Raw genomic sequence first — 69,268 nt, 5'->3', positions numbered from 1 at the left:
ATGCTAAAAAGGAACGCTGATGTATTCAATGTCTTTAAACAATTTAAAGTAATGGTAGAGAAAAGAACAGGCAAATCTATTAAATGTCTAAGAACTGACAATGGTGGTGAGTTCACTTCTGTTGAGTTTGAACAATACTGTAAGGATGAGGGCATTGTTAGACACAAAACTGCTGTTTATACTCCTCAGCAAAATGGTGTTGCTGAGCGTATGAATCAGACTCTTATGGAAAGAGCCAGAAGCATGATCAACAATGCTAACTTGCAAAAGGAGTTGTGGGCAGAAGCAGTATCTACTGCTTGTTATTTAGTTCACAGATCACCTTCAGTAGCGATTGATTGTAAAATTCCTGAAGAAGTTTGGACAGGTCAGTCTTGTGACTATTCTCATTTGAGGATATTTGGCTGTGATGCTTATTCTCTTATTCCTAAAAATCAACATTCAAAATTAGATCCAAAGTCAAAATGTTATGTCTTTGTTGGGTATGACTATGCAGTGAAAGGATATAGGTTGTGGGATCCTACATTGCGGAAGATAGTCATTAGTAGAGATGTAACATTTGATGAATCCTCTTTGTTAAAATCAAATGTTGAAAGAGTTGAACAGGAACAGGTATCGCCGTGTCAACGAGTTCAGTTGGAGGCTAGATATTTCGGTGACAGTCGAAAGGAAGGAGAGACTTCTGGAGACAAAGGTGTTGAAGACACAAAGGAAGTCGTTGAAGCTTCTGAACCAGTGCAAGTTTCTGAACCAGTTCAGCAACCAGTCACTCTGAGAAGGTCTACAAGGGAAAGGAAAACTCCCAAAAGGTATGAAGATTCTGCTTCATCTTTTGCTTTGGTTACTGAAGATGGGGAACCGTCTTGTTATCAGGAAGCGATAGATGATACAGATAGCGAGAAATGGAAAAAGGCTATGGAAGAAGAAATGGACTCCTTAGCCAAGAACAATACTTGGGATCTTGTAGAGCTTCCTGAAGGGAGAAGTGTTGTTGGATGTAAATGGGTCTTCAAGCTGAAATAGAAAGTTGATGGTAGTATCGAAAGATATAAGGCGAGACTGGTAGCAAAAGGGTATTCTCAGGTTGAAGGTATAGACTTTCATGAGATTTTTTCTCCAGTTGTAAAACTTGTTTCTATACGTACTGTGTTGTCACTAACTGCGTTGCTTAATCTTGAGTTAGAACAGTTAGATGTTAAAACAACTTTTCTACATGGTGATTTGAACGAAGAGATATATATGGAACAACCAGAAGGTTTTGTACGAGGTCACAGCAGAAGATTAGTTTGCAAGCTCAGGAAATCATTGTATGGTCTGAGGCAGTCTCCCAGACAATGGTACAAGAAGTTTGATTCCTTCATGGTGAGCCAGAACTTTATAAGAAGTGAGTATGATCATTGTGTGTACTTCAAAAGTTTCAATGGCATATTCATTATCTTAGCTTTGTATGTTGACGATATGCTTATTGCAAGCAAAAGCATGGAAGAGATCAACAGGTTAAAGGCTCAACTCTCTAGGGCGTTTGATATGAAGGATCTTGGAGCAGCAAAACATATCTTGGGCATGGAGATACACAAAGACAGGAAAAATGGTAAGCTTTGGTTATCACAGCAGAAGTATGTGGAGAAGGTACTTGAAAAGTTCTCTATGAATAATGTGAAACCTGTTAATGTTCCCCTAGCTTCCCATTTTAAGCTTTCTTCGGTTTTGAGTCCTAGAGCTGATGAAGAAAAGCAGTATATGTCTCATGTACCATATGCAAATGCGGTAGGCAACTTAATGTATGCGATGGTATCTACAAGACCTGACATTTCACATGCAGTTGGAGTTGTCAGCAGGTTCATGGCAAATCCAGGTAAAGAACATTGGCTAGCAGTGAAATGGGTGCTTCGATATCTAAGAGGCACAAGAGATCATTGCATCGTATTTAATGGTAGTGAAGGATCAGTCTGCGGATATGTAGATGCTGACTATGTAGGTGATTTGGACAAAAGAAGATCTACTACAAGTTACGTCTTTACTCTTGCAGGTGGAGCAATTAGTTGGATGTCAAAGCTTCAAGACACGGTTGCATTGTCCACTACCAAAGCTAAATATATAGCTGCTTCAGATGCCAGTAAAGAAGCAATCTGGTTAAAGGGTTTGCTCGATGAAAATGGAAGAACGCAGGAGAAAGTGAGTGTACTTTGTGAGAGTCAAAGTGCTATTCACTTGGCCACAAACCCTGCCTATCACAGCAGAACCAAGCACATTGATGTGAGATATCATTTTCTGAGACATGTGGTCGATGGTGGAAAAGTAGCTCTTGAAAAGGTCCATACACGAGAAAATTGTGCAGACATATTCACAAAGCCAGTTACAGTAGAGAAGTTGCGGTGGTGTTTAGCTTCTCTTGGCTTGCAGGAGAGATGATGAATGGGAAAATTGTTGTCAAGGTGGAGTTTGCTAGTTTGACAACGAATTTGGGTAAATGTAGTTAAACGGTTTTGTAACGAGTAATTTAGTTATGTATGTAACGGTAGTTATTCACATGAATATATCGAATGCTCATGTAGAGGAAATTCATTCTTGAATAAAGCAGATACAAATTCAGTTTTATATTTCTTGGTCTTCTCCCATTTTCTTGCTATTCTTTCTACAATCTCTGCTATTATTTCAGCAATTTGGTCGGTAGCTGCTTCAGTTTCTGGAACCAACATTATGGTTTACATAAATGTTGTTTAGAAGATTCTCTAATCAGATTTTTAACAGAAATTTGAGCTCCAAAGTCTATTATGATACTCCAGAATGTTTAGGGGGTTTTTGTCCATATATATATATATGGGAGTTGTTTGAGTGTGACTTGTTTTTTTTTTGGAAGTTCACACTAATTATTACAATAATTTTTTGTGAAATTTTAGGGTAATTAAATATATAGAAACACTAAAACAACTCACTAAAACAACCTGATTTAAAAGTTGTTTTAAATATATATAAACACTTATTTTTAAATTCTTATTGCCCTTCCAAAGAGAGTTGTAAAACAGAGATTTCTGTAATGTGTCAGCTTCATACGGCTGACACTGGCCAAGATCTTTTTTCTGTCATGTAAATCTCTGTATTCTACAGCCACAACAGGTTCAAGTCCATGACATATTTGAATGATAGCCAACACATATACTTTAGCTTTAAATCTGCATAATTTGGATGCACAATTCACGCTTCTCCTTCACGCAGTGAACAAAGCAAGCAACACTCAGATCTCCTTGACCACACACACAGGCTCCTTAACCAACATAGCACACAGTAGCACACACTCAATATATTCTATATCATTTTAATGAGGAAATTTACACACATATTTATACAAGCAATAGTCTCAAGATAGGAATTCTATCTTAGACGTACAGTAGTGTGGTTGAGAGATTCTCTCAACCACACACTAAACTAGGAGAAACTAAATTCCTATTATGTAGGAACAAACTCCTCAAATGGAGAATTACAACCATAGACAAGTAGGAATTAATTATTTCTAACTCCCCCCCTTAATGACTACTTGTCATGATAGTCAAATCCACCACCATCAGGCGAATTGCATGTACAGAACCTCCAAAACACAATCTGCCTCCCTCGGACAGATCCACAACTTCTCCGATCTGCCTCCTCTCGCAAATCGTCAAACGAAGATGAGGATTCCCGCGGATCCCCTTGAAGGTGAATTTGTGCGATCTTTCCGTAAAATTCTGCACCAACCTGGTATTTTGGCGCGATGGCGCTATTAATGGCCTAACAGATGCACCAGTTGCACATCCTGGCGCGACTATCAGTGCGAAAAGCGCGCCAATCCCCTTCTACTCAGAAAATTAAAAAATCATCTGAGTCCGAGATTTCTTCTGCTTCGCCTTCCACTAATATCCTTCCACACCGGATTGAAGATCAAGAACCCTACACAATAACATCATGGTGGCCTTTGGTGGCCATATTATTGTTATTCATCCTTTCTTTCTGAATGGTGGCAGAATATTGGGACGATATACCACCATGCAGATGTAAAGAAGACTGCACTTAGCCGGCCGTAGAGAAACTCCATAGACCTCTCCCAACTCAGCGCACCAGAACACCGCCCAGCTCACCGGAACCCTATTCGATGCTCGATGGACAAACTAAAAATTAAAAAAATACTCTTTTATTTCCTCAGCCCAGGAGGGGCCAGGCCCTCACAGGCTCTGATACCAAGATAAAATAGCACACACTCAATATATTCTATATTATTTTAATGAGGAAATTTACACACATATTTATACAAGCAATAGTCTCAAGATAGGAATTCTATCTTAGACGTACAGTAGTGTGGTTGAGAGATTCTCTTAACCACACACTAAACTAGGAGAAACTAAATTCCTATTATGTAGGAACAAACTCCTCAAATAGAGAATTACAACCATAGACAAGTAGGAATTAATTATTTCTAACTTTTTTGAGTATCTTCAAAGCATCACATTTCCTTTTTAATGAAAAAAGATAACGTAAATGTAAATAAAAAATAATATCACACCTGAAATTTTCAAATTTTTTATTTTTATTTTTTTTTAAATAATTTAATTAAATTTTAAAATTTATACATATTATTTTAAAATTTATAATTATAACTTATTTATTTATATACTTTGATATTCTATTCATATATTTTTGGCCACTTTATTTTATTTTATTTATATACTTGATATTCTATTCATATATCTTTTGTAACTTGTTTTTGCGAAAACAAATTGTAATTATGTACTAAATTGTAATGAAATTGTAGTCTATGTATTAAAAAGTGTCATCAAATATTATATTCATGTACTTTTTCCCAATTGCAAAAAATGTTATCTAAACAAAATGATTGGATACTTTACTTTTTTTTTTCTTTTTTTTTTTGTATACAGTGGAATAGGCAACAGGGCAGCCTCACGACTCACGTTGCACGCGCTCGATTCTGGCCGCTACCTCTATAACCCCTCGGAGCTGCGCTCGCCCCTCTCCACAGCACCAGGTTAGTCTGGGGGAATTGAACTCGTGACCTTCAGTATGGAGCCCGCCTTTCTAACTAACTTCACTGCAATGTGATTACCAACTCGCCTACCCCCGTGGGGCTAAACGATTGGATACTTTATTAATATACTCTTTCCTAATTATGTTGGCCAAATAGGGAGAATCTTACAAATAGGAGGGAAATGGGAGATGAATTGGCATTGCTAAGTGGCTTGATTTTTTAAGGATTGACCTCCAATGAGTGGGATAAAGTAATGGAGATCATGGATGAGAAGCATCTCTATTCCATCCTTCTTTGTTGGGAATTTCATGGATTTTTTACAATAGGGATTGCCAATAGAATATATGCTTATAAAGGTCAACTACTTGTTTCTCCATTGAAAAGTGGTGTTTTGTTATCATCATTGTTACTAAGTGCTTACAACATTACTTAAAACGCCCTCTACCTCCCTAATTAAGCTACTCATTAGGAAAAGATAAGAAGGTTTTTCTCATCCTTACACTAAATTTAATTTTAAGGTAGGCATCGTGCTTTTATATTCTATTTATGTATTTTCTTTCGAGTTCCTTTAGTCATTTTGGAATTAGGTGGATTTTAATTCATCAATATTTGCTTAAAAGTTAAAGGATAAATTTGATCTAGTTTTATCTTTGTAAATAAAGTTATATATTTAAAAAAAAATAAAGGAATTTTAACAACATCATGTTAGAATATTTAAATATTTGGAATTTAGTTAAATTTAATTTGGTCTAATACTTCTATTAAACAAAATCTTATTTTTTTTGTACGAATTAGTTGTATTGTAATTTGAGGGTCACAATATGTTCTAGACATAGAGTTATTTGATGGCTCATATTGTGCTCGAAACTAATACTTATTGATATGGGTTTAACATCGAATTCTTGTATGATATCTATTTAAATAACATGGAGGGTCATAACTAATCATCCATTATGAGAACTCTTTTACTTACTTTTTTTATCTGTTTCATTAATTTTTTACTACGGTCATGGACTGTGTCAAGTGACCATGTTGGCTAGGGTCATGGACTATTTCCCTCCATGGAAAGATATTGGCATTATGATCATTCCACCAAAAAATATTGGCATATGGTGGCTAGGGTCATGGACTATTTCCCTCCATGAAAAAATATTGGCATTATGATCCCTCCACGAAAAAAATATTGGAATTATGATCTTTGATCTGGTTGTGTGACTGATTAATAATTTTTTTCACCCTATAAGAGCTCATTTGAACAGCTACTCCTATTATTAAAATCTTGAGCTTATGTTGTTGTCAAGTCTACTATTTCTATTTATTTTTGGCATAAGAAAAATATTACATTGTGTAAGTGGCACTATTTTCAATTAAAAGCAACTTTCATTTCATGGAAAAAGGTGGTTGTTTTCCCTAGATATAGCATTATTTATTTTTGGCATGAGAAAACTATTACATTATATATGGAGCACTATATTATTCATTGGATCCAAAGGTATGCTATCTGGTTTTCCATTTTCTATATATATAGGGAGAGAGAGTTCATTTTTTATTTTGTTGCTTATACTTATATTCTTAGCTTGTTATTTATATTTCTATTTTGATACTATTTTTTATCTACGTGTGCTATTTTCCCTAACCTGTGTGTGACTTTGGCGAATCAAAAATTGAGTAGAAAATGTTGGCATGCCTACTTATGCTTTTTTCCATGTGCTCTATGTGATCTTGACAAATCATAAACATTGAGAAAACTTGCATTTTATAGGTGATCTAACCTAGTTCTAACCCTATTATTGTTGAGTTTTGAAAACTACTGAGAACTTTCCTTTTTTGGTAAGCATGCGCTTTGAGGTGGAATTCCAACAATAAGAATATCAACAACAATTTAAAGAAAATTAGGTATACAAATGTCTACTTTCTTTGCTAAGTGTTTTGTTGTATTTAAAATATTATCTCAAAAAAACCAACTATGAGCATCATATTAAGCGATTGTACATTTTAATTTACTATCATTCTGTTTGAAAAGTTTCTATGGAATATCCATTTGGAAAATTCTTCATTAGCATAAGAAAGTTAGTAAAAGTATATTAGGTTGTAAGATTGAAATTCCATTTTGAGCTCATCACCCTCTTTATTTACATGTTGTTACCAAAATTTTGGGCACAAAATTTTATTCTCAACAATTTGTGATCAATTTTGACTGGTGTCCTTGCCATTTCACATCTCCCCTTAACAAATTCTTATTTATCTTTTTTTGATCAAGTAAGAGTGGAACCTTCCATTAGGCAAGAAAAATACATATTGTACAACCGCAACACCAGCTCTGTGAACCATTCATAATACATCTGGGTTGACTCACCAAAATTACATCAGGACTTTTGTGTAAACAATCCGTCCACTAGAGGGTGGCGCTCATGATAACCAGCGCACACGAACCCTTAAGCTTTTGAGGTCAAAAGTCTCGCTTAACAATGAACCCATAAGCTCTTGATGTCAAAAACTCGCTCATCACCGAGCCCTTAGGCTCTTGATGTCGAGGGCCCACATAACTGAGGGCCTACAATGCATTCTCCTTAACCTTTGATCATCTTTACACCCATCAACCTTGTGATCCCGATTTCGGAGATCCGACGGTCCAAAAGGAATTTCGGTCCATCACCTTGCCTACTTTTTAATTTGTCATTCGGACTCGATGAGAAAATAAAACAACGCTTTATATATAATTCGGGTCTGCTTTGGGGATTATCCATCGAATAGATTAACACCCCAAACACCGTGCAATCCTTCCCTTTGAGATCCGACGGTCAATAGCTCATTTCGGGCCATTAACTTGCCCACTCGATATTATAATTGACGGACCCGATGAGAAACAAAATCGCATCTCTATAATTTTTTTCAGGTCCGCTTGAGGAATAACCATCGGTCATCTTTTCACCCCGAACATCGTGCGATCCCATCCATGGAGATCCATCTATTATTGTGATTCCTTTCATACCAAGACTCCTCCTAATGGTTAAAGTCCGTAAAGAGTAGGGAGCCTTAATTATTTTATTTTGGCCACTTTATTTTATTTTATTTTATTTATATACTTGATATTCTATTCATATATCTTTTGTCACTTGTTTTTGCGAAAAAAAATTGTAATTATGTACTAAATTGTAATGACATTGTAGTCTATTTATTAAAAAGTGTCATCAAATATTATATTCATGTACCTTTTCCCAATTGCAAAAAATGTTATCTAAACAAAACGATTAGATACTTTTTTTTTTTTTTTTTTTTTTTTTTTTTGTATACAGTGGAATCGACAACAGGGGCAGCCTCGCGACTCGCATTACACAGGGTTGATTATGACCGCTACCTCTAGAACCACTAGGAGCTGCGCCCGCCCCTCTCCACAGCGCCGGGTTAGTCCGGGGAAATTGAACTCGTGACCTTCAGTACGGAGCCCGCCTTTCTAACGAAATTCACCGCAGTGTGATTACCAACTCGCCTACCCCTGTGGGGCTAAACGATTGGATACTTTATTAATATACTCTTTCCTAATTATTTTGGCCAAATAGGAAAAATCTTACAAATAGGAGGGAAATGGGAGGTGAATTGGCATTGCTAAGTGGCTTGATTTTTTAAGGATTGACCTTTAATGAGTGGGATTAAGTAATGGAGATCATGGATGAGAAGCATCTCTATTCCATCCTTCTTTGTTGGGAATTTCATGGATTTTTTACAATAGGGATTGTCAATAGAATATATGCTTATAAAGGTAAACTACTTGTTTCTCCATTGAAAAGTGGTTTTTTGTTATCATCATTGTTACTAAGTGCTTACAACATTACCTAAAACGCCCTCTACCTCCCTAATTAAGCTACTCATTAGGAGAAGATAAGAAGGTTTTTCTCATCCTTACACTGAATCTAATTTTAAGGTAGGCATCATGATTTTATATTCTATTTATGTATTTTCTTTCCAGTTCCTTTAGTCATTTTGGATTTAGGTGGATTTTAATTTATCAATATTTGCTTAAAAGTTAAACGATAAATTCGATCTACTTTTATCTTTGTAAATAAAGTTATATATTTAAAAAAAATAAAGGAATTTTAACAACATCATGTTAGAATATTTAAATATTTGGAATTTAGTTAAATTTAATTTGGTCTAATATTTCTATTAAACAAAATCTTATTTTTTTTGTACGAATTAGTTGTATTGTAATTTGAGGGTCACAATATGTTCTAGACATAGAGTTATTTGATGGCTCATATTCTGCTCGAAACTAATACTTATTGATATGGGTTTAACATTGAATTCATCTATGATATCTATTTAAAGAACATGGAGGGTCATAACTAATCATCCATTATGAGAACTCTTTTACTTACCTTTTTTTTTTTTATCTTTTTTCATTAATTTTTTACTACTATCATGGACTGTTTCAAGTGACCATGTTGGCTAGGGTCATGGACTATTTCCCTCCATGGAAATATATTTGCATTGTGATCCCTCCACGAAAAGATATTAGCATATGTTGGCTAGGGTCATGGACTATTTCCCTCCATGAAAAATATTGGCATTATGATCCCTCCACGAAAAAATATTGGCATTATGATCTTTGATCTGGTTGTGTGACTGATTAATAATTTTTTTCACCCTATAAGAGCTCATTTGAAGAGCTACTCCTATTGTTGATCAAAATATTGAGCTTATGTTGTTGTCAAGTCTACTATTTCTATTTATTTTTGGCATAAGAAAAATATTACATTGTGTAAGTGGCACTATTTTCAATTTAAAACAACTTTCATTTCATGGAAAAAGGTGGTTGTTTTCCCTAGATATAGCATTATTTATTTTTGGCATAGGAAAACTATTACATTGTATATGGAGCACTATATTATTCATTGGATCCAAAGGTATGCTATCTAGTTTTCCATTTTCTATATATATAGGGAGAGAGAGTTCATTTTTTATTTTGTTGCTTATATTTATATTCTTAGCTTGTTCTTTATATTTCTATTTTGATACTATTTTTTATCTACGTGTGCTATTTTCCCTAACCTGTGTGTGACTTTGGCAAATCAAAAATTGAGTAGAAAATGTTTGCATGCCTACTTATGCTTTTTTCCATGCGCTCTATGTGATCTTGACAAATCATAAACATTGAGAAAACTTGCATTTTATAGGTGATCTAACCTAGTTCTAATCCTATTATTGTTGATTTTTGAAAATTACTGAGAACTTTCCTTTTTTGGTAAGCATGCGCTTTGAGGTGGAATTCCAACAATAAGAATAACAAAAACAATTTAAATAAAATTAGGTATACAAATGTCTACTTTCTTTGCTAAGTGTTTTGTTGTATTTAAAATATTATCTCAAAAAAACCAACTATGAGCATCATATTAAGCGATTGTACATTTTAATTTACTATCATTCTGTTTGAAAAGTTTCTATGGAATATCCATTTGGAAAATTCTTCATTAGCATAAGAAAGTTAGTAAAAGTATACTAGGTTGTAAGATTGAAATTCCATTTTGAGCTCATCACCCTCTTTATTTACATGGTGTTACCAAAATTTTGGGCACAAAATTTTATTCTCAACAATTTGTGATCAAGTTTGACTGGTGTCCTTGCCATTTCACGTCTCACCTTAACAAATTCTTATTTATCTTTTCTTGATCAAGTAAGAGTGGAACCTTCCATTAGGCAAGAAAAATACATATTATACGACCGCAATACAAGCTCTGTGAACCATTCAGAATACAGCTGGGTTGACTCACCAAAATTACATCAGGATTGTTGTGAAAACAATCCATCCACTAGAGGGTGGCGTTCATGATAACCAGCGCACACGAACCCTTAAGCTTTTGAAGTCAAAAGTCTCGCTTAACAATGAACCCGTAAGCTCTTGATGTCAAAAACTCGCTCATCGTCGAACCCTTAGTGTAAGGACCTGCGGTCCGAGGCATAACCGAGAGGTGATATGCGAAGGTTTGGCTAAAGCAAAAGAGCGCACGAGCTAACAAAACATAACCGAGTGACACTTGAAATATGCGTGAAGTGTTAGGGCGGTTACATACATTTATAGTGAACGAGCGAGGGCGTTCACCAAACGAGCCGACGGTGGAGGGATTGTGATTTATGGCGTTGGTTGATGGGCCAACCAACCAAAGGAGCAAAGGAAAGCGTCGGTTGAAGATAAACGCAGGTTGGCCGAGGGGTGACACGACCACACACAAAGGCATATATATTATATGTGAAGTGGAGGCATTTGGCATCAATGAATTCGAGAAAGTCTTTCATGAAGCAAGTGAAGTGCGAAGGGAGTGTTAGCCGTAGCAAGGAAAGGCGCAGTTCTAATGCGCCCATCCTTGGGCAACACCACAAGGAGGTAGCACGCGAGATTGGAAGAAAGGAAAGGGCACGGCTGAAGGCACCCGACTTGCGGTTGAAGGCACGGGTGATGACTCGGGTGGGTCACTCGCTCGGCGTGTAAAGAAAAACGTGGTGGAGGTGAACGGTGACTCGGGTAGGTCGCCTGCCCGCCGTGTGAAAGTGTGAAGGGTGACTCAGGTAGGTCGCCCGTCCGTTGAAACAAATTTTGGTTGAGGAGCGGTTGGCAGCTCGTGTGAGGGCGCGCCCGCCCAGCGCGGGCAAGGAGCTTTGGTTGACACACGAAGGTGTGGCATGTTGTAAAATTGGCTAAGTATGAAACTTAGTGTTTCCCAAGTATACTTGTAAAGCTTGTAACATTAAAAAATTTGAATAATATATTGAATTCGCGCAGACTCATTATTTAGGGAGTTGCCCCTCCCTTTATACTGTGCAATTGTGTTCTTCATGTATAATTGCTGATAATAATGAATGTGTCTGGGTGTTCATTGGTATAAAGGAAACATAATAATACCTGGTTGCGAAAAACAAACTAAGTATACTAATGGTTAGGCGTAGTCCATGAACATAAGTATTGGTGAAAAGAAAGTGTTTGGTGGTGCCGCACCTCGCCAAGTGTCTAGTCAATTTAATGTCTTAAATTGCTCTACATAAATTATCAATCCGGGTATCGTAAACTGATGAAGTGTGGTGAACCATATGTGCTTAGTTAACCTTTCTCTTACTTCGTTGTTTTATAGTTTATGTTGTTTTTGGGGTTTTGTTCTTGTTGGTTTTCTAAAGTGTTTAATGCAAATGGAAATCCTATTCTAAGGTCTTAAGAATACTTTTAAAGGACAAGTATGGATAAAGATTTCAAGACAAGGCCTATGTCCCTAATGGTAACTTCCAAAACTTAGCACTTCAAAAGAACTTAAAACATGTTATTGATGGAGTTAGTATTTAAACAAAAGTGTAAATATACAACTAGTTCAATCAAAATAAAATTCAATAACCAAACAATGAGCTAATCACTATGAGACCCAGTATCCTTGCTGCTTCAGCAAAAGGACAAGATGATTCTATCATGTCACTAGTTCAATCAAAATAAAATGCAATAACCAAACAATGAGCTAGTGACTATGAGACCTAGTATCCTTGCTGCTTCAGCAAAAGGACAAGATGATTCTATCATGTCATTAGTCATTAAAAGGCTATGTGCATCACTAATCTACAATCAACTTGAAAACAATTTATGTACAGCTAATATACATAAGCACAACAAAATTAAATGCAAAATTAAATGACAACTATACAAGGCAGGGGCCCTCTGCCACCTATGAAATCAAAGCAAAATTGAACACACTTGCATGAATTAAAATTGCATGAATGAAAAATTTAATCTATCAAACTTGAAAGCAATCAAATCAAATCAAAGCAATATTTACAAAATGAAATCTACTCTACCTTACATTCTAATATGCTCCATGACATCTACTTCACATCTCCTTCCATGTTGAGAACATCAAAGCTTTATTCAATTTCTTCAAAAGTACAAAGTACAACAAAGTTCTCCAAAGCTTTCAAAAGCCATCAAGGAAGAACTACAAACTTAAGAACTAGGGACTAAAAAGACTAACAAATGAATGAGAGAGATCTCCTATTTATACAAAAAGATGAGAGCCATCTCATTAATGATAGTCCATGAATCTCTCCCTCTACCTCTAGAGTCCTAATCAAAATAGGAACTGATAAGACACATGTCTTTTTAGAGTTACAATACAATTAGGAGATGTGACACATATCCTCATGATCCCATGATTCTTTCCAACCAAATTCGAATTTGGCCTTAGAGTGCCACATAAGGGTGTTCTAGAAGTCTCCTTTCAATCTACACATGTCAACAACCTCAACCCATTTGTTAGGTATAAGCATATGCACATTATTTTCTAATTTTTAACCACAAATTCACTTAAAAGACTTAGAATTAATAAATATTGGAAAAACATAAAGGTGGCCCAATGATAATGAAAGTGGGATGAATGTGGTGACATAGTAGTGAAATGGAGGTGAAATGGAGGTGATATAATGGACATAATAGTGAAAGTGTAATGGAAATGAATGACATTTTCAAGACTCAACACCAAGTACGGTTGAAAGACTACTGTAGGCTTGGGGGCGTGACAGGTGGTATCAGATCAGGTTCACAGTCGGTGAAGTCGGTGTATTGAAGCTAATTCAGGGTTGAAGAAGCTCGACAATTGGTGACAGTGGAAACAGGTACTTGTAGGCGAAGAAAGCTGGTTTCACATACAAGTGGAATCAAGAGCTGGTTCATGTTTTGCAAGGAACTTGGAGAAGGCTGAAAGGCAAAGATGGTGGATGAACCTATGACAGGTGAATCTAGCCATATTGCAGGTGAAGTCTTCCGGTACAATGTGTTGGACCAGATGGGTCGATGGAGTTCTAATTGGGTTTCGATGATGGTTGAGAACATGAATATTCGGGAAGGCTGTTCGGAACTAAGGAAGGAACTTGAAGAACTCAAAAGCCAATGCGAAAGTATGATAGATGGTGAACTCAAGGAAATTGATGAGGAGATCTGACAAAGTGGTCTTGGTCTTCAAGAGCTCTTGGATGAAAGAGCCCAGTTAAGGAAGAAATGTTCCATGGGGGAAGCCGAAATCAAGCAAATTGAGGAAGAGATAAAAAAGAAGCGTCTTGGTAAGAAGATTGTTGTAATTGAGCAGGAAGAGCTCGAATACATTGACAGGCTGGGAACTCACTACCGTGACAATCCAGATGATGTTCGGAAGCTTAGTTCTATGGAAGTAGTCAATGGACACTTGGTTGGTGCACTTGAGTAGAATGCGATGGAGGACAAGCTTGAAGGGAATCAAGCTAGACCAGGATCGAGTTGCTTATAAGAGCCAAGCAAGGAAGTGAAGTAACTTAGGAGGAATGTCAAGTTGGAGCATAAGCCAATTGACACTTCTGAGGCCGAATTCTTGAAGAAGGTTGCTGATGTGAGGCACAAGATAAAGCCAACAGAAGGAGGTGATGCCTTGAAGCTACTTTTTGTGCAAGTAACCGTGAAAGGCAAGAGATTTGCAGCTTTGGTGGATACGGGGGCTACTCATAGCTTCTTAAGCAGGAAAGCAGCAAATTCTTTTGGGAAGAAAGAAAAGATGGAGAGGGAATGGAGTGCTTTCAAAGCAGTCAACTCTACCATGAAAGCTGTTACTGGTGTGATGAAAAACACTCAAGTGAGAGTGGGATCGTGGTTTGGAAAGTTAGACTTAAGGATCATGGACATGGATGATCATTCTGTGGTGCTGGGGCAAGATTTCATGAGGCTTTCACAAGCCATACCAATGGTGGACGGGGACATTCTCTTGATCACAACTGAAGGAAGAACCATGTTGGTTCCGATGAATAGAAGGAGTTGCTTGGGGTATAGACCGAGGATGAATTCTATGACTTTGTATCCCAAAGATCCGAATGTGAAGCATGAGGATGTGGAGTAGCGAGGACATGGGAGTATGACTCAAACAACGAAGGAAGGGAAGTTGATTGACTTCGTTGCAAGAGCGAGAAAGAATGAAGTAAGTGGAAGATCAATCTCACCAACCTTGAAGCACTTGACAGAGACATCTTCCACTGATGATCTTCACAATGGAGTTGCGAAAGAAGGGAGTCCGAGTACTACTTCAAAAGCAGTGGTTGGAGAGGATTATGAAGGTAGAGATCCGGCTGGTATAGTGGATTTTTGCAGGTATGCTATGGGCATATATGACTTTCAATTGACGAAAGACAAGCTTGAAGAGCTTGGATGTACATGTGAGGATATTGAGGCTATGCACAGATACTTGAGGACACAACATCAATTCGATACATGGGTGGATGAGAGTTAGGGAGGAAAATCCCTGGCCCTCCTTTCTCTATAGACAACCTTGGAGATGCGTTGGTGCAGGGAACTTGATAGGAAGGGGCTGCACCACCTTAGCATGGGGCCTTGGGAGGAGGCTTCTTTATGACAAATTGCAGACTTGGATGCAGATGATCAGATGTTGGGATGGAGTCTACATGGGTTGGACATCATGGACAACTAGAGTCATGGACATCAAGTTCGAGACATGGAGCATAACAGTTATGCAAGGACATTATGCGAGGGCATGTGTGGAGATGTCATTCATGGACATTCTATGGGGAATGCCGAAGCAAAGGATGTTGTATAGATGTTGTTATGACATGGAGATGTATGAGCCAGTGGAGAGGTTGTACACTCTTGTGCAACAAGGCCATGGGCTGAACATGTTGCAGATGGGATGGAGATTCCATGGACCTGAGCATGGGAATTGGATAGATTCTTGATGAGTCTGAGATGTAGCAGAAGTCAGGGAAATACTGATGGTGGCATAAGGATGTGCATTCTTGTGGTTTGGACGTATGGTTGGATTAGCTACCCAACTAGTTCAAGTCATGAGGGGTACTAGTGTGCAGAGTTGTGCTAGTGTCGGGACTACATGGTGACACATGACAGAAGTGTGTTGGCATGGTGGAACATCTGATGAAAGACTACAAGATGAGGACGAGACATGATGGAGATGGTGGTTCTACATATGTTGCAGGGATGTTTGTAGTATGTGGAGGAGTTGATATCATGGATAAGACTATTCAGATATAAAAATCTTGATAACAGGATGATCACCTGGGGGATGTTGTCGAGGACGACAATGACTTCAGGTGGAGGAGGATGTAAGGACCTGCGGTCCAAGGCGTAACCGAGAGGAAATGTGTGAAGGTTTGGCTAAATCAAAAGAGCGCACGAGCTAACAAAACATAACTGAGCGACACTTGAAATATGCTTGAAGTGTTAGGGCGGTTGCATACATTTATAGTGAACGAGCGAGGGCGTTCACCAAACGAGCCAATGGTGGAGGAATTGTGATTTGGGGCGTTGGTCGATGGGCCAACCAACCAAAGGAGCAAACGAAAGCGTCGGTTGAAGATAAACGCAAGTTGGCTGAGGGGTGACATGACCACACATGAAGGCATATATATTATATGCGAAGTGGAGGCATTTGGCATCAACGAATTCGAGCAAGTCTTTCGTGAAGCAAGTGAAGTGTGAAGGGAGTGTTAGCCGCAGCAAGGAAAGGCGCATTTGTAATGCGCCTATCCTTGGGCAGCACCACACGGAGGTAGCACACGAGCTTGGATGAAAGGCGAGGGCGCGGGTGAAGGCGCCTGGCGTTTGGGTGAAGGCGCGGGTGGTGACTCGGGTGGGTCGCCCACCCGGTGTGTAAAGCAAAACGTGGTGGAGGTGAACGGTGACTCGGGTAGTTCGCCCGCCCGCCGTGTGAAAGTGTGAAGGGTGACTTAGGTAGGTTGCTCGTCCATTGAGACAAAGTTCGGTTGAGGAGCGGTTGGCAGCTCGTGTGAGGGCGCGCCTGCCTAGCTCAGGCAAGGAGCTTTGGTTGATACATGAAGGTGTGGCATGTTGTAAAATTGGCTAAGTATGAAACTTGGTGTTTCCCAAGTATACTTGTAAATCTTGTAACATTGTAAAGTTGAATAATATATTGAATTCAGGCAGACTCATTGTTCAGGGAGTTGCCCCTCTCTTTATACTATGCAATTGTGTTCTTCATGTATAATTGCTGATGATAATGAATGTGTATGGGTGTTCATTGGTCTAAAGGAAACATAATAATACTTGGTTGTGAAAAACAAACTAAGTAGACTAATGGTTAGGCATAGTCCATGAACATAAGTATTGGTGAAAAAAAAGTGTTCGGTGGTGCCGCACCTCGCCAAGTACGGATGAAAGACTACTGTCGGCCTGGGGGCATGACACTTAGGCTCTTGATGTCAAGGGCCCACATAACCGAGGGCCTACAGTGCATTCTCCTTAACCTTTGATCATCTTTACACCCATCAACCTTGCGATCCTGATTTCGGAGATTCGACAGTCCAAAAGGAATTTCGGTCCATCACCTTGCCCACTTTTTAATTCGTCATTCGGACTCGATGAGAAACTAAAATGTCGATTTATATATAATTTGGGTCTGCTTTGGGGATTATCCATCGAACAGATTAACACCCCGAATACCGTGCGATCCTTCCCTTTGAGATCTGACAGTCAATAGCTCATTTCCGGCCATTAACTTGCCCACTCGATATTATAATCGATGGACCCGATGAGAATCACATCTCTATAATTTTTTTCAGGTCCGCTTGAGGAATAACCATTGATCATCTTTTCACCCCGAACACCATGCGATCCCATCCATGGAGATCCATCTATTCTTGTGATTCCTTTCATACCAAGACTCCTCCCAACGGTTAAAGTCCGTAAAGAGCAGGGAGCCTTAGCTGAAGTGACAGTGGGCTATCGCTCCATTGTTGCCCCTTGACCTAGTATTTTCTCTATAGGATCCCCTCCTAGGACCCCCTCCTAGGACCCCTGCTAGTTTCAGCAGTAACAAAGCCCAGTCAACACCTCGGGGCAGGAAGTTGCTTGAAAAACACTCAAACTCTTGACATGATGGGCTGACCCCATCAAGCTCACAAAAAGGGATATATTCTTATTCAACAATGTATATTTTGTAAGCATACCTTATTGGTTGTTTGCATTATATTCAAGAATAGAAAATGAGGATTTGCCTCTTGGTCTTCTAATGTTGTTCACAATATGCTACTTCATTTCCAAATCTGAAATTTATTTCAAGATTTTTTGTAAGATAAAAAAGAGATGAAATAATGTAGGTCGGCAACAATGATTGCAAAAGAGAAATCTTGAAAGCTTTTGAGATTTGTGTCAGCTACATCTTTAGTACTATTTCAGATTTGTTCATACCCTAATGCATCTGAGGATCAACAACATGAAGAACCATGAGTTTCATGACATGTAATATATTATGTTGTTGTAAAAGTGACTTTGTTCAATAATTTAAGAATTCATTTTCCGGCTTACGTCTTAAAATCTCATGTGCCATTTTTCATTTTAAATGTAAAACATACATTAAGATAACCAATAATGATCAGCCTTTACACTTCATATCACTTATCAACAATCTTGCAACAATGACAATCTAGTAATCAACATAAATCAACCTTAACTTAATTAATCAGCAGATGATCATTTGACATCAATATCAACATTACCGACAAAATGTTATCAAAATCTAAACGAAAAATTCGATAGATATTATAGTTTGGTAAAAGCATCACTCCATTGTTATTACATCAAAGTGTATACACGATTGACGACGATTGACTAAGACCTAGAACTATTAAAAAAAAAGAAAGTAAAGAGAGTAAAGACTCGTAAAATTTAACCCCGATCCCACCGCACATGGAAAGGACAATATATAGCTGGAAGGAGATAAGATTAGAAAGGGATTGGAAAAGGGTAAACGCAATGGTTCCACCCTACATTGCAAGGAATCTTTTGCAATATATAGCTGGAAGATGATAAGACTAAAAAGGAATTTGGAAAACGTAAACCTGATTGTCCCACCACACAAAACAAGGAATCTTATATAATGGGAAGACAAAAATTGATTCCTTCTATTTGTTTTAGGTTTTGGTTGGGATTATTTTGGTAACATGTTCGTTTTTATGGAAGGAGAGTCTTGTAAGATAAGTTTTTTTTTAATGTGTTTTAGGTTTTGGTTGGGGTTTTTTTTGGTTACATGTTTGTTTTTATGGGAGGAGAGTCTTGTAAGATAAGATTTTTATTTGTTTTAGGTTTTGGTTGGGATTTTTTTGGTTATATGTTTGTTTTTATAGGAGGAGAGTTATTGGAGTGATGATTGTCGTTACACCAAAACCTGCAGGTATGAGTAAACAGACACATCGTTAGATTTAAGCACATGCCATGAAACACACGGGAGTGTTGGATCAACACCGCCATTAACGGGGAGCGCAACAATCTCCCCCCTCAACGCGAGCTAGGTGTGTTTCAAAACTCGAGACCTTTGGCTTTGATACCACTTGTTGGAGTGACGATTTCTGTTACACCAAAACCTGCAGGTATTAGTAAACAGACACATCGCTAGATTTAAGCACATGCCACGAAACACACGGAAGCGTTGGATCAACACCGCCATTAATGGGGAGCGCAACAAGAGTCTTGTAAGATAAATTTTTTATTTATATTAAGTTTTGGTTGGAATGTTTTTGGTTACATGTTTGTTTTTATTGGAGGAGAATCTTATAAGATAAGATTTTTTGGAATCACAAATTTGAATTATAAATTTTTTGAAATGTAAATGTCTAGTAAGTTTTTTAAAGTGCTGAAACGATATATATATATATATATATATATATATATATATATATATATATATATATATATATTCAAAAACTTAATTTAAATAACAAAAATTAAGATTTTTTTTTTTGATTACAGAGAAATTGGCAACTGGAGCAGCCTCGCAACTCGCGTTACACGGGGTCGATTTTGACCGCTACCACTATAACCCCTGGGAAACTATGCCGACCCCTCTCCACAGTGTTCGGGCTAATTCGGGAGATTTGAACTCGTGATCTTCAGTATGCAGTCCACCTTTCTAAGGAACTTCACCGCATTGTGATTACCAACTCGCCTACCCCGTGGGGCTACAAAAATTAAGATTTAACCTAAACATATTTTAACCAATTAAAAAAAAAAAAAAAACACTCTAAAACCTAACCTATTTATAATTTTTTTTTTCTTTTTTTTTTTGAAAAAATGTATATGTATGTGATTGAGGCATATCTTCTGGCCTTCTTGATGAAACATTCAACAACAAAAATTAAAATTTGATAAAAAAAAATTCAATAGAATTAAGAAAACTCAAAAACGTAACATATACGAGGCCTTTTAGGGTGAGGGTATGTGGTCGAAGAATATCGCCTCTTCTTGTTGATGAATCAATCAATCCCTGCGCATTGTGGTGGAATAGAAAAAAGAAAGACATGGCAGAGGCAACCGTTGTGGGTGCACTTACGCAACAATTTATTGCTATGGTAATGCAGAAACTCTTTGACGAGGTATGGATGTTTACTAGTTTCAGAGAGGAATTTGAATTTCTCTGTGATGAGCTTATTTCCATTAAGTGTCTCCTGAACGACGCCACATAGAAGAGCAACTCCACCTTGATGTGCAATTGGCTTGACAGTCTTGAGGATTTTCTCATCGACGCTGAGGACATAGTGGAGGAATGTTGTACAACTCCTAAGTTCTGCAAACTAATATTCAAGTATAGGATGGGTTGCAAGATCAAGATATTAAAGGAGAGGATCAACAAAATCAATAGGAGTGCCCAATATGTGAAATATGTTGAAATGGTAGTTTCAACTGGAGCGTTTATTTTTGAAAACCGTCTGAGGATTCCCCGCATGACCGTTTACGGAAAGGTGGTAATTCTTCGGAGGCAGCGATCACACTAATCAGCTGACACGTGCCCTAAGCAGTTTTGTCAAAAACAACTCTCCCCGGTGCGTAAAGTTCGATAAAAAGAGCCATGCGATTTTGACTGACAATCATCCGATTAACGTGGAGTAAAATCTACGGTTAATAATAAAAATATATATCACCATGTGAAGTTATTAATGGAAACTTACTGCGGTTGGTAAATGTAGGTGAAGACTTTAATTTTATTGTTTTTTTTTACAGCACAAGTAAAACGTAAAGTTATGTCATGTTTTTTGTTGAAAAATGTAATGTAATACGCAGCAGAGCGCGAATGATTTTTTTTTTTTACACACAGCAGTGTGAATTTGCAAGTAGAGACAGAGTGTTTTTGTAATGCACAGCAGTGCAGACACAATAGTGTTAATTTTTTTAGGAAGAGACAGAGTGAAGAACTTAAGGCATCTGAAGCATTCTTGGCGTAATCCCTCTGTTAGAGGAAGTATGTTTTTTGTAACAGTCAGTATTGTTAATGAATGCAATTTTTTTTTTTTGGTGTGTGAAAAACTATGTTTCCTGTGTTAAAAACAGAGCATTATTCTCTGTTCATTTTTGTTGTTTTGGAATTATCAGAAATTCCCAACATGGTATCAGAGCTTGTACAGACTCTTTGAAGGTGTCAAAGAAGCTGAAGGAAGGATTTCTTGTTGCAGCAACTTCTCCAACAGAGTGAAGACTCAGTCAAGATAGAATCCAAGGTATTTATCAAGTTAGTTTTTGTGTTACTGTTGAGGACAGTCAGTTATTTTAAATACACAGTCAAGTATTTTGAAGCATAGTTAAGAGTGCAAGAATGACTAGAGCCAGCACTAGCATGGGTATCTGTAAGACTCAGCTCCCACAATTTAATGGGAAAAACTATGACTATTGGGCAATAACTATGAGAGCCTTGCTTGCTTCCCAAGACTTATGGGAATTTGTTGAGGATGGTTTTGAAGAACCAGCAGATGAAAATGAGTTTAATAATTTAACTCAGCCAGAGAAAGATCTGTTGAAGAGAAATAAGAAGAAGGATTCTAAAGCCCTCTACTTTTTGTATCAAGCTGTTGAGATTTTTCTGTTTTAGACAAAATAGGCAAAATCCCTGTGTGTGACAACAATAGAAAATCTGTTGCTGGATTATCTCCAGGTTGTTGGGAGAAAATTAATGCATCCTAAATTTGATGTGAGAGGCAGTTAGATTCTCCTTGCTATAAAATAGGTGGTCATACGGATAACTGGTGTGAGAGTTTTATGTAATCTCCTGTTTGAATAATAAAATATTGCCGGTGCCTTAGTTGTGTGGACGTAGCCCAGATTGGTTGGGTGAACCACGTTAATTCTTGTGTCTTTATGTGCTTGAATGTTTTGCTGTGTATATATTTTATAGTCCGCTGTGCATCTGATTTCCAACAATTGGTATCAGAGCATGTTGGAGGCTTGCATACTGGAGGTGGAGCTGGTTTGAGTACGTGGTGGAGCATATGGAATGCGCTGGATTGATGTTTTGAATTGCCTGCTGTATTGCTGCCGGTGCGCTGAATGAAGGGAGACACCGTGGACCTGCGTGAGCGCTAATATACCTGCGTTTCTATGCATGAATGCGTGTTTTATATAACAAGAGGTGCTGCTCGATGATCGAGGTATTGCTCTACTTGTTAAACCGTTGATATATATATTTTTTAAAAACGGCGTGGGTATGTATTTAAAAACAGCATGAATATATAATATAAAACGGTGCGGATTTACATTAAAAAAGGCGTGGTTAGGTTATATATCAGCGTGCATATATGTGATTATTAGCACCTGCGTTAATATATATATATATATATATATATATATATATATTAAAAACCGCATGGATATGATTTTTTGGCAAACTGCATGGATATATAACCGGCGTGGATATATTTGAAACAACAACGTGGATATATATATTTGAAACAGCGTTGATACAAATTAACAACGTGCGTATTCCAGTTTTTGTTTTTGGTGTACAGCATGCGCATAACCGAAAATGTTATTTTTTTTTTGTTTTGGGATTGGCGCGGGATTTAAGAAAACAATAGCGCCAACCTCCTGAATTAGCACGAATATTATATAATTACATGCGCCAATGCGCCAATTCTCGGGTTAGCGCGAATTTTAAAGGTATAAACGTGCCAATTTGTCACTCCTTACAACCTTTTTGATTTGGCGCGGTTCTTGTAATTATTAGCAAGCGCCATTTGTATTTTACATGATAATCTGAGGTTTAAATAGCAAAGCACAGGGTTTGTTTTTTTTTTTTTAAAGGGCGAAGATAATCTGAGGCATAGACATTTATTGAGATTCAATTTTGCTTAAATTGAAATTGGAGATTCTTTGTTTTTAGACGAGATGGCCAAAACTCAGACTGCCCGTTTTGAAATAGAGAAATTTAATGGGAAAAATAATTTCGAGATTTGGAAGGTAAAGATGCACGATCTGCTGGTTCAACAAGGTGTGGCGAAAGCACTGTTGGGGAAAAACAAAAGGCCTCATTCCATGACGGAGGATGAATGGGATGAGATGGACGATAGAGCTCTGAGTGCAATTCGGTTATGTCTGGTGGACGATGTTCTGTTCAACATTGTGTCAGAGAAAACCGCCGCAGGCCTATGGTCGAAGCTTGAGAAGCTCTATATGACGAAATCTTTGACAAATCGGATTCTCCTGAAACGACAGCTTTATGGTTTGCGGATGAAAGAAGGTACCTCAATTACTGATCACCTGAATGTTTTTAATACCTTACTGGTGCAATTAGACAGTCTAGATGTGAAATTTGATTCAGAGGATAAGCCAATAACTCTATTGTGTTCATTGCCCGAATCCTGGGATCACTTTGTTACTTCCATAAGCTTTAGTACAACAGACATCCTTGAGTTTGACGATGTTGTTGGAGCCTTGTTGGCTGAGGAGACGAGGAAGAGGTCGAATGCAGACACCTCTACATCAGAGGTAATGATGGCCAGAGGTCGCTCAAGAGAGAGACACTCCGGGGGCAAGCATAGCGACTCTCGTTTGAAGTCCAAAGGAAATAAGACAAAGGTGAAGTGCTGGCATTGTGGCAAGGCTGGACATCTGAAAAAGGATTGATGGAAGCGTAAGCAGGCTGCTAAAGAAGGCTCTTCGACAGAAAAGAAGGAAGCCAACACCACAGATACAGGTTCAGTATCTGGTTCAGGTATGAGTGATGAGGTATTGTCTGTTAATATGTCAAAACATGATCAACATTGGTTGTTAGATTCCGGGGCATCTAACCACATGTGTATTCATAAAGGTTGGTTTAAAACATATAGATCTGTTGATGATGGAGTCGTGTACATGGGTAATGATGTCACTTGTAGTATTATTGGAATTGGAAGTGTACAACTACAAATGTTTGATGGCACAACCAAAATGTTAACTGATGTAAGACATGTACCGGATCTAAGAAAAAATCTAATTTCATTAGGAGCACTGGATACGAATGGATATAAAACTGTAATTCAAGGTGGAGTTATGAAAATATATAAAGGTATCTTACTAGTGATGAAGGCTAAGAAGGTAGGAAATCTTTTTCAATTAGAAGGTAGAACTGGGTCAGATCATGTGTCGGTGTCTGAACAGGACAGTAGCTCCATTCGCCTATGGCATCAAAGGTTGGGCCATATGAGCGAATGAGGGTTGAAAATTTTGGCTGACCGCAAGTTACTTCCTAATCTAAGATCTGGAAAGTTAGATTTCTGTAAACATTGCTTGTTTGGAAAACAAAGTAAACAAAAGTTTAAAACAGGCAAACATACTAGTAAAGGAATACTTGATTATATTCATTCAGATGTTTGGGGTCCAGCCCCTACAGCGTGGTATGGTGGCTCGTCGTATTTTGTGTCGTTTATTGATGACTTTTCTCGGAAAGTGTGGGTCTACATGTTGAAAAAGAAGTCTGATGTTTTTACAGTTTTCAAGCAGTTTAAAGCATTGGTAGAAAGCAGCACTGGTAGAACTATAAAATGTTTACGAAATGAAAATGGTGGTGAGTTTACTTCCAAGGAGTTTGACAGCTATTGCAAGGATGCAGGGATCGAGAGACATAAGACCACGGTTTATACTCCTCAGCAAAATGGAGTTGCTGAACGCATGAACAAGACTCTTCTAGAGAGAGCAAGGTGTATGCTGAGTAACGCCGGGTTGCAGAAGGAGTTGTGGATGGAAGCAGTGGCAACATCTTGTTATGTGATAAACCGATCTCCATCGACGGTGATAGGCTGCAAGATTCTGCAAGAGGTATGGAAAGGACACCCTTGTGACTATTCTAAACTCAGAGTGTTTGGTTGTGATGCATATGCTCTAGTGCCTAAACATCAGCGAACTAAATTAGATCCGAAATCGAAAAGGTATGTCTTTGTTGGGTATGGTGATGGAACAAAGGGATTTAGATTGTGGGATCCTACTACCCGCAAAATCATCATCAACAGAGATGTAAAGTTTAATGAATCCTCTCTTGTACAGTTAGATGTAGATAATAAATTGAAACAGGATGATGTATCTGATTTTCAGCACATTCAGTTTGATAGCACTTCTGATGATAGTCGTGATGACCATAGTTCAGATTCTAGTCATGAACAGGTTTCAGAGTCAGATTATGAACAGGGTTCAGATGGAGGTCATGAACAGGTCTCAGATGGCGATCATGAAGAAGTTCCTACAGAGGGTAGACAACCAATTGTGGAAGCACCAGAAACATCCTTAAGGAGGTCTACAAGGATCAAACGTCCTCCGAGAAGGTATGATGATTATGTTACTTCAGTTGCTTTGACCGCTAATGATGATGAACCTTTGTGTTATCAGGAAGCTGTAGAAGGTTCAAATAGTGACAAACGGAAAGCAGCCATGAAGGAAGAAATGATGGCCTTAGGTAAGAATGGCACGTGGGATCTGGTTGAACTTCCCAAAGGCAGGAAAACTGTGGGATGCAAGTGGGTGTTCAAGGTGAAACGGGGTGTGAATGATACGGAAGACAGGTACAAAGCGAGACTGGTTGCAAAATGGTTTTCTCAGAAAGCTGGCATAGACTTTCCTGAGATATTTTCACCAGTGGTTAAAATTGTTTCAATTAGAATTGTGTTAGCATTAGTGGCTTTGCTTGATTTAGAGTTGCAGCAATTAGATGTTAAGACTGCATTTCTACATGGAGACTTAGATGAGGAAATATATATGGAACAACTGGAAGGGTTTGTTCAGCATCGCAATGAGAAATTTGTCTGCAGGCTCAAGAAGTCGTTATATGGCCTGAAGCAGTCGCCTCGGCAGTGGTATAAGAAGTTTGATTCTTTCATGTTGAGTCAGAAATATGTAAGAAGTGAATATGATCATTGTGTTTACTTTAAGCAGTTAAATAATGGCATGTTCATTATCTTAGTGTTGTATGTTGATGATATGCTTTTAGCAAGCAAAAGCATTGAAGAAATCAACAGGTTGAAGACTCAGATGGCAAGGACGTTTGATATGAAAGATCTAGGAGCAGCAAGGCAGATTTTGGGCATGGAGATTTTCAGAGACAGGAGTAATGGTAAGCTGTGGCTATCACAGCAGAAGTATGTTAAGAAAATAATTTTGAGGTTTGGTATGAATAATGTGAAGCCTGTATCATTCCCTTTAGCTTCCCATTTTAAGCTTTCTTCGAGTTTATGTCCTAATACAGATGAAGAAAAGGATTATATGTCTCGAATTCCGTATGCCAATGTAGTAGGATGTTTGATGTATGCGATGGTGTGTACGCGACCAGATATTTCACATGCAGTTGGGGTTGTCAGCAGGTACATGGCAAATCCGGGTAAAGAGCACTGGTCAGCGGTAAAATGGGTGCTTCGGTATTTAAGAGGCACAAGTAGTTATTGTATTACTTACAATAAGAGTAGTGAATCTGTTTGCGGATATGTTGATTCGGATTTTGCAGGTGATTTGGATAAGAGAAGGTCAACTTCAGGATGTGTCTTTACTCTTGCAGGTGGAGCTGTTAGCTGGATGTCAAAGCTACAAAATATTGTTGCTTTATCCACTACTGAAGCAGAATACATTGCTGCTTCACATGCTTGCAAAGAGGCGGTTTGGTTGAAAGGATTGCTTGGTGAGTTTGGTAGGTTACAGGACAACATCAGGTTATTTTGTGACAGTCAAAGTGCAATACATTTGGCTAAGAATCCGGCCTATCATAGTAAATCAAAGCATATTCCAATTAAGTACCATTTTGTAAGACAGGTTATCACTGAAAGGGGTGTTTCTCTTGAAAAGGTGCATACAAAGGAAAACTGTGCAGACATGTTCACGAAACCAGTTTTGTTAGAGAATCTACGTTGGTGTTTGGCTTCTCTTGGCTTGCAGAAAAGATAAAAATAATAAACAAACAGGGCATCAGGCTAATTGTTGTCAAGGTGGAGATTGTTGAGATTTTTCTGTTTTAGACAAAATAGGCAAAATCTCTGTGTGACAACAATAGAAAATCTGTTGCTGGATTATCTCCAGGTTGTTGGGAGAAAATTAATGCATCCTAAATTTGATGTGAGAGGCAGTTAGATTCTCCTTGCTATAAAATAGGTGGTCATACGGATAGCTGGTGTGAGAGTTTTATGTAATCTCCTGTTTGAATAATAAAATATTGCCGATGCCTTAGTTGTGTGGAAGTAGCCCAGATTGGTTGGGTGAACCACGTTAATTCCTGTGTCTTTATGTGCCTGAATGTTTTGTTGTGTATATATTTTATAGTCCGCTGTGCATCTGATTTCCAACATCAAGCAGTGCATGAGAGTGTGTTTCCAAGGATAGCAGCAGCCAAGAGATCCAAAGAAGCATGGCAAACTCTCAAGATAGCCTATCAAGGCATGGAGAAAGTGAAGACAACAAAACTACAGTTGCTGAGGAGAGATTTTGAGACTCTCTGCATGAAGGAGTCAGATAATATTGACTCATTCTTCACACATGTGATTGGTCTGGTCACACAGATAAGGTCTCATGGAGAGATTCTTGAAGAAAGGAGGATTGTGGAGAAACTATTGAGGATCCTACCCTCAAGGTTCGATGTGATTGTCACCACCATAGAAGAGACAAAGGATCTCACAAACTTCTCAGTTGATGAACTACATGCATCACTGATAACACATGAGCAGAGATTGAGTAGAAATGAAAACTCATCTCTAGAACATGCCTTTAAGACCCAGATGTTCTTTGGAAGAGGAAGAGGTCAAGGCAGAGGAAACAAGAGAGGAAGAGGCAGAAGCCAAAACAAAGGTGGAAGAAACAGTCCAGCAAATGCTCAAGGAAGAGGCAGCAATCCAAACTAGAACCAAGGCCAAGGCAGTAGCCAACAAAGTGGACAACATCATGCTTAAGGACAAAGGTATGATAAATCCAATGTCCAATGTCACTATTGTAAAAAATATGGGCATTATGCAAATGAATGTAGGAAGAAGCAGCATGATATGAGTAATAGAACTAGTGCAAATTTCACTAGAGAAAATATCAACCAAGATAATTTGTTTTTAGCTTATAATATGATTGAAGAAAAGAGTGAAGATGTATGGTTCCTAGACTCCGGTTGCAATAGCCATATGACAGGGAACATAGCCCTATTTTCTATGTTAGATCAGAGTGTGAAGTCACAAGTCACACTAGGGACTGATAGTAAAGTTTCTGTTATGGGAAAAGGAGAAATAAATGTCTTAACAAGGAAAGGTGAAAAGAAAACCATAGCAGATGTTTATTATGTTCCTGGAATGAAATGTAACCTCATAAGTATTGGACAACTTATTCAAAAGGGGTACAATGTTTTCTTTGTGTATGATGTATGCATCATCATGGATAAAACACCCAGCAAACAATGTATTTCTGAAGTGAAGATGACAAGGAACAGGATGTTCCCTCTCAGAATGAAAGCAGATTTAAAAAATGGAGAAGAAATAGCAGCAGTGACACAAGAGGCTTTCCAAAGCGAACCAAAAGATGAAAATTGGTTGTGGCACTTGAGATTTGGAAATCTCAACTTTGGAGGTCTTAACTTGTTGAATAAAAAAGGAATGCTAAGAGGATTACCATTGATAAAGAAACCAGACAACCTTTGTGAAGGTTGTATCTTGGGGAAACAACACAGAGAAATTTTTCCATCTAGGAAAAGCATAAGGGCAAAAGCATCCTTAGAGATTGTCCACTCAGATTTATGTGGACCGATGCAAACTCCATCACTTGCAAGCAACCACTATATACTACATTTATTGATGATTTTACTAGAAAAACTTGGGTTTATTTCCTGAAGAACAAAGGTGAAGTGTTTGAAATATTTTGCAATTTCAAAGCACTTGTAGAAAACCAAAGTGGGCTGCATATCAAAGTTCTAAGAACTGATAGAGGAGGTGAGTATATCTCCAGAGAAAATAGAATTCATAAGCAGTTTACCACTAGGTACAATCCGCAGCAAAATGGAGTTGCCGAAGGGAAGAATAGGACAATTATGGATATGGCGAGGAGTATGTTAAAGGCAAAGCATTTGCCAAAATGATTATTGGGCTGAAGATGTACATTGCACAGCGTACATTTTGAATAGATGCCCTACAAAAGCAGTCATGATCAGAGTGCCAGAAGAAGCATGGAGTGGGACAAAGCAAGGAGTCACCCACATGAAAGTTTTTGGATGTGTGGCTTATGCACACATTCCAGATCAACTAAGAAGTTGGACAACAAAGGGAGAAATGCATTTTCATTGGATACAGTGAGGAATACAAAGCTTATAGGTTGTATAACCCATCCACCAAGAAGCTTATTGTGAGTAGATATGTTCAGTTCATTGAGGAGGAAGCTTGGGATGGAAGCATAGAGAAAACAATGAATGTTAAAAACTCTTTGTCTCATGATGAAGATGATGAGGAGATGGCTGAAATACATCCCCAAACAGCAGCACCAACACAAGGGAAGCAAGAGACACCCTTGAGAAGAAATGAAAGTGCTTCTCCAAGCACACCACAAGGAGGAAATTCAAGTGCTTCTTCAAGCACTTGTACACCAAATGAAAGAGGTAAGAAGTTCATAAATTTAAGTGACATTTATAAACAAGAGGAAACAAATGAAGGTATGAACTCTTTGTTTGCTTTATATTGTCATGTTGATGACCCTGTTCATTTCGAAGAAGCAATTAAGGATAGGAAATGGATAGAAGCTATGGATGAGGAGATCAATGCCATAGAAAGAAACAAGACATGGGATTTAGTTGAACTACCAAAAGGAAAGGAAGTCATTGGAGTTAAATGGGTCTACAAGACCAAGAGTAATGCTGAAGGCAAAATAGAAAGACACAAGGCAAGACTTGTTGTCAAAGGATATAAGCAGCAGTATGGGAGAGACTATGAGGAAACTTTTGCACCGGTTGCTAGAATGGAAACCGTGAGAGTTGTGTTGTCCATAGCAGCACGAAATAAGTGGAAAGTTTACCAAATGGACGTGAAGTCAGCATTCCTAAATGGAGTGTTAATGGAAGAGGTTTAAATTGAAAAACCTCTAGGCTATGAAAAGAAAGGCCAAGATCACAAAGTGTGCAGATTGAAGAAAGCTCTTTATGGGCTGAATCAAGCACCAAGAGCGTGGTACAGTATGATAGATTCTTATCTACTGGAAAATGGATTTGAAAAGTGAGAGGGAGAACCCACCCTCTACATCAAAGAAAAGGATGGTAAAATACTAATTGTTGTGTTATATGTTGATGATGTTATTTTCAACGGTAATGATGATTACCTTATTGAAATTTCAAGACAGTCATGAAAGAAGAATTTGAAATGGCTGACATGGGTTTGCTGAGATACTTCTTAGGAATAGAAGTAGAACAAAGTGGAAATGGGATTTTTATCTCACAAGCGAAATATGTTAATGAAGTGTTGGAAAGATTTAATATGCAAGAGAGCAAAGCAGCAATCACTCCCACAGTGATGGGATTAAAACTCAGCAAAGAGGACAACATCAATGATTTTGATTCTAGTTTGTACAAGAGCATAGTTGGCAGCCTCATGTATTTGACTGCAACTAGGCCGGATATAATGCATGTTGTTAGTTTGATTTCCAGATTCATGGAGAGGCCAAAAGAAGCACATTGGCAGGCAACAAAAAGGATTCTGAGGTATGTTAAAGGTACTAAAAGGTTTGGAATTTTATATACTGTTTTAGAATGTTCAAATATAATTGGATACACTAATAGTGATTGGGATGGAAGCGTAGATGATCAAAAAAGCACATCTGGTTATGTTTTTCACATGGGTTCAGGAGCCATTTCATGGGCTTCTAAAAAACAGCCTATTGTAGCGTTGTCTACAACAGAAGCAGAATATGTGGCAGCCACAGCAGCAGAGTGTCAAGCAATTTGGATGAGAATGATGTTAAGGAGTTTATGCCAAGAGCAAGCAAAAGGAACTGTGATTTTTTGTGATAATAGCTCAGCTATTGCATTATCCAAGAATTATGTGTTTCATAAAAGAACGAAACACATTGACACAAAGTTTCATTACATCAGGGAATTGGTAAACAATGGAGAAATTGTTTTAGTACACTGCAGAACTCAGGAGCAGGTTGCAGACATTCTGACCAAAACATTGGGGCAGAAAAGTTTTGAGTTTTTGAGGAAATGTCTGGGTATGACTGATAACCCAGCAGTTGAAATTAAAGGGGAGTGTTGAAATGGTACTTTCAACTGCAACGTTTATTTTTGAAAACTGTCTGAGGATTCCCTGCACGGCCGTTTACGGAAAGGTGGTAATTCTCCGGAGGCAGTGATCACACTAATCAGCTGACACGTGCCCTAAGCAGTTTTGTCAAAAACAACTCTCCCCGGCGCGTAAAGTTCGATAAAAAGAGTCGTGCGATTTTGACTGACAATCGTCCGATTAACGTGGAGTAAAATCTACGGTTAATAATAAAAATATATATCGCCATGTGAAGTTATTAATGGAAACTTACTGCGGTTGGCAAATGTAGGTGAAGACTTTAATTTTATTGTTTTTTTTTACAGCACAAGTAAAACGTAAAGTTATGTCATGTTTTTTGTTGAAAAATGTAATGTAATACGCAGCAGAGCGCGAATTTTTTTTTTTTTTTACACACAGCAATGTAAATTTGCAAGCAGAGACAGAGTGTTTTTGTAATGCACAGAAGTGCAGACACAGTAGTGTTATTTTTTTTAGGAAGAGATAGAGTGACGAACTAAAGGCATCTGAAGCGTTCTTGGTGTAATCCCTCTGTTAGAGGAAGTCTGTTTTTTTGTAACAATCAGTATTGTTAATGAATGCAAAGTTTTTTTTGGTGTGTGAAAAACTATGTTTCCTGTGTTAAAAACAGAGCATTATTCTCTGTTCGTTTTTGTTGTTTTGAAATTATCAGAAATTCCCAACAAAATATCTCAGTTCAGTACTTCATGTGAATGTTTTAAATGCATATAATGCAGAAGATCTGAGGGAGAAATCTAGTGCATTTATTAGAGAATCCCATACTTTGGGTATGGAACATGACATCCATATTATTACAAATTGGATATTGGACGATGGCTATGGAGTGATTGCGATTTTGGGAATGGGAGGGCTTGGGAAAAGTCTTCTTCTTCAACATGTTTTCAAGAGCGAGAAGGTCCGGGAGCATTTCGACCATTTCATTTGGCTATCAATGTCACAAAACTTCGCGGCTAAACAACTATTGTTTGAAATACGGAGACAGATCAAACTCCCCAGTAATCAAAATATGGCAAAACTTCCAACTAGTGCAACTCAAAATTTAAAGGATTCAAGTGCAGATGAGGTGAGAAACAAGAAAGATCAAAATATCAGCAAACAGATCAGCAAAAAGATGAGCTTTCGAAGCCCTCAGCTGAGCTTCCGAAGCCGTGAAAATTAGACTCAAAATTTAAACGAGGTAAGTGAAGAGGATCTTAGATACATAAACACAGAGGTGCTTAGAGACATGCTTCATAAGAATTTACAAGGGAAACGCATTTTATTTGCTCTTGATGACATGTGGGACAAATATGTTTTGGAAAAGATTGGTCTTCCATTCGATACCCAAAACAAGATTGTTCTTACTAGTCGTGATAAAACAGTTGCAGCTGCCATGAGGGCTCATCACATCCACTACAAGACATGTTTATCAGAAGACAATAGCTGGAAATTATTCTACATTCACGCCTTCCCTGAACTTGAAGAGCCTCCAGGGGAGCTGACTAACATTGCCCACCTCATTGTAAAAAAGTGCAGCGGATTACCATTGGCCATCAAGACAATAGCAGTGTCCATGGCCAGAGTAGGGAGGCTTCCTAATTGTTGAGGTATAATTTCAACTGCGGCATTTATTGCAGGCAAAAACCACCAGAATTCCCCGCTCCGCCTTTTGCCGATTGATGGTTTTCCTCCAGAGGGCAGCGATAACAATCATCGACTGACATGCGCACAACAGTTTTGTCAAAGCAGTTTTCCCCGGAGCGTAAACTTCAGCAGATAGAGCCTTGCGATATAGTCCAACAGCTGTTCGATGGAAACCAAGGTTTGAAGCCGTCTAATCGAATCAGAGTTTGTGTACAAGCCTGCAACATGAACTTGACGTGAAGTGAAAGTTTTGATTTTGACCGTCAGCTTTTATCAGTAAAACAATTAATGAGTATTTACTATGGGTTGGTAAACGTTGGTAAAGTTTTTAATTTTAATATTTTTTATTTTCACAGATGTAGTTTTTGTTTTTACAACACAAGTAAAAACGTATGTAATGTTTTATGTTTTGTTGTTCGCTGAATATGAAATAAAAATACACATAGCAGTGTGAAAGTAAGTTTTGTTCGTTGGTAAGAAAAGAAAGGGAATGCGCAGTAGCGCAAATGTAATTTTTTCTTTGTTCAGAATGTGAAAGGGAAAAATGCAGCAGCGCGTGAATGAAAATATTTTTACACACAGTGGTGTGAAATGTGCAAGCAGAGACAGAGCCTTTCTTTATGTTCAGCAATGTTAATTTTTTTTTGGAAAAACAGAGTATTGCTCTCTGTTGCAGAGACAAAGCAAATTTCTTTTTGGAACTGGTGTAATCCCTCTGTTGGAGGAAGAATAAGATATTATTTTGTAGCAACAGTATTTTTTAATGAATATAAGTGTTCTTTGTGCATGTGTAAATCTTTGTCTTCAGCAAACAAATTTTTTTTTGTTTCCTGGGTTAAAACAGAGCATTTTTCCTCTGTTTTGTTCTGTTTATTTTGTTTGGAATTACCAGAAATTCCCAACATGGTATCGAAGCTTGTCCATGCTCTTTGAAGGTGTTAAAGAAGCTGAAGGAATGATTTCTTGTTGCAGTAGCTTCTCCAGCAGAGTGAAGACTCAATCAAGAAAGAATCCAAGGTATTTCTCAAGTCAGTTTTTTGTGTTACTGTTGAGGACAGTCAGTTGTTTTAAATACACAATCAAGTATTTTGAAGCATAGTTAAGAGTGCAAGAATGGCTGGAGCCAGCACTAGCATGGGTATCTGTAATACTCAGCTCCCACAATTTAATGGAAAGAACTATGACTATTGGGCAATAACCATGAAAGCTTTGCTTACTTCCCAAGACTTATGGGAATTTGTTGAGGACAGTTTTGAAGAACCAGCTGATGAAAATGAGTTTAATAATTTAACTTAGGCAGAGAAAGATCTGTTGAAGAGCAATAAGAAGAAGGATTATAAAGCCCTCTACTTCTTGTATCAAGCAGTGCATGAGAGTGTGTTTCCAAGGATAGCAGCAGCTAAGAGATCCAAAGAAGCATGGGAAACTCTCAAGATAGCCTATCAAGGCATGGAGAAAGTGAAGACAACAAAACTACAGTTGCTGAGGAGAGATTTTGAGAATCTTTGCATGAAGGAGTCAGATAATATTGACTCATTCTTCACACATGTGATTGGTCTGGTCACACAGATAAGGTCTCATGGAGAGATTCTTGAAGAAAAGAGGATTGTGGAGAAACTATTGAGGATCTTACCCTCAAGGTTCGATGTGATTGTCACCACCATAGAAGAGACAAAGGATCTTACAAACTTTTCAGTTGATGAACTACATGCATCACTGATAACACATAAGTAGAGATTGAGTAGAAATGAAAACTCATCTCTAGAACATGCTTTTAAGACCCAGATGTTCTTTGGAAGAGGAAGAGGTCAAGGCAGAGGAAACAAGAGAGGAAGAGGCAGAAGCCAAAACAGAAGTGGAAGAAACAATCCAACAAATGCTCAAGGAAGAGGCAGCAATCCAAATCAGAATCAAGGCCAAGGAAGCAGCCAACAAAGTGGACAACATCATGCTCAGGGACAAAGGTATGATAAAGCCAATGTCCAATGTCATTATTGTAAAAAATATGGGCATTATGCTGAATGTAGGAAGGAGCAACATGATATGAATAATAGAACCAGTGCAAATTTCACTAGAGAAAATATCAGCCAAAATAATTTGTTTTTACCCTGTAATATGGCTGAAGAAAAGAGTGAAGATGTATAGTTTCTAGACTCCGGTTGCAGTAACCATATGACAGGAAACATAGCCCTTTTTTCTATGTTAGATCAAAGTGTGAAGTCACAAGTCACACTAGGGACTGATAATAAAGTTTCTGTTATGGAAAAAGGAGAAGTAAAAGTCTTAACAAGGAAAGGTGAAAAGAAAACCATAACAGATGTTTATTATGTTCCTGGAATGAAATGTAACCTCTTAAGTATTGGACAGCTTGTTCAAAAGGGGTACAATGTTTTCTTTATGGATGATGTATGAACCATCATGGATAAAACACCCAGCAAACAATGTATTGCTGAAGTGAAGATGACAAGGAACAGGATGTTCCCTCTCAGAATGAAAGCAGATTTAAAAAATAAAGAAGAAATAGCAGCAGTGACACAAGAGGCTTTCCAAAGCGAACCAAAGGATGAAAATTGGTTGTGGCACTTGAGATTTGAACATCTCAACTTTGGAGGTCTTAACTTGTTGAGTAGAAAAGGAATGGTAAGAGGATTACCATTGATATAGAAACAAGATAGCGTTTGTGAATGTTGTATCTTGGGGAAACAACACAGAGAGTTTTCCATCAGGGAAAAGCATAAGGTCAAAAGCACCCTTAGAGATTGTCCACTCAGATTTATGTGGACCGATGCAAACTCCATCACTTGCAGGCAGCCACTACATACTAACATTTATTGATGATTTTACTAGAAAAACTTGGGTTTATTTCCTGAAGAACAAAAGTGAAGTGTTTGAAAGATTTTGCAATTTCAAAGCACTTGTAGAAAACCAAAGCGGGCTGCATATCAAAGTTCTAAGAACTGATAGAGGAGGTGAGTATATCTCCAAAGAATTTCTACGTTTTTATAGAGAAAATGGAATTCATAAGCAGTTTACCACTACGTACACTCCGCAGTGAAATGGAGTTGCCGAAAGGAAGAATAGGACAATCATGGATATGGCGAGGAGTATGTTAAAGGCAAAGCATTTGCCAAATGATTATTGGGCTGAAGCTGTACACTGTGCAGCGTACATTTTGAATAGATGCCCTACAAAAGTAGTCATGAACAGAGTGCCAGAAGAAGCATGGAGTGGGACAAAGCAAGGAGTCACCCACATGAAAGTTTTTGGATGTGTGGCTTATGCACACATTCTAGATCAGCTAAAGAAGAAGTTGGACAGCAAAGGGGATAAATGTATTTTCATTGGATATAGTGAGGAATCCAAAGCTTATAGGTTGTATAACCCATCCACCAAGAAGCTTATTGTGAGTAGAGATGTTCAGTTCATTGAGGAAGAAGCTTGGGATGGAAGCATAGAGAAAACAATGAATGTTAAAAACTCTTTGTCTCATAATGAAGATGATGAGGAGTCGCTGAAATACATCCCCAAACAGCAGCACCAACACAAGGGCAACAAAAGACACCCTTGAGAAGAAATGAAAGTGCTTCTCCAAGCACACCACAAGGAGGAAATTCAAGTGCTTCTTCAAGCACTTGTACACCAAATGAAAGAGGTAAGAAGTTTAGAAATTTAAGTGACATTTATGAACAAGAGGCAGCAAATGAAAGTATGAACTCTTTGTTTGCTTTATATTGTCATGTTAATGACCCTGTTCATTTCGAATAAGCAATTAAGGATAGGAAATGGATAGAAGCTATGGATGAGGAGATCAATGCCATAGAAAGAAACAAGACATGAGATTTAGTTGAACTACCAAAATGAAAAGAAGTCATTGGAGTTAAATGGGTCTACAAGACCAAAAGTAATGCTGAAGGCAAAATAGAAAGACACAAGGCACGACTTGTTGTCAAAGGATACAAGCAGCAGTATGGGAGAGACTATGAAGAAACTTTTGCACCGGTTGCTAGAATGGAAACAGTGAGAGCAGTGTTGTCCATAGCAGCACAAAACAAGTGGAAAGTTTACCAAGTGGACGTGAAGTCAGCATTCCTAAATGGAGTGTTAATGGAAGAGGTTTACATTGAACAACCTCTAGGCTATGAAAAGAAAGGCCAAGAGCACAAAGTGTGCAGATTGAAGAAAGCTCTTTATGGGCTGAAGCAAGCACCAAGAGCGTGGTATAGTAGGATAGATTCTTATCTACTGGAAAATGGATTTGAAAAATGTGAGGGAGCACCCACCCTTTACATCAAAGAAAAGGATGGTAAATTACTAATTGTTGTGTTATATGTTGATGATGTTATTTTCACAGGTAATGATGACTATCTTATTGAAAATTTCAAAACAGTCATGAAAGAAGAATTTGAAATGACTGACATGGGTTTGCTGAGATATTTCGTAGGAATAGAAATAGAAAAAAATGGAAATGGGATTTTTATCTCACAAGCAAAATATGTTACTAAAGTGTTGGAAAGATTTAATATGCAGGAGAGCAAGGCAACAATCACTCCCACAGTGATGGGATTAAAACTCAGCAAAGAGGACAGCAACAAGGATTTTGATCCTAGTTTGTACAAGAGCATAGTTGGCAGCCTCATGTATTTGACTGCAACTAGGCTGGATATAATGTATGCTGTTAGTTTGATTTCCAGATTCATGGAGAGGCCAAAAGAAGCACATCGGCAGGCAGCAAAAAGGATTCTGAGGTATGTTAAAGGTACTAAAAGGTTTGACATTTTATATACTACTTCAGAATGTTCAGATTAATTGGATACACTGATAGTGATTGGGTTGGAAGTGTAGATGATCGGAAGAGCACATCCGCTTATGTTTTTCACATGGGTTTAGGAGCCATTTCATGGGCTTCTAAAAAACAACCTATTGTAGCATTGTCTACAACAGAGGCAGAATATGTGGTAGCTACAACAACAACATGTCAAGCAATTTGGATGAGAAAGATGTTAAAGAGTTTATGCCAAGAGCAAACAAAAGGAACTGTGATTTTTTGTGACAATAACTCAGCAATTGCATTATCCAAGAATTCTATGTTTCATAAGAGAACGAAACACATTGACACAAAATTTTATTACATCAGGGAATTGGTAAACAATGGAGAAATTTTTTTACAACATTGCAGAACTCAGGAGCAGGTTGCTGATATTTTGACCAAACCATTGGGGCAGAAAAGTTTTGAGTTTTTGAGGAAATTTCTAGGTATTACTGATAACCCAGCAGTTGAAATTAAAGGGGAGTGTTGAAATATAATTTCAACTGCAGCATTTCTTGCAGGCCAAAACCATCAGACTTCCTCGCTCTGCCTTTTGCCGATTGATGGTTTTCCTCCGAAGGGCAGCGATAGCAATCATCGACTGACACGTGCATAGCTATTTTGTTAGAGCAGTTTTCCCCGGAGCGTAAACTTCAGCAGATAGAGCCTTGCGATATAGTCCAACAGCCGTTCGATTGAAACCAAGGTTTGAAGTCGTCCAATCGAATCAGAGTTTGTGTACAAGCCTGCAACATGAACTTGACGTGAAGTGAAAGTTTTGATTTTGACCGCTAGCTTTTATCGGTAAAACAATTAATGAGTATTTACTATGGGTAGGTAAACATTGGTAAAGTTTTTCATTTTAATATTTTTTATTTTCACGGATGTAGTTTTTGTTTTTACAGCACAAGTAAAAACGTATGTAATGTTTTATGTTTTGTTGTTCGCTGAATATGAAATAAAAATACACACAGCAGTGTGAAAGTAAGTTTTGTTCGTTGGTAAGAAAAGAAAGGGAATGCGCAGTAGCGCAAATGTAATTTTTTCTTTGTTCAGAATGTGAAAGGGAAAAATGCAAATGTAATTTTTTCTTTGTTCAGAATGTGAAAGGGAAAAATGCAGCAGCGCGTGAATGAAAATATTTTTACACACAGTGGTGTGAAATGTGCAAGCAGAGACAAAGCCTTTTTTTATGTTCAGCAGTGTTAATTGTTTTTTGGAAAAACAGAGTAGTGCTCTCTGTTGCAGAGACAGAGCAAATTTCTTTTTGGAACTAGTGTAATCCCTCTGTTGGAGGAAGAAAAAGATCTTATTTTGTAACAACAGTATTTTTTAATGAATATAAGTGTTATTTGTGCATGTGTAAATCTCTGTCTTCAGAAAACAATTTTTTTTTTAGTTTCCTGGGTTAAAACAGAGCATTTTTCCTCTGTTCTGTTCTGTTTATTTTGTTTGGAATTACCAGAAATTCCCAACACTAATGACTGGGAGTCGACCTTGCATCGTTTAAATCAACCAGATTTCATAGACAACCGCGTTATGAACTCTTTAACATTAAGTTACCATACTTTGCCATATCATCTGAAACATTGTTTTCTTTTCTGTGTTGCGTTTCCTAAAAATAGTGAAATAAAATGCTAATTTCTAGTGTATCTGTGGATTGGTCAAGGCCTTGTTTCTACTTGTCCTCAAGATGCTGCACAGGACGTATATGATGTAGGGCGCTCTTACCTGAAGGAACTTATTGATAGATGCCTGATGGAAGATTCACCGGGTGGTTGTTGCAAAATGCATGATTTGTTGCATGATATAGCTCTTTCTGAATCTCTCAACCAAATTAAATGTTTGCCCAAGGCAGGAGGACAATTGGAAAAATTACCAGTGGAAGAATGCCAGGATTTGCGTAGAATTTCATTGATGAAAAAAAATATATCTACAATCAAGGAGGCCATTCGCTGTCCAGGGATACGCACTTTATTGTTATCTTATAACAATGATCTCACATTAATATCTGCAAGATTTTTCAACAATTTGAGATATCTAGCAGTGTTAGACTTAAGTCATACTTCTATCCACAAATTGCCCGAAACTGTGGGGTATTTAAAGCATCTAAAGTTCCTCAATTTATCCTCCACAAGTATCTCTATGCTGCCCGAGTCCTTCAATCGCCTCAGACGCCTCATGTTTCTTGATGTTAGCCGCTGTAAACATCTCAGAATGCTGCATTCTGGGATAGGTAACCACAAATATACGCTGCATCTGAATGTGAAACACTGCCCATATTTGGAGTACTTGCCTGTGGGAATATCAAAGCTCATTCATCTACATACTTTGAAGGGTGCTGTATTGAAAAGACAAATTGCAGGCAAACCCAGTGTCAATGCCTTGCAATTGAGGGATCTCGAAAGATTGACCTTTCTCCAACACCTATCATTAATAATTGATACCGATGACTCCACATCATTACAAGAAGGTGCTATTGATTTGGAGGAGGGGGCTTTTGCTTGTATGACAAACATGCGAACAGGCTGATTTGGTACAGCCTGCCTCTCAGTTCGAGCCTTCTCATTCTTCCCATTGATATGGAAGTTATGAAACGCGTTGAAGTAGTTCGTCTACGTAGATGGGCAGTGCCTAAATGGATCTTTCAGCGTGCGAACCTCATAGAGCTGGAGTTAGAGGCTGATAACAGTTCCAGTGGATATGATTATAGAGTCCTTGAAAGCATTCCCATTATGAGAAAGCTACGCCTCTATAGAAACGAAAAGTGCAGTGTGTTGGGGATTTTTCTGGTAAAATCCCAAAAACACACAAATAAAACTCAACACAAAGGCAATGCTCTGTTTCTCTCTCCACAGGATCTTTAACACAAGGAAGCTAATAAAATTTCTGAGAACAGAGATTTTTCACACCCATAATAAACTTGTATTAATTCATAAAAGGCCTGATACAATTTTCTTCCTCTTTCACTCAGAGGGATTTACCAAAAAAACTTTCACCAAAACAAAATACTCTGTCTCTCTTTTACAAAATGATTTTTACACTGCTGTGTAAAATCTTCATTCACATTTTACTGCTGTAAAAAGCATTTTACATATACTGCTGTAAAAATAATTTTACATATGCAGTAAAATTTTTCATTACATTCACAAAAAAATTCTTTGCTCACACCATACAAATCTTCATTCGTTCTTCCCTTTTTTTTTGACCAACCAACAAAACTCAGGTTTTTTATATTTCGCACTACTGTGCGTTCATCTCCTCCTTGCTTCACACGCTGTTCAATTCATAACTTATGCACTGCTGTGCACTCCTCTATGTTCTCTTTCGCTGCCCCGGGCTCACATATATTACAATGGTCAACACCAAACAAAAACATATTTCATATACGATACATATGCAACCAAATAAAAAAAAACTTACGTGCTTTTCTTACCCATACCTCCGTAAGTTTAAAAAACAATAAAATTAAAAGTTTCTACCTCAAACTATGACTAAGCATTAAATGCATTAATTAAAAGCCAGCGGTAAAAGTAAAATTAACGTTCTGGCAGGTTGGAGTGAATCCATATGCGTTGACCTGATCGGACGCAATTCGCACACCAACCTCACACAAGTCAAATGACTTTTAATGGCCGGGGAATGGGCGGTTTCATGGTTGTACACTGGACGCGTGTCTCGTGCTGATTGTGTCGGAGCCCTCCTTACGGAAACAACCTTTTGCGAATGGTGGTGCAGGGAAGATACCGGTGGTTTTGATAACGCGCAGATGAAATTACAACTTCAACACTCCCCTTTAATTTCAGCTGCTGGGCATTCAGTCATACCCAAACACTTCCTCAAAAATTCAAAGCTTTTCTGGTCCAGTGGCTTGGTCAAAATGTCTGCAACCTGTTCCTGAGTCCTGCAATGTTCTAGAACAATTTCTCCATTGCTCACCAATTTTCTGATGTAGTGAAACCTTGTATCAATGTGTTTCGTTCTCTTATGAAACACTGAATTCTTTGACAATGCAATAGCTGAGCTATTGTCACAAAAAATCACTGTCACTTTTGCCTGCTCTTGGCCTAAACTCCTCAACATTCTTCTCATCCAAACTGCTTGACATGCTGTTGCTGTCGCTGCCACATATTCAGCCTCTGCTGTAGACAATGCTACAATGGACTGCTTCTTAGAAGCCCATAAAATGGCTCCTGAACCCATATGAAAAACATAACCGGAAGTGCTTTTCCGATCATCTACACTTCCAGCCCAATCACTATCAGTGTATCCAATTAAGTCTGAACTTTCTGAGACACTATATAATATGCCAAACATTTTGGTACCTTTGACATACCTTAAAATTCTTTTTGTTGCCTGCCAATGTGCCTCCTTTGGCCTCTCCATGAATCTGGAAATTAAACTAACAGCAAACATAATGTCAGGCCTAGTAGCTGTTAAATACATAAGGCTGCCAACAATACTCTTGTACAAACTAGGATCAAAATCCTTGCTGCTGTCCTCTCTGCTGAGTTTTAATCCCATTACTGTGGGAGTGATCGTTGCTTTGCATTCTTGCATGTTAAATCTACCCAACACTTGATTTACATATCTAGCTTGTGAGATAAAAATCCTTTTTCATTTTTATCTACTTCTATGCCTAAGAAGTATCTCAAGAAACCCATGTCAGTCATTTCAAATTCCTCTTTCATGACTGATTTAAAATTCTCAATGAGCTGATCATCATTACCTGTGAAAATAACATCATCAACATATAAGACAACAATTAAAATTTTACCATCTTTTTCTTTGATGTAAACGGTGGGTTCTCCTTCACACTTGTCAAATTCATTATCCAATAGATAGGAATCTATCCTGCTGTACCATGCTCTTGGCGCTTGCTTCAGCCCATAAAGAGCCTTCTTCAATTTGCACACTTTGTGCTCTTCACCTTTCTTCTCATAGCCTAGAGGTTGTTCAACATAAACCTCTTCCTTTAACACTCCATTTAGGAATACTGACTTCACGTCCATTTGGTAGACTTTCCATTTGTTTTGTGCTGCTATGGAAAGCACTGCTCTCACGGTTTCCATTCTTGCAACCGGGGCGAAAGTCCCCTCATAATCTCTCCCATACTGTTGCTTGTATCCTTTGACAACCAGCCTTGCCTTGTGCCTTTCTATCTTGCCTTCAGCATTGTTTTTGGTCTTGTAGACCCATTTCACTCCATTGACTTCTTTGCCTTTTGGTAACTCAACCAAATCCCATGTTTTGTTTCTCTCTATGACATTCATCTCCTCATCCATGGCTTCTATCCATTTCCTATCTTTAATTGCATCCTCGAAATGAATAGGATCATCAACATGACAATACAAGGCAAACAAGGAATTCATTCCTTCATCATAAATGTCACTTAGATTTCTAAACTTCTTACCTCTTTCATTTGGTGTGCAAGTGCTTGAAGATGCACTTGAATTTCCTCCTTGTGGTGTGCTTGGAGAAGCACTTTCATTTATCCTCAATGGTGTCCCTTGCTGTCCTTGTGTTGGCGCTGATGTTTGGGGATGCATTTCAGCCACCTCCTCATCATCTTCATCATGAGACAAACAGTTTTTTACATTCACTGTTTTCTCTATGCTTCCATGCCAAGCTTCCTCCTCAATGAACTGAACATCTCTGCTGACAAAAAACTTCTTGGTGGATGGGATATACAGCCTGTAGGCTTTGGATTCCTCATTGTATCCAATGAAAAGACATTTCTCCCCTTTATTGTCCAACTTCTTCCTTAGCTGATCTGGAATGTGTGCATAGGCCACACATCCAAAAATTTTCATGTGGGTGACACCTTGCTTTCTCCCACTCCATGCTTCTTCCGGCACTTTGTTCATCACTGCTTTTGTAGGACACCTGTTCAAAATATAAACTGCACAATGTACAGCTTCAGCCCAATAATCATTTGGCAAATGCTTTGCCTTCAACATGCTCCTCGCCATATCCATGATGGTCCTGTTCTTCCTTTCAGCAACTCCATTTTGCTGTGGGGTGTACCTAGCTGTAAACTGTTTATGAATTCCATTTTCTCTACAAAACCGTAGGAACTCCTTGGAGATATACTCACCTCCTCTGTCAGTTCTCAAAACTTTTATATGCAGCCCGCTTTGGTTCTCCACAAGTGCTTTGAAATTTCAGAATTTTTCAAACACTTCACTTTTGTTTTTAAGAAAATATACCCAAGTTTTTCTTGTAAAGTCATCAATAAATGTTAGAAAATATTGGCTGCCTGCTAATGATGGAGCTTGCATCGGTCCACATAAATCTAAGTGAATGATCTCTAAGGGTGCCTTTGCCCTTATGCTCTTCCCTGATGGAAAACTTTCTCTGTGTTGTTTTCCCAAAATGAAACCTTCACAAAGGCTGTCCGGTTTCTCTATCAATGGTAATCCTCTTACCATTCCTTTTCTACTCAACAAGTTTAGACCTCCAAAATTGAGATGTCCAAATCTCAAGTGCCACAACCAATTTTCATCCTTTGGCACGCTTTGGAAAGCCTCTTGGGTGACTACTGCAATTTCTCCTTTGTTTTTCAAATCTGCCCTTATTATAAGAGGGAACATCCTGTTCCTTGTCATCTTCACTTCAGCAATGCATCATTTGCTGGGTGCTATATCCATGATGGTGCACACATCATTCACAAAGAAAACATTGTAACATTTTTGAACAAGTTTTCTAATACTCAAGAGGTTACATCTCATTCCAGGGACATAGTAGACATCTGCTATGGTTTTCCTTTCTCCTTGCTTTGTAAATATTTTTACCTCTCATTTTCCCATAACAGAAATTTTGCTATCAGTTCCTAGTGTGACTTCTGATTTCATATTTTTATCTAGGGCAGAAAATAGAGCTATGTTTCCTGTCATATGGTTGCTGCAACCTGAGTCTAAAAACCATATGTCCTCACTGTTTGTTTCAGCCATGTTACAAGCTATCAACACATTATCTTGACTGCTGTTTTCTCTAGTGACATTTGCATTTTGACTATTACTCATATCATGCTACTTCTTCCTACATTCACTGGCATAATGCCCATATTTTTTACAATAATAGCATTGGACATTGGATTTTTCATACCTTTGTCCTTGAGCATGATGTTGTCCTCTTTGTTGGCTGCTGCCTTGGTCTTGGTTCTGATTTGGATTGCTGCCTCTTCCTTGAGCATTTGCTGGGCTGTTCCTTCCACCTCTGTTCTGGCTTCTGCCTCTTCCTCTCTTGTTTCCTCTGCCTTGACTTCTTCCTCTTCCAAAAGACATCTGGGTCTTGAAGGCTTGCTCTAGAGATGAGTTTTCATTCCTACTCAACCTCTGCTCATGTGTTATCAGTGATGCATGTAGCTTATCAACTGAAAAGTTTGAGAGATCCTTTGTCTCTTCAATGGTAGTGACAATCGCATCAAACTTTGAGGGTAAGACCCTCAATATTTTCTCCACAATCCTCCTTTCTTCAATGGTTTCTCCATGAGTCCTCATCTGTGTGATCAAACCAATTACATGTGTGAAAAATGAGTCAATGGTGTCTGACTCCTTCATGCTCAGATTTTCAAAATCTCTCCTCAGCAACTATAGTTTTGTTGTCTTTACTTTCTCCATGCCTTGATAGGCTGTTTTGAGGGTTTGCCATGCTTCATTGGATGTCTTAGCTGCTGCTATCCTTGGAAACACACTCTGGTCCACTGCTTGATACAACAATACAATGGCTTTTGCATCCTTCTTCCTATTGCTCTTCAGCAGATCTCTCTCTGTCTGAGTTAAGTTGTTAAATTGATTTTCATCTGCTGGTTCTGCAAACCCAGATTCAACTAATTCCCATAAATCTTGAGAGATAAATAAAGCTCTCATGGTTATTGACCAGTAGTCATAGTTCTTCCCATTAAACTGTGGGAGCTGGGTGTTACACATACCCATACTAGTGCTGGTGCTAGCCATTCCTTGCATCCTCAACTATGCTTCAATTTCTTGACTGTGTATCTTAAAACACTGACTGCTTCACAGTAACAAAAAGAAAACTTTGAGGAATACCTAAATCTTTTGCCTGAGACTTCACTTTGCTGGAGAAGATTTACTGCTGCAACAAAAGACTCCTCCCTTCAGCTTCTTGAACACCTTCAAAGAGCCTAAGCCTGCTCTGATACCACTGTTGGGGATTTTTCTGGTAAAATCCCAAAAACACACAAATAAAACTCAACACAGAGGCAATGCTCTGTTTCTCTCTCCACAGGATCTTTAACACAAGGAAGCTAATAAAATTTCTGAGAACAGAGATAATTCATAAAAGGCCTGATACAATTTTCTTCCTCTTTCACTCAGAGGGATTTACCAAAAAAACTTTCACCAAAACAAAATACTCTGTCTCTCTTTTACAAAATGATTTTTACATTACTGTGTAAAATCTTCATTCACATTTTACTGCTGTAAAAAGCATTTTACATATACTGCTGTAAAAATAATTTTACATATACAGTAAAATTTTTCATTACATTTACAAAAAAAATTCTTTGCTCACACCATACAAATCTTCATTCGTTCTTCCCTTTTTTTTTACCAATCAACAAAACTCACGTTTTTTATATTTCGCACTGCTGTGCGTTCATCTCCTCCTTGCTTCGCACGCTGTTCAATTCATAACTTATGCACTGCACTCCTCTCTGTTCTCTTTCGCTGCCCCGGCTCACATATATTACAATGGTCAACACCAAACAAAAACATATTTCATATACGATACATATGCAACCAAATAAAAAAAACTTACGTGCTTTTCTTACCCATACCTCCGTAAGTTTAAAAAACAATAAAATTAAAAGTTTCTACCTCAAACTATGACTAAGCATTAAATGCATTAATTAAAAGCCGGCGGTAAAAGTAAAATTAACGTTCTGGCAGGTTGGAGTGAATCCATATGCGTTGACCTGATCGGACGCAATTCGCACACCAACCTCACACAACTCAAACGACTTTTAATGGTCGGACGCAATTCGCACACCAACCTCACACAACTCAAACGACTTTTAATGGCCGGGGAATGGGCGGTTTCATGGTTGTACACTGGACGCGTGTCTCGTGCTGATTGTGTCAGAGCCCTCCTTACCTAAACAACCTTTTGCGAATGGTGGTGCGGGGAAGATACCGGTGGTTTTGATAACGCGCAGATGAAATTACAACTTCAACACAGTGAGCTTCCACAAGAGTTTGGTCAACCAACGGCATTTCCTAGACTCCAGCGACTCATGATAGAAGATTTTAAGTCTCTGACAACGTTTCCCTTGTTGCAGGACAATGCAATGCCAATGTTACAGTTTTTTGGAATCAAAGATTGTTGTAAACTGACAAATATGCCCCAAGGGTTGGAGAGGCTTAGCAGTATTGAAGAAATAGATTTGGGGACAGTAGACCACATCCAGTACAGTAAGTATCTCAGGCATGGTCATTCGCTACAAAATTTGTTTGACCGCAGGATTAAGCTAAAAGTTGATATTGATATTGTATAGGGAGTCTGCTTCTGTTAGGCGTTTTTTTCTCTAGTTCTTTCTGGGTATTTTTTTTCCCTGGATAGTTTTGGTAGAAATTCTGCCTGGATTCATTAAAATCTGACGTTTCAGTTGTATAAGCTGCAAAAATCAAGTGCACACTATAAATTTTCCAGGGGTTACATCTATTTATAGATGCAAAAATACATACTAAACAACTAAAATTCATGATCTTGTATCACCAAAATCCAACAGAAAAACAAAAGCGTCCCATAGTTACGCTGCTCCCATTGTATAGAAGATTTGTTAGTGTAGAGCTTGACATATTTGAGTAATTGTTAGATTGCTTCTATTGTATAGCAGATATGTTGAAATGAATTGTTTTCAAAGATAACAGTTATAGATCAATTCTCGCGGCCATGTTTCCCACTTACCGAAGAAACTGAGTTCTTAAAGGAAGTCTTCTTTGCAGGCCTAGTCTTCGATTTTATCGCATTAAGTATTGAAGATTTAACCAAAAAATCATTGTATTTTAAAGTATATCAGGGGTATGATCTGCATTTGGTTAAAGATTTTTGAAGTATATCAGGGGTGTGATCTGCATTTGGTCGGTAGCTGCTTCAATTTCTGGAACCAACACTATGGTTTACATAAATGTTGTTTAGAAGATTCTCTAATCAGATTTTTAACAGAAATTTGAGCTCCAAAGTCTATTATGATACTCCAGAATGTTTAGGGGGTTTTGTCCATTTATACATATATGGGAGTTGTTTTAGTGTGACTTGATTTTTTTTTTGGGAAGTTCACACCAATTATTTCAATAAATTTTTGTGAAATTTTAGAGTAATTAAATATATAGAAACACTAAAACAACTTGATTTATAAGTGGTTTTAAACATATAGAAACACTTGTTTTTAAATTCTTATTGCCCTTCCAAAGAGAACTGAACCCGATGAGAGTTGTAAAACAGAGATTTCTGTAACGTGTCAGCTTCATAAGGCTGACACTGGCCAAGATCTTTTTTCTGTCGTGTAAATCTCTGTATTCTGCAGCCACAGCAGGTTCAAGTCCATGACATATTTGAATGATAGCCAACACATATACTATAGCTTTAAATTTTTGAGTATCTTCAAAGCATCACATTTCCTTTTTAATTAAAAAATATAACGTAAATGTAAATAAAAAGTAATATCACACCTGCAATTTTCAATTTTTTTTAAATAATTTATTTAAATTTTAAAATTTATACGTGTTATTTTAAAATTTATAATTATAGCTTATTTATTTATATACTTTGATATTCTATTCATATATTTTTGGCCACTTTATTTTATCTTATTTTATTTATATACTTGATATTCTATGCATATATCTTTTGTCACTTGCTTTTGCGAAAACAAATTGTAATTATGTACTAAATTGTAATGACATTGTAGTCTATTTATTAAAAAGTGTCATCAAATATTATATTCATGTACCTTTTCCCAATTGCAAAAAATGTTATCTAAACAAAATGATTGGATATTTTTTTTTGTATACAATGGAATAGACAACAGGGGCAGCCTCACGACTCGCATTACACGGGGTGGACTCTGACCACTACCTCTATAACCACTAGGCGCTGCGACCGTCCCTCTCCACAGTGCTGGGTTAGTCTGGGGAATTGAACTCGTGACCTTCAGTATGGAGCCCGCCTTTCTAACGAACTTCACCGCAGTGTGATTACCAACTCGCCTACCCTCGTGGGGCTAAACGATTGGATACTTTATTAATATACTCTTTCCTAATTATTTTTGCCAAATAGGGAGAATCTTACAAATAGGAGGGAAATGGGAGATGAATTGGCATTGCTAAGTGGCTTGATTTTTTAAGGATTGACCTTTAATGAGTGGGATAAAGTAATGGAGATCATGGATGAGAAGCATCTCTATTCCATCCTTCTTTGTTGGGAATTTCATGGATTTTTTACAATAGGGATTGTCAATAGAATATATGCTTATAAAGGTAAACTACTTGTTTCTCCATTGAAAAGTGGTGTTTTGTTATCATCATTGTTACTAAGTGCTTACAACATTACCTAAAATGCCCTCTACCTCCCTAATTAAGCTACTCGTTAGGAGAAGATAAGAAGGTTTTTCTCATCCTTACATTGAATCTAATTTTAAGGTAGACATCGTGCTTTTATATTCTATTTATGTATTTTCTTTCAAGTTCCTTTAGTCATTTTGGATTTAGGTGGATTTTAATTTATCAATATTTGCTTAAAAGTTAAAGGATAAATTTGATCTAGTTTTATCTTTGTAAATAAAGTTATATATTTAGAAAAAATAAAAGAATTTTAACAACATCATGTTAGAATATTTAAATATTTGGAATTTAGTTAAGTTTAATTTGGTCTAATATTTCTATTAAACAAAATCTTATTTTTTTTTTGTACAAATTAGTTGTATTGTAATTTGAGGGTCATAATATGTTCTAGACAAAGAGTTATTTGATGGCTCATATTCTGCTCAAAACTAATACTAGATAAAATTGCTCTCGTGTACACACAGCCACAAAGGCACGCTGACTCAACTCAGCCAGAGCTCAACACAGCCACGAAGGCTAGCTTGTCAAACAACGTGTTGACATCCACGATTCCAGCCACAAAGGCACCTCAAGCCACACAGGCGATTCAGCCACAAAGGAAGCTGGCCACAAAGGCACTTTAGTCACAAAGACTATATAGATGGTTTCTGGCTCACCACCAACCCTCACTTCACAGTAACAAAAGATGGTTTCTGGCTCACCACCAACCCTCACTTTCAAGTGATAAAAGATGGTTTCAGGCTGACCATAAACCATTACAAAGTGGTTTTAAGATCACCACGAACTTTCAAATGCCTTTAAAAATCTTACATCTGATTCCACATTTTGGAGTTTCTGAGTACATACAATGACTATTACAATAACATGCTAGGGAGTCTATTCCACAAGCCACACTAACTCACACAAACATCTATTTTGTTGTCCACCATAAACATTGTTGCTGCTCCTTTACCTCATCTGTGAGGGGTCCACTGATAAAGAAACCGGAACATAGGCACTCACAGGCACACGAAAAGAACACAATTTTCCCTTTAAGAAAAATAATCCAGGACTCCACGGTCCAATTCTCCATCGCATTTCAGTATCAGATTCTCCTGGCATCGCAACATAATGCCACTTCCCCTACTCACAGTATCAAGGCTAGTCACTGTTTTAAGCATACTACCTCATGCTTGCTAGCAATCTGCAACACGATCTTGATCATCCTCCAATCTCTGATGTAGCTCCAATTGATGTCATTTTCACTGTCATGTGTTCACCATTCCCTGCAAATCTGCTTAGTGTTGAAATGACCAGTTCCAACACACTCAGCATTGTGACAATAGTTGGTCATACTACTATCACTTAAATTACAACTAGTTTCATTGTCATGACAATTAATCAATATATTGCAACATCATCAGAGAATTAAAAAATACATTTCGACAATAGCATAAACTTCTCTATCGAGCAGCTCCAACATGGCCGCTCACTGCCTTCCAGCATACAGATTTTGACACCGTCTGCTCCAAATCTAGGGAAATCGGGCAGCGGAAATTGTCTTGAATGGCGTAAACCTCCTCGCCATTAATTTCAACTGCTGGAGACTTGACATTAGAAATTTTCTCCACATGTTCTATCTCTGACACTCCAAATAAGACGCATTTGCAGTATTGAATCAAGCTGATCAGGTTGTTGATCAAAGAAACCGTCGCCTCAGGACCAATTCAACCTGCTCCCTTACGTCCTCCACGACATCCAACAGCTTCAAAGGCAGAACATCCAAGGCCGTCGCCATCTCCTGATTCAAGAACCAGGAGCGCGTTCACCAGAGACATCGGCGAAAGCGTTACAGGGGGATGGAAAGTCCCAATCGAAAGCCACTTCTTCCTCACTGGCATCATGGCCATCGAATTCAAGACAGCCGGCCACTTCTCAACATGTTGGCCGGGACCAAATGTATTCTCGATTGTGATATCTCTGGCTATGAAATCTGAAGCTAAAACAGTCACAGTTGCAGAGAAAAGTGTCCCATTTGCAGATCTGGCGGTATCATTTCAATTGATTATGGTGCTCTTTGCGTCCGACCCACTCAGAGTTATGAATGGCTTCCGTTTAGGAATAGTCACTTTCTTCCTATATATGCCCGTTTTGACATCAATCATGACAGGCCTCGTGTTATTCACTGGAACTGCATTGATCGCTTCCTGGACGGTAGTGAAATCACCTTGACCTTTCACCGTGGCCACAGTCAACACCAGAGTTTTGTCAGAGCTCGCAGCAATACCCTTCGGATTTCGGAACGAACTGCCCTTCAATTCTATGGAAGCTTTCTCGCCATTACTGTTAAATACTGGATGGCGTTCAGATATGCTCCCATTACAATAGGTGCGCTGCATAAACGTGTGCAATGATGCAAATAATAAACAGATAACGAATCCCGCCATCGATGAGATTTGCAAGAAAAAGTTAGATCAAACAAAACACAGAGATCCGGCCTCCTCGGCCTGCAACCGATGCCACGATCTCTGAGCAACTTCCTCAGGCAGTCAATCAGGGATCAATGATCATGGATCAGCGATCCTCGCACAGTGATCCTGGAGCAGCGGTTCACAAAACAATTTGGAAAATTTTGATTCCTCTTCTTCAGCGCAGACTCCTCCTCAAAGAGCCCTTCTCCTCCAACACACGGTCGAGCTATGGCATTCAGGCAGATCAGCTCTCAGCTCAGGTGGCTTGGTGGAATCTCCACATGGATTCGGATCCTCTACAACGATTCGGATTCAAATCACCATGTACATAAGTACCACATGAAGATTTTGATCCTGACCTTAAACTTGCATTTGTAATTCAAATCAGCGCTGCCAGCAGATGAATTATTATTCGCCGGGGAAATCTGAGCAGAAACTCCCCTATAATTGACCTCCACTCTGAGCTTCTGAACAAATGCAGTAGCTTACAATTGTCCCATCTTTTGGAACATATCCACCATAGCAACAGCAATAGCCTTCCCTTTCTCTGCAGTGTCTGTGATTGCTACAGCAGTTGGCCCAGCCCCGCTTATAGTGCACCCAAACACACCTGTTTCAAGTGCAGCTGCCTTGACTGCCATCATTCCAGAGAACAAAACCACCCATCAGAGATGGGGCAACATTGTCAGCATGATACCCACAGCACATCAACAATTAGCAACCTCCAAGTAATCAATCTTCACGCACAATAGTGGATCCTACCACGCAGATGGCAGCCTAGCCCAACACGTAGACGGTCGATGCACCTAAAACATGTGACCCATTCGCTCGCTCTTTGCACCTTGAAGCTTTGATTCTTTGCACCAGCACCGCGTGGCGTTTTCAAATCCCCAAGCCACGCAGTCCAGCAGCGATGGCTTTGACATTCTAGCGAAGAGCCGGATAACTTAGCACTTAATGCCTTTTCTCCTGTCGTTGACTTCAGATCAAGAAATCGACCCCTTTAATCAAACTCGCTGAGCTTCGTCCTCCGCAGATGAAAAATTCGTGATGAAAAACAAGCAGAGAAACAAACAAAACAATCATAAAACTCTTTATTTTCCCTCAGCCCAGGAGGGGCCAAGCCTAGGAGGGGCCAAGCCCTCACCGGCTCTGATACCAAGATAAAATTACACACACTCAATAATATATTCTATTAATTGTTTACACACATATTTATACAATCAATAGTCTCAAGATAGGAATGCTATCTTAGACGTACAATAGTGTGGTTGAGAGATTCTCTCAACCACACACTAAACTAGGAGAAACTAAATTCCTATTACATAGGAACAAACTCCTCAAATAGAAAAGTACAACCATAGACAAGTAGGAATTAATTATTTCCAACTATACTTATTGATATAGGTTTAACATTGAAGTCGTCTATGATATCTATTTAAAGAACATGGAGGGTCATAACTAATCATCCATTATGAGAACTCTTTTACTTACTTTTTTTTTATCTTTTTCATTAATTTTTTACTACCGTCATGGACTATTTCAAGTGACCATGTTGGCTAGGGTCATGGACTATTTCCCTCCATGGAAAAATATTTGCATTGTGATCCCTCCACAAAAAAATATTGGCATATGTTGGCTAGGGTCATGGACTATTTCCTTCCATAAAAAATATTGGCATTATGATCCCTCCACGAAAAAATATTGGCATTATGATCTTTGATATGGTTGTGTGACTGATTAATAATTTTTTTCATTCTACGAGAGCTCATTTGAAGAGCTACTCCTATTGTTGATCAAAATCTTGAGCTTATGTTGTTGTCAAGTCTACTATTTCTATTTATTTTTTGGCATAAGAAAAATATTACATTATGAAAGTGGCACTATTTTCAATTAAAAACAACTTTCATTTCATGGAAAAAGGTGGTTGTTTTCCGTAGATATAGCATTATTTATTTTTGGCATGAGAAAACTATTACATTGTATATGGAGCACTAAATTATTCATTGGATCCAAAGGTATGCTATCTGGTTTTCCATTGTCTATATATATAGGGAGAGAGAGTTCATTTTTTATTTTGTTGCTTATATTTATATTCTTAGCTTGTTATTTATATTTCTATTTTGATACTATTTTTTATCTACGTGTGCTATTTTCCCTAACCTATGTGTGACTTTGGCAAATCAAAAATTGAGTAGAAAATGTTTGCATGCCTACTTATTCTTTTTTCCTTGTGCTCTATGTGATCTTGACAAATCATAAACATTGAGAAAACTTGCATTTTATAGGTGATCTAACCTAGTTCTAACCCTATTATTTGTTGAGTTTTGAAAATTACTGAGAACTTTCCTTTTTTGGTAAGCATGCGCTTTGAGGTGGAATTCCAACAATAAGAATAACAACAACAATTTAAATAAAATTAGGTATACAAATGTCTACTTTCTTTGCTAAGTGTTTTTGTTGTATTTAAAATATTATCTCAAAAAAACCAACTATGAGCATTATATTAAGCGTCATTCTGTTTGAAAAGTTTCTATGGAATATCCATTTGGAAAATTCTTCATTAGCATAAGAAAGTTAGTAAAAGTATACTAGGTTGTAAGATCGAAATTCCATTTTGAGCTCATCACCCTCTTCATTTACATGGTGTTACCAAAATTTTGGGCACAAAATTTTATTCTCAACAATTTGTGATCAAGTTTGACTAGTGTCCTTGCCATTTCAGGTCTCGCCTTAACAAATTCTTATTTATCTTTTTTTGATCAAGTAAGAGTGGAACCTTCCATTAGGCAAGAAAAATACATATTGTACGACCACAACGCGAGCTCTGTGAACCATTCACAATACAGCTGGGTTGACTCACCAAAATTACATCAGGACTGTTGTGAAAACAATCCGTCCACTAGAGGGTGGCGCTCATGATAACCAGCGCACACGAACCCTTAAGCTTTTGAAGTCAAAAGTCTCGCTTAACAATGAACCCATAAGATCTTGATGTCGAGGGCCCACATAACCGAGGGCCTACAATGCATTCTCCTTAACCTTTGATCACCTTTACACCCGTCAATCTTGTGATCCTGATTTCGGAGATCCGATGGTCCAAAAGGAATTTTGGTCCATCACCTTGCCCACTTTTTAATTCGTCATTCGGACCCAATGAGAAGCTAAAACATCGCTTTATATATAATTCGGGTCCGCTTTGGGGATTATCCATCGAACGGATTAGCACCCCGAACACTGTGCGATCCTTCCCTTTGAGATCCGATGGTCAATAGCTCATTTCAGGACATTAACTTGCCCACTTGATATTATAATTGACGGACCCGATGAGAAACAAAATCGCATCTCTATAATTTTTTTCAGGTCCGCTTGAAGAATAACCATCGGTCATCTTTTCACCCCGAACACCGTGCGATCCCATCCATGGAGATCTGACAGTCCAGAGCTAGTTTCGGGTTGGTAACTTGCCCACGCAATAGTTTTTTTTTCATACTCGATGAGTTTCATAAAGCACCACACTAATGTTTTTCGGGTCCATTTGAAGATTTAATCTCCGTGTTGTTTTCTGATCGAAGTCCATTGGAAGGTGGAGTTCAAGGCAATCTGTGGTTGGCAGCCTGCCAACCGGCCTACTTTTTACCCATTGCGCTTGGTCCATTTCCTCTATTTCCATCGGTCCCTGACTGCTGAATTAACATCCGCTGATAATGCTCCCTGTCTATAGTCGCCTGTCTGTGACAGTCCTCGCGCAATGTCCCTGAGGGTGTCAATGCACAAATATATGTTCTATTACTTCTTGAACAGAGCACTCCTTCGATACATGAACAAATTGGAGTGTTCTTAGGGCTCTCAGGTGGGATTGTATACGTTGATAGACCTGCAGTAACCACCAGTGTTTTGAAACTTTTTTTGGTGCTGTACCGTTGCATATCTTCTTGACCGAATTGATTATCAATTCAGAGTCAGCTTCTACAGTAAGATTGTCTAAATCTGACTTGATCAAGATTTCTAGGCAATGCTCTAAGGCCATGAGTTTCGCCATATTATTAGTGGCATTCCCCAAATGACTATGAAAGATGATTTGTATGTATCCCTTCTCATCCCTTATGACTCCCCCATAACCAGCCACTCCAGGGTTTCCTTTAGAGGCTCCATCTATATTGAATTTTAGAAAACCTTCTGGAGGAGGTTGCCAGAATTCCTTACCTGCTATTGTATAGCTTGTTCTCTTGCTTATGCCCTAGGGGATCAACATCTGGAGGCCCAATTGCACAAGTATATGTGCATCTTGGTTTAGAGGAGGGTTTTCGTGGAGTTTCTTTAGACAGTTACTTATAGTTTCTTTGAGCTATCTTATAATCTGAGCTATGATGCTCTGTGTTGAGCCAATTCTATTCTTGAAAATCCTGTTATTGCGTTCTTTCCAGACATACCAGATCAAAGAACCTGGAATTAGAGTCCAGGCTTTGTTGACTGTTTCATTTTTTGAGAAATCTTTCTGCCAATTATTTAAAGTGCCAAAAATGTTGGATGCATCCCTGTCAGTTTTCCTAAAGATTGAGGCCACCCAATTTCATAAGGTAGAGGTGAACGGGCAGAGGTTGAGAAGGTGATCCATCATTTCTTCTTGTAGATCACACAACTGGCATCTAGATGGACCAACTAAACCTCTTTTCCAAAGATTTTCCCAAGTCAAAATCTTTTTATGATGCAGCAACCACATGAATAGTTTAATTTTCATCGATTGCGAGTTCTGCCATAGGTCCTTCCATATCTTATCATGGTTTGGAAAGTCAAGCCCAATGGTAATTCTTTTGGCTTCTTTGAGGTTGAAGTTGCCTTCATTGTTACTTCCCCATCTTCGTTGGTCAGACAATGTGGATGTTAAAATCTTTCTTTGATTCAAGATGACTGCAAGAGCTTCTGCTTGGGCCTTCAAAGGGGTTTCTTCACTGTATCCTAGGTTCTTCCATGTTCTCCATTTATCCTTGTATCTTGTGTGATCCCAGAAATCACTTACCCTGAGTAAACCTTTATTGTCAGTGTCATTATTAAGATTGGCTAATTCTTCTCTACACAGGTTAGGTTCCTGCTGCCAGTTATCCGCCCAAAACCATGCTAGGTTTCCATCTCTAATCTCCTAGAAACTGTGCTTCTGAACTATGGTTCTATTCTTCGAAGCACTGTTCCAAATGTGGGAGCCCTTGATGTGCACAGAAATCCGAATATGATCCCTTTCTTGCCAATTGTTTGCATACTTTTGTTTCCAGAGTTTGGCCCATGGGGTTGCCAACTCCTTTAGCCATCTCCACCAAAGTTTTTCCCCCAAGACTTTGCTAATGGTTTCAGGGTAATGAAGTCCCAGACCCCGATGGTTCTTGGGTTTACAAAGCTTATCCCAAGCTACCAAAGCCCATTTATTTTTCTCTTCCCCTTTGCCCCAAAGAAAATCTCTCTTAATATTCCTGATGAGTTGCAAAACTCCTTTAGGGGCAGGAAGAGATGGAAACATGAAGGTGGGAATAGTTTGCAAGACAACCTTTGTAAGCACTAGCTGTCCTGCTAAATTCAAAGACCTGCTTGTCCATTTCTTGATTTTTATAAGTGTCCATCATCAGAATGTAGGTTATTTCATGGATAATGTAGGTGTGTCCGACGGTGAAGTCCTTAACCTCTTACATGCGAAAGATATCGACATCAGGTAGTTCAGAAATTGTCCCTTAACCTGTAGTCTATTAGTCACTGGATCCCAAACTTCCTTGCTCATAGGTTTATCAGTGAGAGGTATTCCCAGATATTTGGATGGTAACTGATCTCTTTGAAAGCCGAGAATTCTAGAGAGGTTTCTATGAATAGCAATGTCAATATTAAAAACGAAAATTTTTGATTTGGTGAGGCTTACCTCTGTACCAGCTGCCATAGCAAAGTCGTTCAGGATTTGTTTGAACGCTTTAGCTTCCTTGACCGTGGGTGTACCCTGTAGCATAGTGTCATCCACAAATTGTTGATGAGTCCAAGCTTCCCCATTCGGGGTGAGTTTGAGACCCTGGATTCTTCCTTCTATATTGGCGGATTTAATCACTATGCCTAATCCTTCCATCATGAGAATAAAGAGGAAGGAGGAGAGTGTATCCCCTTGTCGGAGGCCTCTCGAAGGCCTAAAGGTTATGGATGGAGAGCCATTGAGCAGAATTGAAAAATTAGCTGTAGTAACAAGGGCCATTACCCATCTTATCCAGTTGTGGTCGAAGCCGTACGCTATTAGTACTTCCCTGATGTACAACCAATTTAGCTTGTCATAAGCTTTCGCTAGGTCAAGCTGTATGGTCATCCCCACTTGCTTATTGCTCTTAAGAGAATAAACCACCTCGTGAGCTTGAATGATGTTATTTAGAATTTGCCTTCCTTCCACATAACCAGTTTTCTCCTCAAACACAAGCATTGGAAGTAGGGGTTTGAGTCTGTTTGCAATGACTTTGGAAATAATTTTGTACACCACATTCCATAAAGCTATGGGTATGAATCTATCTGCTGTCATAGCTTTTTCCTCCTTTGGAGTCAAAGCTATGAAAGAAGCATTGAGTGCCCTCAAAACGGTTTTGGATCTTCTCGAGTCCTCCACAACTTCAAGGATATCTTGTTTGACTATTTCCCAGCATGCTTTGAAGAAGTCAACATTGAACCCATCAGGTCCTGGAGCTTTCCCGGTTTTCATTTCTTTGATGACTTCATTAACTTCCTCTTCAGTCACTGGCCTGTTAAGATTGTGATTGTCCTCCCTGGTTACAAGCTTTGGAATGTACTTTGTGAAGTTGATGATAGATTGTGTTCTTTCTACGTGAGGCTCCTCTGCTATGCTTTGGAAATGTTGTACTAGGGCACATTCCAATTCTGTGTGGGTGTTGAGCTCTTTCCCTTGAGTGTCTCTAAGTTTTGAAATCCTGTTATGTGATCTGTGATCCATGGTTGACTTGTGAAAAAACTTTGTGTTTTTGTCCCCTTCTTTATGTCATTGCACTTTCGATTTTTGTCTCCAGAAGATCTCCTCTTGCTGGCATCTGCCTTCCCATTCATGTTGAAGAGATTCAACTTGCATTTTTCTTTCCTCGGTAAAGCCATCTGTGATAAGGATCTGATTGATTCCTTGTAGTTTTTGTTCAACCTCTCTTTTGGCTTTGAAAATATTGCTAAACTCCTTTTTGTTCCATTCTTTAAGCCTGAGTTTGATTTGTTTTAGTTTCTATTGTAGAAGGAACATGTTAATTCCTTGAATAGGAAAATCTTCCACCCACCATTTACCAATATTACTGATGAAGTCAGGGTGGGTGAGCTAGACATTTTCAAACCTGAAAGGTCTATTCCTTGGAGTGCCTATAAAAGAAGCTTCAAGTTGGATAGGCCAGTGATCTGAGCCTCCAAAAGGAAGGATTGATGCAGTCAAGTCAAGGCCGGTGAGAAGGAGGTCCTTCGAGATTATAAATCTATATAGTTTAGAGGCAACTTGAGAAGCCCCTCCCCTCTTATTATTCCAGGTGAAAGTACCATTTATTGTCTCCGTGTCCACTAGCCTCATGTCATTTAGGAAGTTCTGGAAGGCAATGGAGTCTCTACCTAGTGTTCTGGTCCTGCCTTTTTTTTCTGTAAGAAATATGATCATATTAAAATCTCCTCCCAGAATCCAGGGCATAACAAGAGGTCTCTCTCTCAACTCCTCCAGTGAGGTGAGAAGCCTGAGTTTGTCTTCAAGTTTTTGAGGACCATAGACATTTGTGATCATATATATTTCATTATCACCCAAAGGTTGGATCACCATTGAAAGGTAGTTCCTGGATGCTTCAACATCCAGGATTCCAAGTTTCTGGGGATTCCAGAGTGTGAGAATCCCTCCTGCCGTGTTGTCTACTTTGAATTCTAGATACTCATACTTAATGAGCCATTTTCTATGTATCTCTTTGATATTATCTATTGAACATTTTGTTTCCTCGATAAACACCATGTCTGGTTTTTCTTCTTTTATTCTGTTTCTAAGATTTCTTTGTTTCCTTTTACTTCCTAGACCCCTAATGTTCCAGGTCGTGAGCTTCATTAGGAAATATTTGTAAATGAGTAACTAGTAAGATCTTTCATCTTACCTGAGTTAATCATGAGTTTCCCACATTTTGTTAGTAGCTCATTCTATCTTTTCCTTTCTCTTTTCTCGCCTGGGTTCTTGGAAGAGTGTCTTGATATTGCCTCCATCGTTTTAACCCCTCTATTTTCTTGGCTGTTATCGGGAGATCTAGTGTCCACTCGGAGCTTCTAGTCCCACTAAGACGGGTAGCTATCTTAGAAACAAACAAACCAAAGCTATTTTCGATTTCCTTTATGAGAAGTAGATAAGAGGGGAACAAAGGATACCAACCTCAGTCTTGCAATTGATTCCTTGCTTGGTTCCTCTCCTTTCTGACAGATCTTTGCCACTCCCTCCTCGCTTGCCCAGCTTCAAAGAGCACCTGTAGAGTCAAAGCAGCATAATACTATCGAAGAACAGAGATCTACAATCATAAACAATATAGGACCAGATATATATTGACCACACAAATGCATATATTATCAATCATACAAGAATGTGGAGGAAAACTCGAATAGCTTTATTAATAGAAAGAAAGAGCAAAGAGGATTACAACCTATTGTTCTGACCCAGTGTCATCCTCCTAGCATGAAAGCCCTTCTTCACCTCATGAAAAGCTTAGATCACCCAACACTATGATATTTCACCAAGAAACCAACAACACTTCCTTACAAAATACAAGATTCCAGCCTCTGGATCTCTGTGATGAGGGATCCATATATAGATGTTTGTAGGGGGGTGAGTCAGCTGCTGGGTTTTTTATTAGTGTCCTCTCTCTGATAGTTCTTGGTTCCACTTGGAGATTCATGATCTCTTACTTATCCCTGGGCGAATTCATAGAGGCAAGTGTCATAGGAGAAGTTTCTGGAAGATTCCATGATCTTCCACCTTGCAAACTGTCTCTGCCATTTGTCCACTCTCGCTCATCGCACCCTACAGAAGGGCTTTCCAGTATGCATCACACTTTTTACACTGAGCAGGTGAGATGCATTGCACCCTTAGCACTGAGCAGCCTGTATGGTCCAGTTTTGACCAGTTCTGAGCAGTTTTCCATGGAGAACTTCTGGGAGATGATGTAATCAGCTGACCTTGTTCCTTTAGGGTGTGAAGCAACACTTTTAGGGACTTAGAAGCCCTTGGTTTATGGACATGTATGATTGGGGTTGCAGTGCCCAAAAATGTCTATAACAGTTGCCCCCTAAAGCATGAGGTCGTTAATCTTTTGATGTCGGGTGAAATGCTTTATCATGAGGATCCGAGGTTTTTTCGAGCTGGAAGGCGACCTATAATAAGATACAATACAATACATTATCTTCATAATATTTTCATGATCTAGCTGAGGTGGGCATTCCCATGCTCAGCTTTATAAATTCATTTTCATGTACATAGGACAGACAATCGTCTGTGTAGCAGACTGATGATTCGGACGGAGTCATCATCCTTTGATTCAGATGATCATCTGTTCGGCAATGATGTACATTTGATGTCTTTATTTCCCTGAATATATCGCAGCCCGGATGGATGAAACTAGATCTGGGGTCTTCAAACTCGTTCAATCTTCGCCCGGAGTAAAAGTCAATCCATGTGAAAGATGTTCTGGAGTCGAACATGGAAAGACATCGCCTGATTACCAGCCAATGATGTAAGCTGTTAACAGGCGTGAGAGGAATCACCGATAATAATGATGACCCTCAAGGTACGATAGTACAATTCACGTGGTGTGAAAAAGGGACTTGGCGTCGAACACCACGTAAAATCTTTCGGTCAAAGGCCAATGATGTAAACCTGTCGCCGGAAGTGAGAAACTTGCCATTGAGGCATGCAAGCTTCAAAGTACTGAAAGGGTTGTTTCTAGGTCGACTTCTTGGATAATGAGCTGATGTCGACAAGAAGCGACCCGTCGTAGGATGGCCTTAATGAATCCCACATCTACGACACGGAATGAAGAAAATGATTTTGGAGGTGAAAACAATCTGATGATACAAGGTTCAGGGTGGCGGTCATGAAAGAATGGAGCGTGAATGTATTGCAGCGGATGAGACACAAGTGAATTCTCTGAGCGACTTCTATTGAACATACTGGTGACACTGAAATGGATTGGTAGCGTTAACCCCAAAGATGGATGGTACGGTGGGCCAATGGTGATATGACCGGTGAACGGAATAACCCAACCCGACTCGGACGTGGAGTGAAAGTGTCATGTTCAAGAGCGACTTGCTACCAATAAAGTTTCTTCAAGTTTTCTTCCCAATTTTCCCCAGTCATTGCTGACCAGTACCTCTTTATTTTTATCAATCTTGAGGAGGATAACATATGCTTGTTCTATAATTCGCCCTTCGGGCGAACCCGTCGCTATGTTTTAATGAGCCTAGCGACAATGAAGCTCGTTCTTGTCTATATGGACAAGTTTGTTGCTATTGATTTTAACGAGTTTAACGGCAATGATAACTCGGTCCTTTTTCAATTTTAGAGAGTCTGAAAAGAGACGAAAAGGAAACTCCAATAATCCTTTTTTGTCATATAATCCCTTAAGTCCGAAAAAGTATAAAATAATACGAAAGGGATGAATTTTCGATAGTTTTAACAAGCCTAACAAGACAAGCGCTAGATCTTTTTGTGTAATAATCCCTCGGGTCCAAAAAGCTTAAAATCTAGAGGAGGGATAGCACTTCCGGTAGCTTTAACGAGGTGGAGAGGCCAATCGCTCGGCAATATTTTCATATTTTACGAGTCAGGTGAAAAGAGCTTAAAGGAGACTTATTTTTTGAGGAACGAGTGATAATTTCTGGTAGCAGCTGATTCCAAGTAAGGTTTGGAATTTTCCAATCACGGCAGTGTCACAAGGATGGCTAACAGAATCACTCGTCGCAGATGTTCCTCAAAAGGGTAAACAATCAAATGGAGGCGTATGATCGGCCAAAACAGAGTGGAGGTGATGATGAGAACACGACCAAGGCTCAAAAGCTGATGATAATGCATTCACAATGGTTATTTACCGAAGATTGGTTCATTTTTTAGTGAGCTTAAACTCTGGGGGAAACATTTTCTCATTGCTTAGGTTTAATTTTTAACGAGCTTGAACTTCACATAAAAACTGCTCGTGCCAGTCATATAATAAGGACATCTCATCGATAGATTCCATTTTTATGGAGCTTGCACCTTTCAAAGCTCTGCTCCGTATCCTTTCGCATGCCAGCTAAGAACGACCAACTACTATCCTAGGCGTTAGTTAAATACTAAGGTCAGGTAGGAAAATTTTTCCTTTACTTTGCCGGTGCCATTTGGCCCCTGCGAAGGTGAACAGTCGATTCGACCACTCACCCAACTTAAGTAGTTGAAGTTAGCGGAACTATAGAGGTCACTTTTCACTTGCGCAAGAAAGGTTTGCATGCCCCCAGGCATAGCGAAGTAGAGTTTCCAAGTTACCCTTCAATTTGCAGACAAAACATTTGTTCTATCGAGAAAAGCCTACCTTTTCAGGTTACCCTTCAATTTGCAGACAAAACATTCATTCTATCGGGAAAGGCCTACCTTTTGACGGAGGTATCTTATCCCAGTCTAACTCCATTTCCTATATGGAAGGGGTTTCGTACCGGTCATATATCCTTCGCGGAAACCTACTCTATACCTAGAGTTTCCCTGCCGAAGCAGGCTAGGGTGCATGCCCCCTGGGTTTCAGTCATGACCCCCCAAATTACTCGCGTTCTTCAGGTGGTCGGATTGGAGATTGATGAGACATTCCTTGCATGAAAAGACCATTTAGGGATGGCATTTGACTATTAGCTACATGTAAGCCGGGGAACGAAAGCTGGTCTATGAGTTGGACCACTCTGCCTTCATGCAGAAAACACATTACTCGAAAGAGTGAGGAGACAATGGCTCCCATGCAATAAATATAGTCACGCCCAAGGAGTAGATTATAGTCTAGAGGTCCTTGGACTACCATTATGTTCATATAAACGGTTTTCATTCTTAACGTTATAGGCACATTGGGAAGGATCCCTAACGGTCGACTAGTTCCTTTATCGAAGCCTGTTATATTTCTCATCTCAGGCAGAAGCGATGGCGAGCCAAGCGCTTTCCAAGCAGTCGAGGAAAGGATACTCACAGAAGCCCCTTCATCTATGATGGTACCGACCATGACCATTCTGTAAGCTTTTACAATTATTCAGAACGGTACACTAGCCGATAAGTGGGGTCTGCCTAGTAGATTCCAATCGAAGGAAACAACTAGGTTGCTTGGAGGTGGGACTGAATAGACGGCCGGATACAACTCTGAAGAACTTCCTTCCTATGGTAAAGGAATGGGTAGATTTCCCCCATGTTCATCGGAGTCCGTGTTTACGAAAAGAATTTGAATGGTGTCGTTCTCATTCTCTTCAGTGACGGTATCATCTAAAAATGGACCTTCTAAAGGCAAGACCACGTCGATCGCTGCCTCGACCTTTTGACTTTCGTCTGGTGTGGATTCATAGGGTTTATCTTCAATGATAGATGCTTCGACCGACCACAATGGCGTGTCAGTCGGATTTTCAACTAGTGATGGACTCGGCAAGAGTTTCTTGTATCCAGGAGGAAGCCGTAGTGGTGAAGCAGGACGGTTATTCAAGACTCTTTTAGCTTCGTCTAGGAAGGGACAATGGTGGACGACGTGATCGCCTTCACACAGCTTACAAGGAAATTTACATTTCCTTTTCTGTCCAAATACTTCGCTTTCACTAGTTGACGATGTACTTTCAACATGATCTTCAGAAGTTGACGACACCGGATTGTGCAAACGAGGAGACCAGTCCCTTAAGATCCGAGGGATGCAAGGACAATCTCAATGATAGTGGTCTCCTTTGCAAATGACACATGGAGATTTAGGCTTGGACAGTGAAGTGTGTGGATTTTCGCTAGATGACGCACGGTTACCCCTTTTTGCCTTTGGCTCCTTCTTCTTCTTTTCCTTCTTCTCCTTCTTAGTTACTAGATTTTTAGCTTTATCAGCTTCATCAAGCGAAGAGGAAGGAGGAGAGGGAGAAACGGATGAAGTAGAAGGTTGGGGGGTAACTTTAGTATCATCTAGTTGCTGACTTGATTGTTCAGGAATCACGGTGTTCTGAACAACGGAGGTCGAGAAGAGCCATATTGGCAAGCCAATCGTCAATCTCGGAAGTGAAAATGTGGCCATATGAGGTGCACCAACATCTCCCCAAGAGGAGAAAGGACCAGGATTTCCTCCAAGGGGAAATCCTTGGTTGGTGGACTCCATTTTCCTCAACCTAAGACCAATGCGGGAATAGTGATATTATTCTGATTAAAATAAATTTTAGACGCTTTGACACAACTTGCTTTTTCAATTTTTAAGAGTCGAGAAAAAACAAAAGATGACTCTAGTCACCTTTGATTTTTAATGAGCCTGAAGTGACAAGTGCTCAGATGAACCTTTTCCTTTAAGGAGTCTGAAAAGGAATGAAAGAGACTACTCTGGAAATCTAGATAGAGGGATTACCAAACCAATCACAAAACTGCAGAATACTTTTTACGGTACGGAAGTCAATCTTCCCGAATGTTGTGTTCAGTGCATTGCGATCGATAGGGCGGCAGACACGACTTCCTAAGGAAAAAGGATATAGCCTATTGTGGTCTCCCAATATATACTCGATGGTACGTGGGAGCACAAGTCCGTACTGGCACTTGTCGTCTCAAAGAGGAGGAATCACCCAACCAGCAATGAAAGCGATAGTTACTAGGCTTTACGACACCGGAATACATCTCTAGCCTAGACTTTTAATGTTGTGCGTTAGGTTCCAAAGCATTTTTATGTTCATTGAATTTATTTTACAGTTGATCTTGCTTAAGAAATTTTCCTTTCAGGTTCACCATGTGATGTAGATATATAATTCCTAAAATGCAGTCTAAGATGATAAACAATCGTTTAATCTTCTCTTTGCAATGAAAATCCTAGCTACTAAGGAAAGAGAAATGAGATTCTTTCAACATAGAGCACAGAGCACACACTAGATGCACTGTCCTAAATCAAACCAACAAGCAGTCTAAATGCAAATGCACATGCATGTATTTGTTTTTCGCTTTCTTAATGTGTGAATGACATAAAGAATGCTGAGTAAAAATTTGAATTATCTTTTCAAAGCGACAGTACTAACAAATTTCTCTTCAAAAACGAAAGGAAGATAATGACGACACTTTGCGATTTTGAATTGCAAACTGCTTTCGACACTTGAAAAACCACTAATTCAAATTGAATACAAGAGTAACAGTATAATCGACCATCAAGAACAATAGGATTCTTTTCTTTGACTGAAAACGACACTTGCGACACTTCCAAATCAAGACACGACAGTTCGATTACGCTACTTCTTTGTAAAAGAGAACTGAAAATGGCGCACAATACATAAAAACATTCATAGTTCTTTGCATTATGGAGGTAGAATGATGGAAAGGAAGGGGGTTTCCACAGTGGTATACTGATCACAGACAACAAAACTCCTGAATAGAGCTAAAGAGAGTGAAGAAAAACCAAAGTCTGAAGGAAAAATTAGCCTTACCTGATCATCGCACTTGTTACACAGGGAAACAGGTATGCATCCCACCTACTACACATGGGAGGTGCGATGCATACTGATTTCCTTGAAGAGAGGGTGCGATGGTACCAGTACGAGACTTTAACTTGGTTCTTGATCACAGCTTGCAGCTCAGTTAGGGATTTAGGCCGATCAAGTGATAGTCAGTAAATATAAATCACAGGGTTTGATCTAATGAGGTTACTAGAGCCACCACCAGGGCAATTAGACTATTTGCAAATCGATTGTTTAGTTTAAAAACAAAACCCAGAGATAGACTGAAGCAACATTGATCTACTTTTCACTTGCATAGCAAATGCAGTTCGAAGGCTAGCTGGCTTGAATTCAGGCTCCATCTGTAAGTTTATAAAACAAACAAATATAGACAAGCAAACAAGCTATTCGCTCCCCAGTGGAGTCGCTATTTTGTTATCGGGAAATCTAGTGTCCACTTGGAGCTGCTAGTCCCACTAAGACGGGTAGCTATCTTAGAAACAAAAAAACCAAAGCTACTTCCAATTTCCTTTATGAGAAGTAGATAAGAGGGGAACAAAGGATACCAACCTCAGTCTTGCGATTGATTCCTTGCTTGGTTCTTCTCCCTTCTGACAGATCTTTTCCGCTCCCTCCTCACTTGCCCAGCTTCAAAGAGCACCTGTAGAGTCAAAGCAGCATAATACTATCGAAGAACAAAGATCTACAATCATAAAAAATATAGGACCAGATATATATTGACCACACAAATGCATATATTATCAATCATACAAGAATGTGGAGGAAAACTCAAATAGCTTTATTAATAGAAAGAAATAGCAAAGAGGATTACAACCTATCGTTCTGACCCAGCGTCATCCTCCCAGCATGAAAGTCCTTCACCTCATGAAAAGCTTAGATCACCCAACACTATGATATTTCACCAAGAAACCAACAACACTTCCTTACAAAATACAAGATTCCAGCCTCTAGATCTCTGTGATGAGAGATCCATATATAGATGTTTGTAGGGGGGTGAGTCAGTTGCTGGGTTTTTTATTAGTGTCCTCTCTCTGATAGTTCTTGGTTCCACTTGGAGATTCATGATCTCTTACTCATCCCTGGGCGAATTCCGAGAGGCAAGTGTCATAGGAGAAGTTTCTGGAAGATTCCATGATCTTCCACCTTGCAAACTGTCTCTGCCATTTGTCCACTCTCACTCATCGCATCCTACAGAATGGCTTTCCAGTATGCATCGCACTTTTTGCACTGAGCAGGTGAGATGCATCGCACGCTTAGCACTGAGCAACCTGTATGGTCTAGTTTTGACCAGTTCTGAGCAGTTTTCCATGGAGAACTTCTGGGAGATGATGTAATCAGCTGACCTTGTTCCTTTAGGGTGTGAAGTAACACTTTTAGGGACTTAGAAGCCCTTAGTTTATGGACATGTATGATTGGGGTTGCAGTGCCCAAAAATGTCTATAACACTAGCTATCATGGTTTCTTTTGATTCCAGAACCCTTTGCCTGAGATCTCCAGAGGAAGAGCTGTTGTACTCTGTCAAACTCCTCTTGTGGTAGAGAATCAACGCCTTTGGTGGTTCCCTGCTCCAAGAACTTTTCTAGGTCGAGATTCTCCCTCTCAAGAATCTCCTGTATTTTATGGTCCTATGTTCCAGTTTCACTTGGGGTCATCTCGTGGTCCCTGCCAAGTTCCATGATGCTTGGCAGATCTTCCTTTAGTTTGTTGTTCTCAGGTACATCCTCCATGCTAGCATCTTTCTCCTTCTCCGCAAGATTATCCTCCAATGCTTGGTTCATCGCATTGTTCCTGCCTTCTTCTTCTAAAATATTGAAGCTGTTATGACTTGTGTGTTTATCACCACTAGTTTTCCTTTGGTATTTTTGTCCTCCTTTCCCTTTGCCTACTATCTTGGTAAAGCCTTTGGGGTCTTTGCCTGTATTGGTTTTCCTATTGTCCTCTAGTTTGTTTATAGGGCAATCTCTGATGTGGTTCCCGTGCTCATGACATTTACGACATCTGAATGGGACATGCTCATAGTCCACCACCTGCTTCCATTCTTTGTCATATACTTCTAGAATGATTTCATCCAGAAGTGCTCCTGATAGGTCCATTTCTACACATATTTGAGCAAAGGAGGTGTGTTTTCCTCGCAGAGTCGCTTTTGATATTTTTAAAAAATGACCTAATTTATTGCCTATCACTTTTAAGGATTCACACAACCATTAATCTAAAGGTAGGGAGTAGAATCGTATCCATACCAGTACTGATGTGAATGTTTCTCATTCCGGGACAAAATTCATCACCCATGGTCGCATGTAGAGGCCAACCACAACATAAAAGTATGGTCCTCCCTCGAACACTCTGTCTTTGTCCTCTAGATTCGTGAACACCACTGTGAAGAAACCCTTGGACCCAAGGTGGAGGGTTATTTCCCCTTTAGGTTTCCACTGGTTTCTTATCCAAACTTACAAAGCTTTCTCTGTTGGCCATATCCCCATAATTTTTCATATAATTGCATATTCCGCCATGTGATCCCTGTGCTCCTGTAGCACAGGAT

At 38.8% G+C, this 69,268-nt stretch overlaps 1 protein-coding gene across 1 annotated transcript; it reads left to right on the top strand.

Moving 5' to 3' along the window:
• The first annotated feature begins 14,043 nt into the window (after positions 1 to 14,043).
• On the top strand, positions 14,044 to 40,535 carry LOC149185530 (putative disease resistance protein At4g14610). Its single transcript, XM_089409071.1, has 3 exons — positions 14,044 to 14,223; positions 32,226 to 32,730; positions 39,652 to 40,535. Exons 1-3 carry the CDS (start codon positions 14,044 to 14,046, stop codon positions 40,533 to 40,535), a joined length of 1,569 nt encoding a protein of 522 aa, XP_089265197.1.
• The last annotated feature ends 28,733 nt before the right edge of the window (positions 40,536 to 69,268 follow it).

Source organism: Pinus tabuliformis, chromosome 3_1, assembly GCF_031772625.1.
Source record: "Pinus tabuliformis cultivar Carrire ecotype Pingquan chromosome 3_1, CPIR1, whole genome shotgun sequence".
Classification (NCBI taxonomy): Eukaryota; Viridiplantae; Streptophyta; class Pinopsida; order Pinales; family Pinaceae; genus Pinus; species Pinus tabuliformis.
This window is presented reverse-complemented; position numbering and strand designations above follow the sequence as displayed.

Coding starts and splice junctions, on each gene's coding strand:
- LOC149185530 (XM_089409071.1), top strand. CDS start 14,044: ATGGGGGAAGCCGAAATCAAGCAAATTGAGGAAGAGATAAAAAAGAAG. Junction 14,224..32,225: donor AAGTAGTCAATGGACACTTG/GTTGGTGCACTT, acceptor TGAAATTATCAG/AAATTCCCAACAAAATATCT. Junction 32,731..39,651: donor CTTCCGAAGCCGTGAAAATT/AGACTCAAAATT, acceptor GCTAATTTCTAG/TGTATCTGTGGATTGGTCAA.